Genomic DNA, 71,085 nt, shown 5'->3' on the forward strand with positions numbered 1-71,085 from the left:
AACTCACTGTAGTCGTCTGAAAGAAATGGACGCAGTCCCTCTGAGAAAAACAGAGACAGTCGTTCTGACCAGAGCCAACAGACCAATTTGAAAGGGGCCAGTACAGTTCATGTGGGAAAACTTATCGCCATGTCTTTGAGGTGAGCGGACACAGCCCTACTGAGGGAGAAAGCACAGGTTCTCTGAGAGGAGTGGTCGCAGTTCCTCAGATAGAACTCACTGTAGTCCCTCTGAAAAAAATGGACGCCGTCCCATTGAGAGGAACAGAAATATTCATTCTAAGCAGAACCAGCAGAACCAGTCTGAAAGGGACCAGTACAGTTGGTGTGGGTAAACCCATCTCAGTCCCTTGGAAGTAAGAGGTCACAGCCCTATTGAGGGAGACAGCACAGGCCCTCTGAGAGGAGTGGTCGCAGTTCCTCAGAGAGAAATCACTGTAGTCCCGCTGAAAGAAATGGATGCGGTCCGTCTGAGTGGAATAGACACAGTCATTCTGAGCAGAGCAACAGAACTAATTTGAAAGGGGCCTGTACAGTTCATGTAGGAAAACTTATCTCCGTTGTTTGGAAGTGAGAGGACACACCCCTACTGAAGGAAGACAGCACAGGTCCTCTGAGAGGAGTGGTCACAGTTCCTCAGATAGAACTCACTGTAGTCCCCCTGAAAGAAATGGATGCAGTCCCACTGAGAGGTACAGAGACAGTCATTCTGAGCAGAGCCAACAGAACCAATTTGAAAGAGGCCAGAACAGTTCATGTGGGAAAACTTATCTCGGTGTCGTAGGTGAGAGGACACAGCCATACTGAGGGAAGACTACACAGGTCCTCAGAGAGGAGTGGTCGCAATTCCTCAGATAGAACTCACTGTAGTCCGCCTGAAAGAAATGGACACAGTCCCTCTGAGAGGAACAGACACAGTCATTCTGAGTAGAGCCAACAGAAAACAATTTGAAAGGGGCCATTACCGTTCATGTGGGGAAAACGTATCTCCGTGTCTTTGAGGTGTGAGAGGACACAGCCCTAATGAGGGAAGACAGCACAGGTCCATTGAGAGGAGTGGTCACAGTTCCTCAGATAGAACTCACTATAGTCCCTCTGAAAGAAATGGAAGCAGTCCCTCTGAGAGAAACAGAGACAGTCATTCTGAGCAGAACCAACAGAATCAGTCTGAAAGGGCTAGTACAGTTGGTGTGGGAAAACCCATCTCAGTGCCTTGGAAGTGAGAGGACACAGCCCTATTGAGAGAAGACAGCACAAACGCTCTGAGAGGAGTGTTCGCAGTTCCTCAGAGACAAATCACTGTAGTCCCTCTGAAAGAAATGGATGCGGTCCCTCTGAGAGGAACAGAGACAGTCATTCTGAGCAGAGCCAACAGAACCAATTTGAAAAGGGCCAGTACTGTTCATGTAGGAATACCTATCTCACTGTCGTGGCGGTGAGAAGACAAAGCCCTACTCAGGGAAGACAGCACAGTCCCTCTGAGAGTAGTTGCAGTTCCTCAGATAGAACTCACTGTAGTCCCTCTGAAAGAAATGGACGTAGATCCTCTGAAAGAAATAGAGACAGTCATTCTGAGCAGAACCAACAGAACCAGTCTGAAAGGGACCAGTACAGTTTGTGTGAGAGGACACAGCCCTCTTGAGAGAAGACAGCAGAGGCCCTCTGTGAGGAGTGGTCGCAGTTCCTCAGAGAGAACTCACTGTACTCCCTCTGCAACATTGGACGCAGTCCCTCTGAGAGGAACAGAGACAGTCATTCTGAGCAGAGCCAGCAGAACCAATTTGAAAGGGGCCAATACAGTTCATGTGGGAAAACCTATCTCCGTGTCTTGGAGGTGAGAGGTCACAGCCCTCCTGAGCTAAGACAGCACAGGTCCTCAGAGAGGAGTGGTCGCAGTTCCTCGGATAGAACTCACTATAGTCCCTCTGAAAGAAATGGACGCAGTCCCACTGAGAGGAACGGAGATAGTCATTCTGAGCAAAAAAAACAACAGAACCAGTCTGAAAGGGGACAGAACAGTGGGGGTGTGGGTAAACCCATCTCAATCCCTTGGAAGTGAGAGGACACAGCCCTATTGAGAGAAGACAGCACAGGCCCTCTGAGAGGAGTGGTCGCAGTTCCTCAGAGAGAAATCACTGTAGAACTCTGAAAGAAAATGGATGCGGTCCGTCTGAGAGGAAAAGACACAGTCATTCTAGCAGAGCCAAAAGAAACCAATTTGAAAGGGGCCAGTACCGTTAATGTGGAAAAACTTATCTCCGTGTCTTGGAGGAAAAGACACAGCCCTACTGAGGGAAGAGAGCACAGGTCCTCTGAGAGGAGTGGTCGCAGTTCCTCAAATAGAACTCACTGTAGTCCCTCTGAAAAAAATGGACGCAGTCCCACTGAGAGGAACGGAGATAGTCATTCTGAGCAGAACCAACAGAACTAATTTGAAAGGTACCAGTACAGTTCACTTGGGAAAACCTATCTCCGTGTCATGGAGGTGAGAGGACACAGCCCTAATGAGGGAAGACAGCACAGGTCCTCAGAGAGGAGTGGTCACAATTCCTCAGATAGAACTCTCTGTAGTCCCTCTGAAAGATTGGACGCAGTCCCTCTGAGAGGAACAGAGACAGTCATTCTGAGCAGAGCCAACAGAACCAATTTGAAAGGGGCCACTAGAGTTCATGTGGGAAAATTTATTGCCGTGTCTTGGAGGTCTGAGGACACAGCCCTACTGAGGGAAGACAGCACAGTCCCTCTGCGAGGAGTGGTCGCAGTTCCTCAGATGGAACTCATGTAGTCCCTCTAAAAGAAATGGACAAAGTCCCACTGAGAGGAACAGAGATAGTCATTTTGAGTAGAACCAACAGAACCAGTCTGAAAGGGGCATGTACAGTGCTGTGAGAAAAAACATCTCAGTCCCTAGGAAGTGAGAAGATACCGCCATATTGAGAGAAGACAGCACAGTCCCTCTGAGAGGAGTGGTCGCAGTTCCTCAGAGAGAACTCACTGTAGTCCCTCTGAAAGATTGGACGGAGTCCCTCTGAGAGGAACAGAGACGGTCATTCTGAGCAGAGCCAACAGAACCAAATTGATAGGGGCCAGTACAGTTCATGTGGGAAAACCTATCTCCGTGTTTTGACGGTGAGAAGACAGCCCTACTGAGGGAAGACAGCACCTGTCCTCAGAGACGAGTGGTCGCAGTTCCTCAGATAGAACTCACTGTAGTCTGTCTGAAAGAAATCAAAGCAGTCCCTTTGAGAGGAACAGACACAGACATTCTGAGCAGAGCCAACAGAACCAATTTGAAAGGGGCCAGTACAGTTTATGTGGGAAAACGTATCTCCGTGTATTGGTTGTGAGAGGACACGGCCCTACTGAGGGAAGACAGCACAGTCCCTCTGAGAGGAGTGATCATATTCCTCAGATAGAACTCATGTAGTCCCTCTGAAAGAAATGGGCACAGTCCCACTGAGAGGAACAGAGATAGTCATTCTGAGCATAGACAATAGAACCAATATGAAAGGGGCCAGTACAGTTCATGTGGGAAATCTTATCTCCGGTGCTTGGAGGTGTGAGGACAAGCCGTACTTAGGGAAGACAGCACAGGTCCTCTGAGAGGAGTGGTCGCAGTTCCTCAGAGAGAACTCACTGTAGAACCTCTGAAAGAAATGGATGCAGTCTCTCTGAAAGAAACAGAGAGAGTCATTCTGAGCAGAAACAACAGAACTAGTCTGAAAGGGACCAGTACAGTTGGTGTGAGAGGACACAACCCTATAGAGAAGACAGCAGAGGCACTCTGAGAGGCACAGAGACAGTCATTATGAGCAGAGCCAACAGAACCAATTTGAAAGGGGCCAGTACAGGTCATGTGGGAAAGCCTATCTCCGTGTGTTGGAGGTGAAAGGACACAGCCCTACTGAGGGAAGACAGCACAGGTCCTCTGAGAGGAGTGGTCGCAGTTCCTCAGATAGAACTCACTGTAGTCTGTCTGAAAGAAATGGACGCAGTCCCTCTGAGAGGTACAGACACAGTCATTCTGAGAAGAGCCAACAGAAACAATTTGAAAGGGGCCAGTACAGCTCATGTGGGAAAACTTATCTACGTGTCTTGGAGGTGAGAGGACACAGCCCTACTGAGGGAAGACAGCACAGGTACTCTGAGAGGAGTGGTCGCAGTTTCACAGATAAAACTCACTGTAGTCCCTCTGCAAAAAAAATGGACACAGTTCCACTGAGAGGAACAGAGACAGTTATTCTGAGCAGAACCAACAGAAACAGTCTGAAAGGGGCCAGTTACAGTTGGTGTTGGAGACCCATCTCAGTTGCTTGAAAGTGAGAGGACACAGCCCTATTGAGAGAAGACAGCACAGGCCCTCTGCGAGGAGTGGGTCGCAGTTCCTCAGATAGAACTCATGTAGTCCCTCTAAAAGAAATAGACAAAGTCCCACTGAGAGGAACAGAGATAGTCATTTTGAGTAGAACCAACAGAACCAGTCTGAAAGGGGCATGTACAGTGCTGTGAGAAAAAACCATCTCAATCCCTAGGAAGTGAGAAGATACCGCCATATTGAGAGAAGACAGCACAGTCCCTCTGAGAGGAGTGGTCGCAGTTCCTCAGAGAGAACTCACTGTAGTCCCTCTGAAAGAAATGGATGCAGTCTCTCTGAAAGTCATTCTGAGCAGAATCAACAGAACCAGTCTGAAAGGGACCAGTACAGTTGGTGTGAGAGGACACACCCTATTGAGAGAAGACAGCAGAGGCCCTCTGAGAGGAGTGGTCGTAGTTCCTCAGAGAGAATTCACTGTAGTCCCTCTGAAAGATTGGACGGAGTCCCTCTGAGAGGAACAGAGACGGTCATTCTGAGCAGAGCCAACAGAACCAAATTGAAAAGGGGGCCAGTACAGTTCATGTGGGAAAACCTATCTCCGTGTTTTGACGGTGAGAAGACAGCCCTACTGAGGGAAGACAGCACCTGTCCTCAGAGACGAGTGGTCGCAGTTCCTCAGATAGAACTCACTGTAGTCTGTCTGAAAGAAATCAAAGCAGTCCCTTTGAGAGGAACAGACACAGTCATTCTGAGCAGAGCCAACAGAACCAAATTGAAAGGGGTCAGTACAGTTCATGTCGGAAAACCTATCTCCGTTTCTTGGAGGTGAGAGGACACAGCCATACTGAGGGAAGACAGCACAGGTCCTCTGAGAGGAGTGGTCGCAGTTCCTCAGAGAGAACTCACTGTAGTCCGTCTGAAAGAAATGGACGCAGTCCCTCTGAGAGGAACAGAGACAGTCATTCTGAGCAGAGCCAGCAGAACCAATTTGAAAGGGGCCAATACAGTTCATGTGGGAAAACCTATCTCCGTGTCTTGGAGGTGAGAGGTCACAGCCCTCCTGAGCTAAGACAGCACAGGTCCTCAGAGAGGAGTGGTCGCAGTTCCTCGGATAGAACTCACTATAGTCCCTCTGAAAGAAATGGACGCAGTCCCACTGAGAGGAACGGAGATAGTCATTCTGAGCAAAAACAACAGAACCAGTCTGAAAGGGGACAGAACAGTGGGTGTGGGTAAACCCATCTCAATCCCTTGGAAGTGAGAGGACACAGCCCTATTGAGAGAAGACAGCCACAGGCCCTCTGAGAGGAGTGGTCGCAGTTTCCTCAGAGAGAAATCACTGTAGAACTCTGAAAGAAATGGATGCGGTCCGTCTGAGAGGAAAAAGACACAGTCATTCTAGCAGAGCCAAAAGAACCAATTTGAAAGGGGGCCAGTACCGTTAATGTGGGAAAAACTTATCTCCGTGTCTTGGAGGAAAGAAGAACACAGCCCTACTGAGGGGGAAGAGAGCACAGGTCCTCTGAGAGGAGTGGTCGCAGTTCCTCAAATAGAACTCACTGTAGTCCCTCTGAAAAAAATGGACGCAGTCCCACTGAGAGGAACGGAGATAGTCCCATTCTGAGCAGAACCAACAGAACTAATTTGAAAGGTACCAGTACAGTTCACTTGGGAAAACCTATCTCCGTGTCATGGAGGTGAGAGGACACAGCCCTAATGAGGGAAGACAGCACAGGTCCTCAGAGAGGAGTGGTCACAATTCCTCAGATAGAACTCTCTGTAGTCCCTCTGAAAGATTGGACGCAGTCCCTCTGAGAGGAACAGAGACAGTCATTCTGAGCAGAGCCAACAGAACCAATTTGAAAGGGGCCACTAGAGTTCATGTGGGAAAATTTATTGCCGTGTCTTGGAGGTCTGAGGACACAGCCCTACTGAGGGAAGACAGCACAGTCCCTCTGCGAGGAGTGGTCGCAGTTCCTCAGATGGAACTCATGTAGTCCCTCTAAAAGAAATGGACACAAAGTCCCACTGAGAGGAACAGAGATAGTCATTTTGAGTAGAACCAACAGAACCAGTCTGAAAGGGGCATGTACAGTGCTGTGAGAAAAAAACATCTCAGTCCCTAGGAAGTGAGAAGATAGATACCGCCATATTGAGAGAAGACAGCACAGTCCCTCTGAGAGGAGTGGTCGCAGTTCCTCAGAGAGAACTCACTGTAGTCCCTCTGAAAGATTGGACGGAGTCCCTCTGAGAGGAACAGAGACGGTCATTCTGAGCAGAGCCAACAGAACCAAATTGATAGGGGCCAGTACAGTTCATGTGGGAAAACCTATCTCCGTGTTTTGACGGTGAGAAGACAGCCCTACTGAGGGAAGACAGCACCTGTCCTCAGAGACGAGTGGTCGCAGTTCCTCAGATAGAACTCACTGTAGTCTGTCTGAAAGAAATCAAAGCAGTCCCTTTGAGAGGAACAGACACAGACATTCTGAGCAGAGCCAACAGAACCAATTTGAAAGGGGCCAGTACAGTTTTATGTGGGAAAACGTATCTCCGTGTATTGGTTGTGAGAGGACACGGCCCTACTGAGGGAAGACAGCACAGTCCCTCTGAGAGGAGTGATCATATTCCTCAGATAGAACTCATGTAGTCCCTCTGAAAGAAATGGGGCACAGTCCCACTGAGAGGAACAGAGATAGTCATTCTGAGCATAGACAATAGAACCAATATGAAAGGGGCCAGTACAGTTCATGTGGGAAATCTTATCTCCGGTGCTTGGAGGTGTGAGGACAAGCCGTACTTAGGGAAGACAGCACAGGTCCTCTGAGAGGAGTGGTCGCAGTTTCCTCAGAGAGAACTCACTGTAGAACCTCTGAAAGAAATGGATGCAGTCTCTCTGAAAGAAACAGAGAGAGTCATTCTGAGCAGAAACAACAGAACTAGTCTGAAAGGGACCAGTACAGTTGGTGTGAGAGGACACAACCCTATAGAGAAGACAGCAGAGGCACTCTGAGAGGCACAGAGACAGTCATTATGAGCAGAGCCAACAGAACCAATTTGAAAGGGGCCAGTACAGGTCATGTGGGAAAGCCTATCTCCGTGTGTTGGAGGTGAAAGGACACAGCCCTACTGAGGGAAGACAGCACAGGTCCTCTGAGAGGAGTGGTCGCAGTTCCTCAGATAGAACTCACTGTAGTCTGTCTGAAAGAAATGGACGCAGTCCCTCTGAGAGGTACAGACACAGTCATTCTGAGAAGAGCCAACAGAAACAATTTGAAAGGGGCCAGTACAGCTCATGTGGGAAAACTTATCTACGTGTCTTGGAGGTGAGAGGACACAGCCCTACTGAGGGAAGACAGCACAGGTACTCTGAGAGGAGTGGTCGCAGTTTCACAGATAAAACTCACTGTAGTCCCTCTGAAAAAAATGGACACAGTTCCACTGAGAGGAACAGAGACAGTTATTCTGAGCAGAACCAACAGAAACAGTCTGAAAGGGGCCAGTACAGTTGGTGTTGGAGACCCATCTCAGTTGCTTGAAAGTGAGAGGACACAGCCCTATTGAGAGAAGACAGCACAGGCCCTCTGCGAGGAGTGGTCGCAGTTCCTCAGATAGAACTCATGTAGTCCCTCTAAAAGAAATAGACAAAGTCCCACTGAGAGGAACAGAGATAGTCATTTTGAGTAGAACCAACAGAACCAGTCTGAAAGGGGCATGTACAGCAGTGCTGTGAGAAAAAACCATCTCAATCCCTAGGAAGTGAGAAGATACCGCCATATTGAGAGAAGACAGCACAGTCCCTCTGAGAGGAGTGGTCGCAGTTCCTCAGAGAGAACTCACTGTAGTCCCTCTGAAAGAAATGGATGCAGTCTCTCTGAAAGTCATTCTGAGCAGAATCAACAGAACCAGTCTGAAAGGGACCAGTACAGTTGGTGTGAGAGGACACAACCCTATTGAGAGAAGACAGCAGAGGCCCTCTGAGAGGAGTGGTCGTAGTTCCTCAGAGAGAATTCACTGTAGTCCCTCTGAAAGATTGGACGGAGTCCCTCTGAGAGGAACAGAGACGGTCATTCTGAGCAGAGCCAACAGAAACCAAATTGAAAGGGGCCAGTACAGTTCATGTGGGAAAACCTATCTCCGTGTTTTGACGGTTGAGAAGACAGCCCTACTGAGGGAAGACAGCACCTGTCCTCAGAGACGAGTGGTCGCAGTTCCTCAGATAGAACTCACTGTAGTCTGTCTGAAAGAAATCAAAGCAGTCCCTTTGAGAGGAACAGACACAGTCATTCTGAGCAGAGCCAACAGAACCAAATTGAAAGGGGTCAGTACAGTTCATGTCGGAAAACCTATCTCCGTTTCTTGGAGGTGAGAGGACACAGCCATACTGAGGGAAGACAGCACAGGTCCTCTGAGAGGAGTGGTCGCAGTTCCTCAGAGAGAACTCACTGTAGTCCGTCTGAAAAAGAAATGGACGCAGTCCCTCTGAGAGGAACAGAGACAGTCATTCTGAGCAGAACGAACAGAACCAGTCTGAAAGGGGCCAGTATCGTTGGTGTGGGTAAACCCATCTCAGTCCCTTGGAAGTAAGAGGACACAGCCCTATTGAGAGAAGACAGCACAGGCTCTCTGAGAGGAGTGGTCGCAGATCCTCAGAGAGAAATCACTGTAGTCCCTCTGAAAGAAATGGATGCGGTCCGTCTGAGAGGAACAGACACAGTCATTCTGAGAAGAGCCAACAGAACCAATTTGATGGGGCCAGTACACTTCATGTAGGAAAACTTATCTCCGTTGTTTGGAGGTGTGAGGACAAGCCCTAATTTGGGGAGGCAGCACAGGTCCTTTGAGAGGAGTGGTCGCAGTTCCTCAGAGAGAACTCACTGTACTCCCTCTGAAAGAAATGGACGCAGTACCTCTGAGAGAAACAGAGACAGTCATTCTGAGCAGAGCCAGCAGAACCAATTTGAAAGGGGCCAGTACATTTTATGTGGGAAAACGTATCTCCGTGTCTTGGAGGTGAGAGGACACGGCCCTACTGAGGGAAGACAGCACAGGTCCTCTGAGAGGAGTGGTCGCAGTTCCTCAGAAAGTACTCACTGTAGTCCGTCTGAAAGAAATGGACGCAGTCCCTCTGAGAGGAACAGAGACAGTCATTCTGAGCAGAGCCAACAGAACCAATTTGAAAGGGGCCAGTACAGTTCTATGGGGAAAACCTATCTCTGTGTGTTGGAGGTGAGAGGACACAGCCCTACTGAGGGAAGACAGCACAGTCCCTCTGAGAGGAGTGGTCGCAGTTCCTCAGATAGAACTCATGTAGTCCCTTTGAAAGAAATGGACACAGTCCCACTAGAGGAACAGAGATAGTCATTCTGAGCAGAACCAACATAACCAGTCTGAAAGGGTCATGTACAGTGGTGTGGGAAAAACCATCTCAGTCCCTATGAATTGAGAAGATAACGCCATATTGAGAGAAGACAGCACAGTCCCTCTGAGAGAGGGGTCGCAGTTCCTCAGATAGAAGTCACTGTAGTCCCTCTGAAGGAAATGGATGCCGTCCCACTGAGAGGAAAAGAGATAGTCATTCTGAGCATAGACAATAGAACCAATATGAAAGGGGCCAGTACAGTTCATGTGGGAAATCTTATCTCCGGTGCTTGGAGGTGTGAGGACAAGCCGTACTTAGGGAAGACAGCACAGGTCCTCTGAGAGGAGTGGTCGCAGTTCCTCAGAGAGAACTCACTGTAGAACCTCTGAAAGAAATGGATGCAGTCTCTCTGAAAGAAACAGAGAGAGTCATTCTGAGCAGAAACAACAGAACTAGTCTGAAAGGGACCAGTACAGTTGGTGTGAGAGGACACAACCCTATAGAGAAGACAGCAGAGGCCCTCTGAGAGGAGTGGTCGTAGTTCCTCAGAGAGAACTCACTGAATTCCCTTTGAAAGATTGGACTGAGTCCCTCTGAGAGGCACAGAGACAGTCATTCTGAGCAAAGCCAACAGAACCAATTTGAAAGGGGCCAGTACAGTTCATGTGGGAAAGCCTATCTCAGTGTGTTGGAGGTGAAAGGACACAGCCCTACTGAGGGAAGACAGCACAGGTCCTCTGAGAGGAGTTGGCGCAATTCCTCAGATAGAACTCACTGTAGTCCGTCTGAAAGAAATGGACGCAGTCCCTCTGAGAGGAACAGAGACAGTCATTCTGAGCAGAGCCAACAGAACCAATTTGAAAGGGGCCAGTACAGTTCATGTGGGAAAACCTATCTCTGTGTGTTGGAGGTGAGAGGACACAGCCCTACTGAGGGAAGACAGCACAGTCCCTCTGCGAGGAGTGGTCGCAGTTCCTCAGATAGAACTCATGTAGTCCCTCTAAAAGAAATAGACAAAGTCCCACTGAGAGGAACAGAGATAGTCATTTTGAGTAGAACCAACAGAACCAGTCTGAAAGGGGCATGTACAGTGCTGTGAGAAAAACCATCTCAATCCCTAGGAAGTGAGAAGATACCGCCATATTGAGAGAAGACAGCACACAGTCCCTCTGAGAGGAGTGGTCGCAGTTCCTCAGAGAGAACTCACTGTAGTCCCTCTGAAAGAAATGGATGCAGTCTCTCTGAAAGTCATTCTGAGCAGAATCAACAGAACCAGTCTGAAAGGGACCAGTACAGTTGGTGTGAGAGGACACAACCCTATTGAGAGAAGACAGCAGAGGCCCTCTGAGAGGAGTGGTCGTAGTTCCTCAGAGAGAATTCACTGTAGTCCCTCTGAAAGATTGGACGGAGTCCCTCTGAGAGGAACAGAGACGGTCATTCTGAGCAGAGCCAACAGAACCAAATTGAAAGGGGCCAGTACAGTTCATGTGGGAAAACCTATCTCCGTGTTTTGACGGTGAGAAGACAGCCCTACTGAGGGAAGACAGCACCTGTCCTCAGAGACGAGTGGTCGCAGTTCCTCAGATAGAACTCACTGTAGTCTGTCTGAAAGAAATCAAAGCAGTCCCTTTGAGAGGAACAGACACAGTCATTCTGAGCAGAGCCAACAGAACCAAATTGAAAGGGGTCAGTACAGTTCATGTCGGAAAACCTATCTCCGTTTCTTGGAGGTGAGAGGACACAGCCATACTGAGGGAAGACAGCACAGGTCCTCTGAGAGGAGTGGTCGCAGTTCCTCAGAGAGAACTCACTGTAGTCCGTCTGAAAGAAATGGACGCAGTCCCTCTGAGAGGAACAGAGACAGTCATTCTGAGCAGAACGAACAGAACCAGTCTGAAAGGGGCCAGTATCGTTGGTGTGGGTAAACCCATCTCAGTCCCTTGGAAGTAAGAGGACACAGCCCTATTGAGAGAAGACAGCACAGGCTCTCTGAGAGGAGTGGTCGCAGATCCTCAGAGAGAAATCACTGTAGTCCCTCTGAAAGAAATGGATGCGGTCCGTCTGAGAGGAACAGACACAGTCATTCTGAGAAGAGCCAACAGAACCAATTTGATGGGGCCAGTACACTTCATGTAGGAAAACTTATCTCCGTTGTTTGGAGGTGTGAGGACAAGCCCTAATTTGGGGAGGCAGCACAGGTCCTTTGAGAGGAGTGGTCGCAGTTCCTCAGAGAGAACTCACTGTACTCCCTCTGAAAGAAATGGACGCAGTACCTCTGAGAGAAACAGAGACAGTCATTCTGAGCAGAGCCAGCAGAGAACCAATTTGAAAGGGGCCAGTACATTTTATGTGGGAAAACGTATCTCCGTGTCTTGGAGGTGAGAGGACACGGCCCTACTGAGGGAAGACAGCACAGGTCCTCTGAGAGGAGTGGTCGCAGTTCCTCAGAAAGTACTCACTGTAGTCCGTATGAAAGAAATGGACGCAGTCCCTCTGAGAGGAACAGAGACAGTCATTCTGAGCAGAGCCAACAGAACCAATTTGAAAGGGGCCAGTACAGTTCATATGGGAAAACCTATCTCTGTGTGTTGGAGGTGAGAGGACACAGCCCTACTGAGGGAACACAGCACAGTCCCTCTGAGAGATGAGTGGTCGCAGTTCCTCAGATAGAACTCATGTAGTCCCTTTGAAAGAAATGGACACAGTCCCACTAGAGGAACAGAGATAGTCATTCTGAGCAGAACCAACATAACCAGTCTGAAAGGGGTCATGTACAGTGGTGTGGGAAAAACCATCTCAGTCCCTATGAATTGAGAAGATAACGCCATATTGAGAGAAGACAGCACAGTCCCTCTGAGAGAGGGGTCGCAGTTCCTCAGATAGAAGTCACTGTAGTCCCTCTGAAGGAAATGGATGCCGTCCCACTGAGAGGAAAAGAGATAGTCATTCTGAGCATAGACAATAGAACCAATATGAAAGGGGCCAGTACAGTTCATGTGGGAAATCTTATCTCCGGTGCTTGGAGGTGTGAGGACAAGCCGTACTTAGGGAAGACAGCACAGGTCCTCTGAGAGGAGTGGTCGCAGTTCCTCAGAGAGAACTCACTGTAGAACCTCTGAAAGAAATGGATGCAGTCTCTCTGAAAGAAACAGAGAGAGTCATTCTGAGCAGAAACAACAGAACTAGTCTGAAAGGGACCAGTACAGTTGGTGTGAGAGGACACAACCCTATAGAGAAGACAGCAGAGGCCCTCTGAGAGGCACAGAGACAGTCATTATGAGCAGAGCCAACAGAACCAATTTGAAAGGGGCCAGTACAGGTCATGTGGGAAAGCCTATCTCCCTGTGTTGGAGGGGAAAGGACACAGCCCTACTGAGGGAAGACAGCACAGGTCCTCTGAGAGGAGTGGTCGCAGTTCCTCAGATAGAACTCACTGTAGTCTGTCTGAAAGAAATGGACGCAGTCCCTCTGAGAGGTACAGACACAGTCATTCTGAGAAGAGCCAACAGAAACAATTTGAAAGGGGCCAGTACAGTTCATGTGGGAAAACTTATCTCCGTGTCTTGGAGGTGAGAGGACACAGCCCTACTGAGGGAAGACAGCACAGGTACTCTGAGAGGAGTGGTCGCAGTTTCACAGATAAAACTCACTGTAGTCCCTCTGAAAAAAATGGACACAGTTCCACTGAGAGGAACAGAGACAGTTATTCTGAGCAGAACCAACAGAAACAGTCTGAAAGGGGCCAGTACAGTTGGTGTTGGAAACCCATCTCAGTTGCTTGAAAGTGAGAGGACACAGCCCTATTGAGAGAAGACAGCACAGGCCCTCTGCGAGGAGTGGTCGCAGTTCCTCAGAAAGAACTCACTGTAGTCCGTCTGAAAGAAATGGACGCAGTCCCTCTGAGAGGAACAGAGACGGTCATTCTGAGCAGAGCCAACAGACCAATTTGAAAGGGGACAGTACAGTTCATGTGGGAAAACCTATCTCTGTGTGTTGGAGGTGAGAGGACATAGCCCTACTGAGGGAAGACAGCACAGGTCCTCTGAGAGGAGTGGTCGCAGTTTCAGATAGAACTCACTGTAGTCTGTCTGAAAGAAATGGACGCAGTCCCTCTGAGAGGTACAGACACAGTCATTCTGAGAAGAGCCAACAGAAACAATTTGAAAGGGGCCAGTACAGCTCATGTGGGAAAACTTATCTACGTGTCTTGGAGGTGAGAGGACACAGCCCTACTGAGGGAAGACAGCACAGGTACTCTGAGAGGAGTGGTCGCAGTTTCACAGATAAAACTCACTGTAGTCCCTCTGAAAAAATTGGACACAGTTCCACTGAGAGGAACAGAGACAGTTATTCTGAGCAGAACCAACAGAAACAGTCTGAAAGGGCGCAGTACAGTTGGTGTTGGAGACCCATCTCAGTTGCTTGAAAGTGAGAGGACACAGCCCTATTGAGAGAAGACAGCACAGGCCCTCTGCGAGGAGTGGTCGCAGTTCCTCAGAAAGAACTCACTGTAGTCCGTCTGAAAGAAATGGACGCAGTCCCTCTGAGAGGAACAGAGACGGTCATTCTGAGCAGAGCCAACAGACCAATTTGAAAGGGGCCAGTACAGTTCATGTGGGAAAACCTATCTCTGTGTGTTGGAGGTGAGAGGACATAGCCCTACTGAGGGAAGACAGCACAGTCCCTCTGCGAGGAGTGGTCGCAGTTCCTCAGATAGAACTCATGTAGTCCCTCTAAAAGAAATAGACAAAGTCCCACTGAGAGGAACAGAGATAGTCATTTTGAGTAGAACCAACAGAACCAGTCTGAAAGGGGCATGTACAGTGCTGTGAGAAAAACCATCTCAATTCCTAGGAAGTGAGAAGATACCGCCATATTGAGAGAAGACAGCACAGTCCCTCTGAGAGGAGTGGTCGCAGTTCCTCAGAGAGAACTCACTGTAGTCCCTCTGAAAGAAATGGATGCAGTCTCTCTGAAAGTCATTCGGAGCAGAATCAACAGAACCAGTCTGAAAGGGACCAGTACAGTTGGTGTGAGAGGACACAACCCTATTGAGAGAAGACAGCAGAGGCCCTCTGAGAGGAGTGGTCGTAGTTCCTCAGAGAGAACTCACTGTAGTCCCTCTGAAAGATTGGACGGAGTCCCTCTGAGAGGAACAGAGACGGTCATTCTGAGCAGAGCCAACAGAACCAAATTGAAAGGGGCCAGTACAGTTCATGTGGGAAAACCTATCTCCGTGTTTTGACGGTGAGAAGACAGCCCTACTGAGGGAAGACAGCACCTGTCCTCAGAGACGAGTGGTCGCAGTTCCTCAGATAGAACTCACTGTAGTCTGTCTGAAAGAAATCAAAGCAGTCCCTTTGAGAGGAACAGACACAGTCATTCTGAGCAGAGCCAACAGAACCAATTTGAAAGGGGCCAGTACAGTTTATGTGGGAAAACGTATCTCCGTGTATTGGTTGTGAGAGGACACGGCCCTACTGAGGGAAGACAGCACAGTCCCTCTGAGAGGAGTGATCATATTCCTCAGATAGAACTCATGTAGTCCCTCTGAAAGAAATGGGCACAGTCCCACTGAGAGGAACAGAGATAGTCATTCTGAGCATAGACAATAGAACCAATATGAAAGGGGCCAGTACAGTTCATGTGGAAAATCTTATCTCCGGGGCTTGGAGGTGTGAGGACAAGCCATACTTAGGGAAGACAGCACAGGTCCTCTGAGAGGAGTGGTCGCAGTTCCTCAGAGAGAACTCACTGTAGTCCCTCTGAATGAAATGGACGCAGTCTCTCTGAAAGAAACAGAGACACTCATTCTGAGCAGAAACAACAGAACCAGTCTGAACGGGACCAGTACAGTTGGTGTGAGAGGACACAACCCTATAGAAAAGACAGCAGAGGCCCTCTGAGAGGAGTGGTCGTAGTTCCTCAGAGAGAACTCACTGTAGTCCCTCTGAAAGATTGGACGGAGTCCGTCTGGAGGCACAGAGACAGTCATTCTGAGCAGAGCCAAAAGAACCAATTTGAAACGGGCCAGTACAGTTCATGAGGGAAAGCCTATCTCCGTGTGTTGGAGGGGAAAGGACACAGCCCTACTGAGGGAAGACAGCACAGGTCCTCTGAGAGGAGTTGGCTCCATTCCTCAGATAGAACTCACTGTAGTCTGTCTGAAAGAAATGGACGCAGTCCCTCTGAGAGGTACAGACACAGTCATTTTGAGAAGAGCCAACAGAACCAATTTGAAAGGGGCCAGTACAGCTCATGTGGGAAAACTTATCTACGTGTCTTGGAGGTGAGAGGACACAGCCCTACTGAGGGAAGACAGCACAGGTACTCTGAGAGGAGTGGTCGCAGTTTCACAGATAAAACTCACTGTAGTCCCTCTGAAAAAAATGGACACAGTTCCACTGAGAGGAACAGAGATATTTATTCTGAGCAGAACCAACAGATCCAGTCTGAAAGGGGCCAGTACAGTTGGTGTTGGAAACCCATCTCAGTTGCTTGGAAGTGAGAGGACACAGCCCTATTGAGAGAAGACAGCACAGGCCCTCTGCGAGGAGTGGTCGCAGTTCCTCAGAAAGAACTCACTGTAGTCCGTCTGAAAGAAATGGACGCAGTCCCTCTGAGAGGAACAGACACAGTCATTCTGAGCAGAGCCAACAGAACCAATTTGAAAGGGGCCAGTACAGTTCATGTGGGAAAACCTATCTCTGTGTGTTGGAGGTGAGAGGACACAGCCCTACTGAGAGAAGACAGCACAGTCCCTCTGAGAGGAGTGGTCGCAGTTCCTCAGATAGAACTCATGTAGTCCCTCTGAAAGAAATGGGCACAGTCCCATGAGAGGAAAGGAGATAGTCATTCTGAGCAGAACCAACAGAACTAGTCTGAAAGGGGCATGTACAGTGGTGTGGGAAAAACCATCTCAGTCCCTAGGAAGTGAGAAGATACCGCCATATTGAGAGAAGACAGCAAAGTCCCTCTGAGAGGAGTGGTCACAGTTCCTCAGATAGAACTCACTGTAGTCCCTCTGAATGATATGGACGCAGTCCCACTGAGAGGAACAGAGATAGTCATTCTGAGCATAGACAATAGAACGAATATGAAAGGGGCCAGTACAGTTCATGTGGGAAATCTTATCTCTGGTGCTTGGAGGTGTGAGGACAAGCCGTACTTAGGGAAGACAGCACAGGTCCTCTGAGAGGAGTGGTCGCAGTTCCTCAGAGAGAACTCACTGTAGTCCCTCTGAAAGAAATGGACGCAGTCTCTCTGAAAGAAACAGAGACAGTCATTCTGAGCAGAAACAACAGAACCAGTCTGAAAGGGACCAGTACAGTTGGTGTCAGAGGACACAACCCTATAGAGAAGACAGCAGAGGCCCTCTGAGAGGAGTGTTCGTAGTTCCTCAGAGAGAACTCACTGTAGTCCCTCAGAAAGATTGGACTGAGTCCCTCTGAGAGGCACAGAGACAGTCATTCTGAGTAGAGCCAACAGAACCAATTTGAAACGGGCCAGTACAGTTCATGTGGGAAAGCCTATCTCCGTGTGTTGGAGGTGAAAGGACACAGCCCTACTGAGGGAAGACAGCACAGGTCCTCTGAGAGGAGTGGTCGCAGTTCCTCAGATAGAACTCACTGTAGTCTGTCTGAAAGAAATGGACGCAATCCCTCTGAGAGGTACAGACACAGTCATTTTGAGAAGGGCCAACAGAAACAATTTGAAAGGGGCCAGTACAGTTCATGTGGGAAAACTTATCTCCGTGTCTTGGAGGTGAGAGGACACAGCCCTACTGACGGAAGACAGCACATGTCCTCTGAGAGGAGTGGTCGCAGTTTCACAGATAAAACTCACTGTAGTCCCTCTGAAAAAAATGGACACAGTCCCACTGAGAGGTACAGAGATACTTATTCTGAGCAGAACCAACAGAACCAGACTGAAAGGGGCCAGTACAGTTGGTGTTGGAAACCCATCTCAGTTGCTTGGAAGTGAGAGGACACAGCCATATTGAGAGAAGACAGCACAGGCCCTCTGCGAGGAGTGGTCGCAGTTCCTCAGATAGAACTCACTGTAGTCTGTCTGAAAGAAATGGTAGCAGTCCCTTTGAGAGGAACAGACACAGTCATTTTGAGCAGAGCCTACAGAACCAATTTGAAAGGGGCCAGTACAGTTCATGTGGGAAAACCTATCTCCGTTTCTTGGAGGTGTGAAGACACAACCCTACTGAGGGAGGACAGCACAGGTCCACTGAGAGGAGTGGTCGCAGTTCCTCAGATAGAACTCACTGTAGTCCCTCTGAAAGTAATGGACGCAGTCCCTCTGAGAGGAACAATGACAGTCATTCTGAGCAGAACGAAAAGAACCAGTCTGAAAGGGGCCAGTACAGTTGGTGTGGGTAAACCCATCTCAGTCCATTGGAAGTGAGAGGACACAGCCCTATTAAGAGAAGACAGTACTGGGTCTCAGAGAGGAGTGGTCGCCGTTCCTCAGAGAGAAATCACTGAGGTACCTCTGGAAGAAATGGATGCGGTCCGACTGAGAGGAAAAGACACAGTCATTCTGAGCAGAGCTAACAGAACCAATTTGATGTGGCCAGTACACTTCATGTAGGAAAACTTATCTCCGTTGTTTGGAGGTGTGAGGACAAGCCCTAATTTGGGGAGACAGCACAGGTCCTCTGAGAGGAGTGGTCGCAGTTCCTCAGAGAGAACACACTGTACTCCCTCTGAAAGAAATGGACGCAGTACCTCTGAGAGAAACAGAGACAGTCATTCTGAACCAGTCTGAAAGGAGCCAGTACAGTTGGTGTGAGAGGACACAGCACTATTGAGAGAAGACAGTACAGGCCCTCTGAACTCACTGTAGTCCGTTTGAAAGAAATGGACACAGTCCCTCTGAGAGGAACAGAGACAGTCATTCTGAGCAGAGCCAACAGAGAACCAATTTGAAAGGGGCCAGTACAGTTCATGTGGGAAAACCTATCTCCGTTTCTTGGAGGTGAGAGGACACAGCCCTACTGAGGGAAGGCAGCACAGTCCCTCTGAGAGGAGTGGTCGCAGTTCCTCAGATAGAAACTCATGTAGTCCCTCTGATAGAAATGGACACAGTCCCACTGAGAGGAACAGAGATAGTCATTCTGAGCAGAACCAACAGAACCAGTCTGAAAGGGGCATGTACAGTGGTGTGGAAAAAACCATCTCACTCCCTAGGAAGTGAGAAGATACCGCCATATTGAGAGAAGACAGCACAGTCCCTTGAGAGGAGTGGTCGCAGTTCCTCAGATAGAACTCACTCTATTCCCTCTGAAGGAAATGGACGCCATCCCACTGAGAGGAACAGAGATGGTCATTCTGAGCATAGACAATAGAACCAATATGAAAGGGGCCAGTACAGTTCATGTGGGAAATCTTATCTCCGGTGCTTGGAGGTGTGAGGACAAGCCGTACTTAGGGAAGACATCACAGATCCTCTGAGAGGAGTGGTCGCAGTTCCTCAGAGAGAACTCACTGTAGTCCCTCTGAAAGAAATGGACGCAGTCTCTCTGAAAGAAACAGAGACAGTCATTCTGAGCAGAAACAACAGAACCCGTCTGAAAGGGACCAGTACAGTTGGTGTGAGAGGACACAACCCTATAGAAAAGACAGCAGAGGCCCTCTGAGAGGAGTGGTCGTAGTTCCTCAGAGTGAACTCACTGTAGTCCCTCTGAAAGATTGGACGGAGTCCGTCTGGAGGCACAGAGACAGTCATTCTGAGCAGAGCCAAAAGAACCAATTTGAAACGGGCCAGTACAGTTCATGAGGGAAAGCCTATCTCCGTGTGTTGGAGGGGAAAGGACACAGCCCTACTGAGGGAAGACAGCACAGGTCCTCTGAGAGGAGTTGGCTCCATTCCTCAGATAGAACTCACTGTAGTCTGTCTGAAAGAAATGGACGCAGTCCCTCTGAGAGGTACAGACACAGTCATTTTGAGAAGAGAGCCAACAGAAACCAATTTGAAAGGGGCCAGTACAGCTCATGTGGGGGAAAACTTATCTACGTGTCTTGGAGGTGAGAGGACACAGCCCTACTGAGGGAAGACAGCACAGGTACTCTGAGAGGAGTGGTCGCAGTTTCACAGATAAAACTCACTGTAGTCCCTCTGAAAAAAATGGACACAGTTCCACTGAGAGGAACAGAGATATTTATTCTGAGCAGAACCAACAGATCCAGTCTGAAAGGGGCCAGTACAGTTGGTTTTGGAAACCCATCTCAGTTGCTTGGAAGTGAGAGGACACAGCCCTATTGAGAGAAGACAGCACAGGCCCTCTGCGAGGAGTGGTCGCAGTTCCTCAGAAAGAACTCACTGTAGTCCGTCTGAAAGAAATGGACGCAGTCCCTCTGAGAGGAACAGACACAGTCATTCTGAGCAGAGCCAACAGAACCAATTTGAAAGGGGCCAGTACAGTTCATGTGGGAAAACCTATCTCTGTGTGTTGGAGGTGAGAGGACACAGCCCTACTGAGAGAAGACAGCACAGTCCCTCTGAGAGGAGTGGTCGCAGTTCCTCAGATAGAACTCATGTAGTCCCTCTGAAAGAAATGGGCACAGTCCCATGAGAGGAAAGGAGATAGTCATTCTGAGCAGAACCAACAGAACTAGTCTGAAAGGGGCATGTACAGTGGTGTGGGGAAAAACATCTCAGTCCCTAGGAAGTGAGAAGATACCGCCATATTGAGAGAAGACAGCAAAGTCCCTCTGAGAGGAGTGGTCACAGTTCCTCAGATAGAACTCACTGTAGTCCCTCTGAATGATATGGACGCCGTCCCACTGAGAGGAACAGAGATAGTCATTCTGAGCATAGACAATAGAACGAATATGAAAGGGGCCAGTACAGTTCATGTGGGAAATCTTATCTCTGGTGCTTGGAGGTGTGAGGGACAAGCCGTACTTAGGGAAGACAGCACAGGTCCTCTGAGAGGAGTGGTCGCAGTTCCTCAGAGAGAACTCACTGTAGTCCCTCTGAAAGAAATGGACGCAGTCTCTCTGAAAGAAACAGAGACAGTCATTCTGAGCAGAAAACAACAAGAACCAGTCTGAAAGGGACCAGTACAGTTGGTGTCAGAGGACACAACCCTATAGAGAAGACAGCAGAGGCCCTCTGAGAGGAGTGTTCGTAGTTCCTCAGAGAGAGAACTCACTGTAGTCCCTCAGAAAGATTGGACTGAGTCCCTCTGAGAGGCACAGAGACAGTCATTCTGAGTAGAGCCAACAGAACCAATTTGAAACGGGCCAGTACAGTTCATGTGGGAAAGCCTATCTCCGTGTGTTGGAGGTGAAAGGACACAGCCCTACTGAGGGAAGACAGCACAGGTCCTCTGAGAGGAGTGGTCGCAGTTCCTCAGATAGAACTCACTGTAGTCTGTCTGAAAGAAATGGACGCAATCCCTCTGAGAGGTACAGACACAGTCATTTTGAGAAGGGCCAACAGAAACAATTTGAAAGGGGCCAGTACAGTTCATGTGGGAAAACTTATCTCCGTGTCTTGGAGGTGAGAGGACACAGCCCTACTGACGGAAGACAGCACATGTCCTCTGAGAGGAGTGGTCGCAGTTTCACAGATAAAACTCACTGTAGTCCCTCTGAAAAAAATGGACACAGTCCCACTGAGAGGTACAGAGATACTTATTCTGAGCAGAACCAACAGAACCAGACTGAAAGGGGCCAGTACAGTTGGTGTTGGAAACCCATCTCAGTTGCTTGGAAGTGAGAGGACACAGCCATATTGAGAGAAGACAGCACAGGCCCTCTGCGAGGAGTGGTCGCAGTTCCTCAGATAGAACTCACTGTAGTCTGTCTGAAAGAAATGGTAGCAGTCCCTTTGAGAGGAACAGACACAGTCATTTTGAGCAGAGCCTACAGAACCAATTTGAAAGGGGCCAGTACAGTTCATGTGGGAAAACCTATCTCCGTTTCTTGGAGGTGTGAAGACACAACCCTACTGAGGGAGGACAGCACAGGTCCACTGAGAGAGGAGTGGTGTCGCAGTTCCTCAGATATAGAACTCACTGTAGTCCCTCTGAAAGTAATGGACGCAGTCCCTCTGAGAGGAACAATGACAGTCATTCTGAGCAGAACGAAAAGAGAACCAGTCTGAAAGGGGGCCCAGTACAGTTGGTGTGGGTAAACCCATCTCAGTCCATTGGAAGTGAGAGGACACAGCCCTATTAAGAGAAGACAGTACTGGGTCTCAGAGAGGAGTGGTCGCCGTTCCTCAGAGAGAAATCACTGAGGTACCTCTGGAAGAAATGGATGCGGTCCGACTGAGAGGAAAAGACACAGTCATTCTGAGCAGAGCTAACAGAACCAATTTGATGTGGCCAGTACACTTCATGTAGGAAAACTTATCTCCGTTGTTTGGAGGTGTGAGGACAAGCCCTAATTTGGGGAGACAGCACAGGTCCTCTGAGAGGAGTGGTCGCAGTTCCTCAGAGAGAACACACTGTACTCCCTCTGAAAGAAATGGACGCAGTACCTCTGAGAGAAACAGAGACAGTCATTCTGAACCAGTCTGAAAGGAGCCAGTACAGTTGGTGTGAGAGGACACAGCACTATTGAGAGAAGACAGTACAGGCCCTCTGAACTCACTGTAGTCCGTTTGAAAGAAATGGACACAGTCCCTCTGAGAGGAACAGAGACAGTCATTCTGAGCAGAGCCAACAGAACCAATTTGAAAGGGGCCAGTACAGTTCATGTGGGAAAACCTATCTCCGTTTCTTGGAGGTGAGAGGACACAGCCCTACTGAGGGAAGGCAGCACAGTCCCTCTGAGAGGAGTGGTCGCAGTTCCTCAGATAGAACTCATGTAGTCCCTCTGATAGAAATGGACACAGTCCCACTGAGAGGAACAGAGATAGTCATTCTGAGCAGAACCAACAGAACCAGTCTGAAAGGGGCATGTACAGTGGTGTGGAAAAAACCATCTCACTCCCTAGGAAGTGAGAAGATACCGCCATATTGAGAGAAGACAGCACAGTCCCTTGAGAGGAGTGGTCGCAGTTCCTCAGATAGAACTCACTGTATTCCCTCTGAAGGAAATGGACGCCATCCCACTGAGAGGAACAGAGATGGTCATTCTGAGCATAGACAATAGAAACAATATGAAAGGGGCCAGTACAGTTCATGTGGGAAATCTTATCTCCGGTGCTTGGAGGTGTGAGGACAAGCCGTACTTAGGGAAGACATCACAGATCCTCTGAGAGGAGTGGTCGCAGTTCCTCAGAGAGAACTCACTGTAGTCCCTCTGAAAGAAATGGACGCAGTCTCTCTGAAAGAAACAGAGACAGTCATTCTGAGCAGAAACAACAGAACCCGTCTGAAAGGGACCAGTACAGTTGGTGTGAGAGGACACAACCCTATAGAGAAGACAGCAGAGGCCCTCTGAGAGGAGTGGTCATAGTTCCTCAGAGAGAACTCACTGTAGTCCCTCTGAAAGATTGGACGGAGTCCCTCTGAGAGACACAGAGACAGTCATTCTGAGCAGAGCCAACAGAACCAATTTGAAACGGGCCAGTACAGTTCATGTGGGAAAGCCTATCTCCGTGTGTTGGAGGTGAAAGGACACAGCCCTACTGAGGGAAGACAGCACACGTCCTCTGAGAGGAGTTGGCTCCATTCCTCAGATAGAACTCACTGTAGTCTGTCTGAAAAAATGGACGCAATCCCTCTGATAGGAATAGAGACAGTCATTCTGAGAAGAGCCATCAGAACCAATTTGAAAGGGGCCAGTACAGTTCATGTGGGAAAACTTATCTCTGTGTCTTGGAGGTGAGAGGACACAGCCCTATTGAGGGAAGACAGCACAGGTCCTCTGAGAGGAGTGGTCGCAGTTTCACAGATAAAACTCACTGTAGTCCCTCTGAAAAAAATGGACACTGTTCCACTGAGTGGAACAGAGATAGTTATTCTGAGCAGAACCAACAGAACCAGTCTTAAAGGGGCCAGTACAGTTGTTGTTGGAAACCCATCTCAGTTGCTTGCAAGTGAGAGGACACAGACCTATTGAGAGAAGACAGCACAGGCCCTCTGCGAGGAGTGGTCGCAGTTCCTCAGATAGAACTCACTGTAGTCCGTCTGAAAGAAATGGTAGCAGTCCCTTTGAGAGGAACAGACACAGTCATTCTGAGCAGAGCCTACAGAACCAATTAGAAAGGGGCCAGTACAGTTCATTTTGGAAAACCTATCAGCGTTTCCTGGAATTGTGAAGACACAACCCTACTGAGGGAAGACAGCACAGGTCCACTGAGAGGAGTGGTCGCAGTTCCTCAGATAGAACTCACTGTAGTCCCTCTGAAAGAAATGCACGCAGTCCCTCTGAGAGGAACAGAGACAGTCATTCTCAGCAGAACGAACAGAACCAGTCTGAAAGGGGCCAGTATAGTTGGTGTGGGTAAACCCATCTCATTCCCTTGGAAGTGAGAGGACACAGCCCTATTAAGAGAAGACATCACAGGCTCTCTGAGAGGAGTGGTCGCAGTTCGTCAGAGAGAAATCACTGTAGTCCCTCTGAAAGAAATGGATGCGGTCCGACTGAGAGGAACAGACACAGTCATTATGAGCAGAGCCAACAGAACCAATTTGATGTGGCCAGTACACTTCATGTAGGAAAACTTATCTCCGTTGTTTGGAGGTGTGAGGACAAGCCCTAATTTGGGGAGACAGCACAGGTCCTCTGAGAGGAGTGGTCGCAGTTCCTCAGAGAGAACTCACTGTACTCCCTCTGAAAGAAATGGACGCAGTACCTCTGAGAGAAACAGAGACAGTCATTCTGAGCAGAACCAACAGAACCAGTCAGAAAGGGGCCAGAACAGTTGGTGTGAGAGGACACAGCCCTATTGAGAGAAGACAGTACAGGACCTCTGAGAGGAGTGGTCGCAGTTCCTCAGAGAGAACTCACTGCAGACCCTCTGAACGATTGGACGCAGTCCCTCTGAGAGGAACAGAGACAGTCATTCTGAGCAGAGCCAACAGAACCAATTTGAAAGGGGACAGTACAGTTTATGTGGGATAACGTATCTCCCTTTCTTAGAGGTGAGAGGACACGGCCCTACTGAGGGAAGACAGCACAGGTCCTCTGAGAGGAGTGGTCGCAGTTCCTCAGAAAGAATTCACTGTAGTCCGTCTGAAAGAAATGGATGCAGTCCCTCTGAGAGTAACAGAGACAGTCATTCTGAGCAGAGCCAACCGAACCAATTTGAAAGGGGCCAGTACAGTTTATGTGGGAAAACGTATCTCCGTGTCTTGGAGGTGACAAGACACGGCCCTACTGAGGGAAGACAGCACAGGTCCTCTGAGGAGTGGTCGCAGTTCCTCAGATAGAACTCATGTAGTCTCTGTGAAAGAAATGGACACAGTCCCACTGAGCGGTACAGAGATAGTCAATCTGAGCAGAACCAACAGAACCAGTCTGAAAGGGGCATGTACAGTGGTGTGAGAAAAACCATCTCAGTCCCTAGGAAGTGAGAAGATACCGCCATATTGAGAGAAGAGACAGCACAGTCCCTCTGAGAGGAGTGGTCGCAGTTCCTCAGATAGAACTCCCTGTAGTTCTTCTGAAGGAAATGGACGTCGACCTACTGAGAGGAACAGAGATAGTCATTCTGAGCATAGACAATAGAACCAAATATCAAAGGGGCCAGTACAGTTCATGTGGGAAATCTTATCTCCGGTGCTTGGAGGTGTGAGGACAAGCCGTACTTAGGGAAGACAGCACAGGTCCTCTGAGAGGAGTGGTCGCAGTTCCTCAGAGAGAACTCACTGTAGTCCCTCTGAAAGAAAATGGACGCAGTCTCTCTGAAAGAAAACAGAGACAGTCATTCTGAGCAGAAACAACAGAACCAGTCTGAAAGGGACCAGTACAGTTGGTGTGAGAGGACACAACCCTATTGAGAGAAGACAGCAGAAGCCCTCTGAGAGGAGTGGTCGTAGTTCCTCAGAGAGAACTCACTGTAGTCCCTCTGAAAGATTGGACGGAGTCCCTCTGAGAGGAACAGAGACGGTCATTCTGAGCAGAGCCAACAGAACCAATTTGAAAGGGGCCAGTACAGTTCATGTGGGAAAACCTATCTCCGTGTGTTGGCGGTGATAGGACACAGCCCTACTGTGGGAAGACAGCACCTGTGCTCAAAACGAGTGGTCGCAGTTCCTCAGATAGAACTCACTGTAGTCTGTCTGAAAGAAATCAAAAGCAGTCCCTTTGAGAGGGAACACACACAGTCATTCTAAGCAGAGCCAACAGAACCAATTTGAAAGGGGCCAGTACAGTTCATGTGGGAAAACCTATCTCCGTTTCTTGGAGGTGAGAGGACACAGCCCTACTGAAGGAAGACAGCACAGGTCCTCTGAGAGGAGTGGTCGCAGTTCCTCAGATAGAACTCACTGTAGTCCCTCTGAAAGAAATGGACGCAGTCCCTCTGAAAGAAACAGAGACAGTCATTCTGAGCAAAACCAACAGAACCAGTCGTAAAGGGGCCAGTACAGTTGGTGTGAGTGGACACAGCCCTATTGAGAGAAGACAGTACAGGCCCTCTGAGGAGGAGTGGTCACAGTTCCTCAGAGAGAACTAACTGTAGTCCCTCTGAATGATTGGACGCAGTCCCTCTCAGAGGAACAGAGACAGTCATTTCTGAGCAGAGCCAACAGAACCAATTTGAAAGGGGCCAGTACAGTTTATGTGGGAAAACGTATCTCCGTGTCTTGGAGGTGAGAGGACACGGCCCTACTGAGGGAAGACAGCACAGGTCCTCTGAGAGGAGTGGTCCCAGTTCCTCAGAAAGAACTCACTGTAGTCCGTCTGAAAGCAATGGACGCAGTCTCTCTGAGAGGAACAGAGACAGTCATTCTGAGCAGAGCCAACAGAACCAATTTGAAAGGGGCCAGTACAGTTCATGTGGGAAAACCTATCTCTGTGTGTTGGAGGTGAGAGGACACAGCCCTACTGAGGGAAGACAGCACAGTCCCTCTGAGAGAGGAGTGATCGCAGTTCCTCAGATAGAACTCATGTAGTCCCTCTGAAAGAAATGGGCACAGTCCCACTGAGAGGAAGGAGATAGTCATTCTGAGCAGAACCAACAGAAACTAGTCTGAAAGGGGCATGTACAGTGGTGTGGGAAAAACCATCTCACTCCCTAGGAAGTGAGAAGATACCGCCATATTGAGAGAAGACAGCACAGTCCCTCTGAGAGGAGTGGTCGCAGTTCCTCAGATAGAACTCACTGTAGTCCCTCTGAATGAATATGGACGCCGTCCCACTGAGAGGAAACAGAGATAGTCATTCTGAGCATAGACAATAGAACCAATATCAAAAGGGGCCAGTACAGTTCATGTGGGAAATCTTATCTCCGGTGCTTGGAGGTGTGAGGACAAGCCGTACTTAGGGAAGACAGCACAGGTCCTCTGAGAGGAGTGGTCGCAGTTCCTCAGAGAGAACTCACTGTAGTCCCTCTGAAAGAAATGGACGCAGTCTCTCTGAAAGAAACAGAGACAGTCATTCTGAGCAGCAGAAAAACAACAGAACCAGTCTGAAAGGGACCAGTACAGTTGGTGTGAGAGGACACAACCCTATAGAGAAGACAGCAGAGGCTGTCTGAGAGGAGTGGTCGTAGTTCCTCAGAGAGAACTCACTGTAGTCCCTCTGAAAGATTGGTCGGAGTCCCTCTGAGAGGCACAGAGACAGTCATTCTGAGCAAAGCCAACAGAACCAATTTGAAACGGGCCAGTACAGTTCATGTGCGAAAGCCTATCTCCGTGTGTTGGAGGTGGTGAAAGGACACAGCCCTACTGAGGGAAGACAGCACAGGTCCTCTGAGAGGAGTTGGCTCCATTGCTCAGATAGAACTCACTGTAGTCTGTCTGAAAGAAATGGACGCAGTCCCTCTGAGAGGTACAGACACAGTCATTCTGAGAAGAGCCAACAGAACCAATTTGAAAGGGGCCAGTACAGTTCATGTGGGAAAACTTATCTCCGTGTCTTGGATGTGAGAGGACACAGCCCTACTGAGGGAAGACAGCACAGGTCTTCTGAGAAGGAGTGGTCGCATTTTCACAGATAAAACTCACTGTAGTCAGTCTGAAAAAAATGGACACAGTCCCACTGAGAGGAACAGAGATAGTTATTCTGAGCAGAACCAACAGAACCAGTCTGAAGGGGCCAGTACAGTTGGTGTTGGAAACCCATCTCAGTTGCTTGGAAGTGAGAGGATACAGCCCTATTGAGAGAAGACAGCACAGGCCCTCTGAGAGGAGTGGTCGCAGTTCCTCAGATAGAACTCATGTAGTCCCTCTGAAAGAAATGGACACAGTCCCACTGAGAGGAACAGAGATAGTCATTCTGAGCAGAACCAACAGAACCAGTCTGAAAGGGGCATATACAGTGGTGTGGGAAAAACCATCTCACTCCCTAGGAAGTGAGAAGATACCGCCATATTTAGAGAAGACAGCACAGTCCCTCTGAGAGGAGTGGTCGCAGTTCCTCAGAGAGAACTCACTGTAGTTCCTCTGAAGGAAATGGACGTCGTCCCACTGAAGGAACAGAGATAGTCATCTGAGCATAGACAATAGACCCAATATGAAAGGGGCCAGTACAGTTCATGTGGGTAATCTTATCTCCGGTGCTTGGAGGTGTGAGGACAAGCCGTACTTAGGGAAGACAGCACAGGTCCTCTGAGAGGAGTGGTCACAGTTCCTCAGAGAGAACTCACTGTAGTCCCTCTGAAAGAAATGGACGCAGTCTTTCTGAAAGAAACAGAGACAGTCATTCTGAGCAGAAACAACAGAACCAGTCTGAAAGGGACCAGTACAGTTGGTGTGAGAGGACACAACCCTATTGAGAGAAGACAGCAGAAGCCCTCTGAGAGGAGTGGTCGTAGTTCCTCAGAGAGAACTCACTGTAGTCCCTCTGAAAGATTGGACGGAGTCCCTCTGAGAGGAACAGAGACGGTCATTCTGAGCAGAGCCAACAGAACCAATTTGAAAGGGGCCAGTACAGTTCATGTGGGAAAACCTATCTCCGTGTGTTGGCGGTGATAGGACACAGCCCTACTGTGGGAAGACAGCACCTGTGCTCAAAACGAGTGGTCGCAGTTCCTCAGATAGAACTCACTGTAGTCTGTCTGAAAGAAATCAAAGCAGTCCCTTTGAGAGGAACAGACACAGTCATTCTAAGCAGAGCCAACAGAACCAATTTGAAAGGGGCCAGTACAGTTCATGTGGGGAAAACCTATCTCCGTTTCTTTGGAGGTGAGAGGACACAGCCCTACTGAAGGAAGACAGCACAGGTCCTCTGAGAGGAGTGGTCGCAGTTCCTCAGATAGAACTCACTGTAGTCCCTCTGAAAGAAATGGACGCAGTCCCTCTGAAAGAAACAGAGACAGTCATTCTGAGCAAAACCAACAGAACCAGTCGTAAAGGGGCCAGTACAGTTGGTGTGAGTGGACACAGCCCTATTGAGAGAAGACAGTACAGGCCCTCTGAGAGGAGTGGTCACAGTTCCTCAGAGAGAACTAACTGTAGTCCCTCTGAATGATTGGACGCAGTCCCTCTCAGAGGAACAGAGACAGTCATTCTGAGCAGAGCCAAACAGAACCAATTTGAAAGGGGCCAGTACAGTTTATGTGGGGGAAAACGTATCTCCGTGTCTTGGAGGTGAGAGGACACGGCCCTACTGAGGGAAGACAGCACACGTCCTCTGAGAGGAGTGGTCCCAGTTCCTCAGAAAGAACTCACTGTAGTCCGTCTGAAAGCAATGGACGCAGTCTCTCTGAGAGGAACAGAGACAGTCATTCTGAGCAGAGCCAACAGAACCAAATTGAAAGGGGCCAGTACAGTTCATGTGGGAAAAACCTATCTCTGTGTGTTGGAGGTGAGAGGACACAGCCCTACTGAGGGAAGACAGCACAGTCCCTCTGAGAGGAGTGATCGCAGTTCCTCAGATAGAACTCATGTAGTCCCTCTGAAAGAAATGGGCACAGTCCCACTGAGAGGAAAGGAGATAGTCATTCTGAGCAGAACCAACAGAACTAGTCTGAAAGGGGCATGTACAGTGGTGTGGGAAAAACCATCTCACTCCCTAGGAAGTGAGAAGATACCGCCATATTGAGAGAAGACAGCACAGTCCCTCTGAGAGGAGTGGTCGCAGTTCCTCAGATAGAACTCACTGTAGTCCCTCTGAATGATATGGACGCCGTCCACTGAGAGGAACAGAGATAGTCATTCTGAGCAGAGACAATAGAACCAATATCAAAGGGGCCAGTACAGTTCATGTGGGAAATCTTATCTCCGGTGCTTGGAGGTGTGAGGACAAGCCGTAAGTTAGGGAAGACAGCACAGGTCCTCTGAGAGGAGTGGTCGCAGTTCCTCAGAGAGAACTCACTGTAGTCCCTCTGAAAGAAATGGACGCAGTCTCTCTGAAAGAAACAGAGACAGTCATTCTGAGCAGAGCCAACAAACAGAACCAGTCTGAAAGGGACCAGTACAGTTGGTGTGAGAGGACACAACCCTATAGAGAAGACAGCAGAGGCTGTCTGAGAGGAGTGGTCGTAGTTCCTCAGAGAGAACTCACTGTAGTCCCTCTGAAAGATTGGTCGGAGTCCCTCTGAGAGGCACAGAGACAGTCATTCTGAGCAAAGCCAACAGAACCAATTTGAAACGGGCCAGTACAGTTCATGTGCGAAAGCCTATCTCCGTGTGTTGGAGGTGAAAGGACACAGCCCTACTGAGGCAGAAGACAGCACAGGTCCTCTGAGAGGAGTTGGCTCCAGTGCTCAGATAGAACTCACTGTAGTCTGTCTGAAAGAAATGGACGCAGTCCCTCTGAGAGGTACAGACACAGTCATTCTGAGAAGAAACAACAGAACCAATTTGAAAGGGGCCAGTACAGTTCATGTGGGGAAAACTTATCTCCGTGTCTTGGATGTGAGAGGACACAGCCCTACTGAGGGAAGACAGCACAGGTCTTCTGAGAAGGAGTGGTCGCATTTTCACAGATAAAACTCACTGTAGTCAGTCTGAAAAAAATTGGACACAGTCCCACTGAGAGGAACAGAGATAGTTATTCTGAGCAGAACCAACAGAACCAGTTGAAGGGGCCAGTACAGTTGGTGTTGGAAACCCATCTCAGTTGCTTGGAAGTGAGAGGATACAGCCCTATTGAGAGAAGACAGCACAGGCCCTCTGAGAGGAGTGGTCGCAGTTCCTCAGATAGAACTCACTGTAGTCCCTCTGAAAGAAATGGACACAGTCCCACTGAGAGGAACAGAGATAGTCATTCTGAGCAGAACCAACAGAACCAGTCTGAAAGGGGCCAGTACAGTTGGTTGTGGGAAAACGCATCTCTCTGCGAGAACCCATCACAGTCCCGCTAAGGAGAGACTCCAACACAGCCTCCCCAGGGAGTGGCTCAGACACGATCTGTCTGAAAAATTGCAAGGGCTCCTCAAAACACGTCTCCTAGGGACCACACACAAAATACTCCAAAACAGGCCAAGTTTAGAGGCCTGCAGCTAACAGATGAGAAGAGATTCGTCCCCATTATTCAATGACTGGGATCAAGCCTTCACCGACCTGCCCCTTTGGTGGCTTCTTTCCTGCTTGGCCACTGCCTTTGATACCAGCACCGTCAGCACTCAGAGCTCTATGCCGCTCTACCTGGCGGAAGGGAGGTGGGAATGGGTCTGTAATTTCTCTAAGTAAATAAAGGGGGCGATAATTGATCTCCACCTAGAAAGCCCACTCGTCGTGCTGGAGGGGGGAACGGAGGCTGAAGGGATATTGGGTGTCGCGCAAAGGGATGGAACAGGAGGAAGGGGCCCTGAAGCCATGTTTGGGGCTCTAAACCCCACCTACAGATTCCCTTGGCGGGGTCTCAGAGGAAGGAGTTGTGTCACGTGACTCACTCCAGCCACAGCCCCCTAGGAAGCTGCCAGGCAGATGCAGACCTTGAGATCTAGGATCTGCAGCTCTGACTCCACATCCCCCTCAAACTCCTAATACCGTATTTCTCTGAATCAAAGATGCATCATTTACTTTGTTTTAGATAGCACGAGTGGGGTGGGGCAGAGGGAGAAGAAGAGCGAATCTAAGGCAGATCCGCACCCAGTACAGAGCCCAATGCAGAACTTGATCTCACAATCCTAGTTCATGTGCTGAGCCGAAAATTAATAAGAGTCAGATGCTTTACCCACCAAGTCACCCAGGTACCCCAGATACATCATTTAAAACTTCACATGCAGGGGCGCCTGAATGGCTCAGCGAGTTAACCCTCTGCCTTCAGCTTGGGTCATGATCTCAGGGTCCTGGGATGGAGCCCTGCATCAGGCTCTCTGCTCAGCAGGGAGCCTGCTTCCCCCTGTCTCTCTGCCTGCCTCTCTGCCTACTTGTGATCTCTCTCTCTGTGTCAAATAAATAAATGAAATTTTAAAAAAATATATAAAACTTGATATGCAACCCAATTTCTAAGATAATAAAATGTGATTATATATATGTTTAGGAATTGATGAAACCTACTGACTTGGCTTAACCGGCTAGATTCTTCTCTTTAGGAGCTTTCATGTAGAGGGGGAGACTCTGCTTTCTTCCTGGCTTCCTTCTGGCCCCAGCTCCGGCCTCTGGATTTGCCCTTCCAGCTCTGGTCCCAGGTCTGCCCCCTCCCTCACAGAGCCTCCCTCCCTCTCAGTCGGGACCTCACCCGCCTCTGAACTCCACTTCAAATCACATCCTTTATCTTCACCGAGGTACTCAATTAGCTGAGCCACAGTGGTGTCCAACTTCCCCCAATTTCAGTCTGTTAGGCGTTCTGCCTCAGATCCCCTTTTATAGTTTTCCTAGTTCTGGCTCTAGCATCTAGCAAGCACTCAGCAGGTACCTGTTGCCTGAGCGAAAATGAGAGGCCCAGGAGGAAAAAGCAATGTCTGAGGAGGAATGCTGGCTGTGAGGGCGGTCCGGGAAGTTGGGCGGCCAGGAAGGGTGGAGCCCGCCTCACCTTCATCCAGCACTTTTCCACCAGGCTGCTGCTGCCTGAGCCCCGCACCTTGAGGTAGCAGTCGACGGCACGGCTATACTCTCCAGCCTGCTCCCACTGGCGAGCTTGGTCCACGAGCCCCTCCATGCCCCTGAGATGAGAGTACACGTGACCAGGACAAGCTGGGCAGCGTGGCCTATCCCGTGCACCTTGTGACCCAAGCTCCAGCCCTGCCCACACTTGCTGCTTCCTGGCGTCAACCTGGCCCCTTTCTTGGTAGCCTCCCGCTCATACTCTTCCCTCAGAACCTCCAGCTGACCCCGCACATAGTCCTTGTAGATCCACAGAGCGTCGCTCCATAATCCAGCCTCCTGCTCAGATTTCCAGGTATCAGGAAGGCAGAGGCCGGCATGACACCTTCCCACTGCCACACAGGTGCTCTATACTATGGGCCACGGATCCCTAGGTCCTTGCACCTCTCTTCTCCTCCTTGTCTCTTCCTTCCCCCTCTCCAGTGCTAACTCTCTCTGGATCTTTCCCAGTAGTATTGGTTAGTGTAGTGCTCTGTGGGTTCTTACATTCTCTTGCCCTACCTCATAATAATTGATGGGCAGGCCCTGTCTCTGGGCCCGAAGCAGCAGCCCTTCTGCTTTCTGAATGTCCTTCTCCTCCAAGGCCCCCCCAGGCCTGCCCCACAAGCGCCTCGGCGACAGTGTCAGGATCGTGGGCCTCGGCCACTTGCTGAGCTGCTTCCCAGGCCTGGTTATGGACGAACCTGCTCCCAGAAGAGGACACGGGAGGCTCAGCACAGGACTGAGGCCTCAATAGTGGGAGACAGACAGCCATATCAGAGGGGGTAGAAGATTTATTGGTACTAGGTTCAGGTGAAGGTGGCCATGCCAGGTCCTGGGGCTGCGGTTGGGAGGACGGGTGTAAGGAATTGACGGGTAACTCACATGAGGGCTGCTTCCTTGGGCGTACCAGCCCTGATGAATTCAGCTTTGGCCTCTTCAAATTTACCCTGTAGGGACAGAAGGGCAGCCGCACACGATCAGAAGCAGATTGCCATCATGGCAGCCGGGAGACAGGAGGAGGTCCAGGTTAAAAGCAAGGGAGGAGGAGCAGGTACATAGCATATGGGAGATGCATCTCAGGGGTTTTGTGCTTGAGGGCCAGCCGGGAGAGTTCAAAAGCAAATTCAAATGAGCTGAAATGGAAGGTGTAGGTAAGGTCTGCCTACTCAGTACTTTCATTTTATAAGAGGCGGAGCAGGGCAAGAGAAAACAAATAGGGTAGAGACGGGGCCGGGGAGGGAAAGGACAGACTGAGAAGACAACCCATGTGAAGTGACACAGAAGCACACAGACACATAAAGGAGGACGGGGTCAGGGGACACTTGGAAAAGCCTGTGCTTCCTGCGACCAGTGGGCATAAAGGAATGGGATGGGCGCGAGGCAGGGGACCGCTGTGAGCCTCCCAGCACTACTCTGCCTCGGGAGCGAGGGCTCTGGGTTCTCCACCACTTCCTCCTGAGCCACATTTATACTAGCAGAAAAAAACTGTCTCTCTAAAACATGGACTACCCTCAGCCATCTGACTCCATGCAGGATTATTACTGGTCTTTGTAACATTTGCTTAAGAAAAGCTCTTTTTGCATTTAACAGAAGCCCACTTCTGTTACTCAGAAGTCAATTACTGGCTTAGTGCACCTTCACTTTAAAAGCTCTTCTCTCTGGGGCACCTGCCTGGCTCAGTCTGTAGAATGAGGGACCCTTGATCTGAGGTAGAGTTCAAGCCCCACACTGGCTATAGTACTTGCTTAAAAAGGTCTTTTTGAAAAAGAAGGAAAAACGCGGATCACTTTCCATCTTCTTAGAACAGCTAAACACTGTTCTGAGGCCCCCCGGGGAACAGGGGCAGAGCTACTGATTCATTCCTTGCCTCTGCATCACGTTCTTCCAAGGATTTCTTCACTCCTGCCTCCATTTTCAGAAACACTTCTCAGCTATACAGCCGTTTTCCTTGTCTATGTAGAAGCTCTGTCTCGAAAGGGTCCAGGGGAGAGAAGCCGTGGGGCCTCATCAGTTGTCGGCGGCGTGGTCCACGGCAGCTGCCTGGAGTCCGAGCTTAGTGAGCAGTCTCACTGAGGATGCTCCTCCCAGGCTCTTTGCCCACAGATAGGCCACGTGCTTGTGGGCATCAGTTCCTCTGTGAGCCTTGGGAACCTGTGAAGCAAAGCCATTTGGCAATCCTCCCATGCAGGGCCACAGGGCTGCTCCCTTCCCCTCTCTGACCGGACTGCAGCGTTGACAAAGGTCAGGTCTTTCTACTAGAACAGGGATATGGCTCAGTTTTGGGGTCTGTTAGCCTTAGCCTGCTCAGGGTCCAAGGATGGACTTCAGGTAGTCCACAGACCCCTCTTACCGCATGTGAAATTTTGCCTGTCGGTATGGGTGTTTTTCAAAGGGACCCACGACCAGTTCAGAATGCGTCACTTGAGAGTGGGGAAGAGGGACGGGCGTGTCCCCAGAGTGACCTGGACTCCTTACCCGGTAGGCCTCCTCCCAAAGCCCATTGGACCGGTCCATGTTCACTGTTGCCTTCCACTCCTGAGCCTCGAGGTAGTGATACTCGGCCTCCTGCAGTCGGCCTTCAGCCTCCAGCTCCTGGCGAAAAGGAGGGTCAGGATGGGGCGAGGGGGACGTGGGGGCCTGTTCGGGGGAAGAGATGGCCGAGACCGGAGAAGGGCTCACCTTGCCCAGGCGTAGGTGTGTGTCACTGTCACTGAGGAGATCTGGGTGGTGCTGCTTCCCTACCAGGCGGATCATATCATCATCCAGCTTGTGCTCCCTCTCCCTCTGGTGTTCCCCTGCTCCTGTGCGGACACTCTGTCAAATAAGTGAACAAAATTTTAAAAAAGAGAAAAAGAATGAAGGAACCAATGAATAATAAATGGAAGGAAAAAAGGACAGAGGAGGGAGAGAAAACAGAAAAGTGGGCTCAGGAACTAAGAAAATTACCTTGCAATGTCATACACGGTGAGTTCAGAGGCCCTAAAGCAATGTCATGCACCTGCGTAATTCTGGGTAAACTCTCCAGTTAACCACATACAGGTAATAAAGCTTTTTCTGTTTTGTTTTAGAGAGGGATGGAGACACGGGTGGGGCAGAGGGAGAGGGAAAGAGAGAATCTTCAACAGACTCCATGCCCAGCGTGGAGCCCCTCGGGGTGCTTGATGTCACAAGCCTGAGATCATGGCGTGAGCTGAAATCAAGAGTCTGACACTTAAGACTGAGCTATCCAGGCGCCCCAGGTAGTAAAGTTTTTAAACCAGGAAGATGGAAGTGGCGATCTCTGTACCCCTTCAATTTGGTGTTTAAATCTTTTCTTACAATAAACGGGAAGGGCTATAGCAGGAAAGTTGCCAAAGAGATGTTGCCTGATACACTCTGTTCTCCAGAACAGCTCTGCCAGGGGTTCAATTTGGCACTGTGGCAGTGTCCAGAAGGAGATTTTGGTGCAGCAGGCTATCAGCTGCTTACCTGGCTAGGTCCCCACACATGTCAACTCAAACTCATTCTTGTAAATGCTTCTCCGGAGGCAGCAGTCAAAAAACTGTTTCACTCCACCAGAGTGTGCCCTAGAAGGAAGGGAAAGCAACAACATAAAAGGTAACAGGCATCAGAAGGATATCTGGAGACACCCTTGAAACCCAAGTTCTAGAATCTAGGAAAGAGTTAGCAGTAAAAGGGCTGGCAGTTTGGGGGAAGTACCAGATGGAAAGAGGTGGCACTCACAGGACGCCAGGATAGTGATGGGAGGAAAGGAGAAAGGGAAATCAGCCCTGCCTACAGAATTCTTTGTCTCTTTTGGCTTCCCATAAAGTGTGAATTTCTCTTTCCTGCCGTTAATGTCCTATTTTTAGGTTGAAGTCAAAAGGGAAGAAGAGAGTCTCTAGTTTCAGGGAGAGTGCTTTAGGCTAAGGCCGGGGATTTTTCCTAGGTTGGAGAAAGTCACCCAGGCAGAAAGGGATTACTAGTGAAAAACGCACCGCACAGAGTCATGAGCCATCCCGTTTCCAGGCCAAGGCAGTGACGGTATATACATTGGCAATCTCCTTGCGCTTTGCCTCTTCCCAGATGCTTCTTCGAGGGCTCCAGTTGAGTACCCGAGGTCTGAAATTAAGGAGGTGGATTTCAGAAGAGATGGAGACTGAGCAAAAGGGTGGAAATGGGTGTGTAACAGAAGGCAATGAGTCTCGCTGTAGTAGAGAAGAGAGGAAGTGAGAGAGAACACACATGCTAGGGAATCTCATAGGGAGAGGACACAAAGGTTCAAAGGAAGGAAGGTGGGAAAATCAAGCCAAAAGTAAAATGGGGTGAGAGCGATAGGAGTGGGGAAAACAAAAGGAGATCATGGCTGGTGAGAAAAAATGAGCTGTTAGCAAGGGAGAAAGAAGGAAAAAGAAAACAGAAAACAGAAGGAAGAGACCCAGATGACATCGAAGGGGATAAAAGGACAGGACTAATAAAGCTGATGTGAGGGGAACCGGGGGCCCTTTATTTATTTTATTTATTTAATTCACCCTTCCATCCATCCATCCCTTCCTTCCTTCTTTCCTTCACCAAACACTTAAGCATACATTATGTACTGGATGCTAATTTAGCCACCGGAGATTTCAAAAAAAAAAAAAAAAAACAAAAACAAAAGCGAATAGGCCCTCTTCTCATGGGCATTTCAGTTTAGCCAGTTAACTATAAACACAAAAGTGTAATATCATGCGACAAACACTGAGCCAGTGGTCTGAAAAAGAGGTAACGGTAATACAAAGAGAGTGGAGATGAATTCCACTGTGGAGTCCCAGGCAGAGGCACAGAGACACAAAATCCTGGTGTATTGTGGAACTGCCAGAGTCCCAACAGATGGTGGGAGCAGGAAAAGGGAAGTGAGTGAATTAAAACCTGAGGATCTCTTCAAACCTATACTTGCTTTCCAACCATTCTCCCACTCTGGTTGAAAATAAGTGGGCTAGAGCAAGTGTACACAGGGAAAGTAGGGCAGAAGATGCATATGGAAAGGGACCCACCTGTCATAACTTTCCCAACACAACAAACTGGCCCCCAGGGCTTGCAGTCAGCGGTGGTGAACTCCCGCTCCTGAGGGTCATTGCTGTAATCAAAAGTTTTGTAGCACGTGGCCTTCCTTTCCATAGGCTACAATTCTGCGATCACAGCCTGCAGCGCCACGATGCTGTTGGTTGCCCAAGCCAAGGTATAGGGCGGGCATGGGTGGCTAACCGACTTCCCCTAAGACAGAAGTAAAGGGTTCCAATCGCTCTGACTCTGACAGCCTCAGCCAGAGGTTCTTCCTTTCTAGGAAAAATTTATACCCTGTATAAATCTTCCAACATTTTTCCCACCCAAGCACATCCTAATCTAGACAACTTCACAAACTGTCGTTAGGTTTTATACTCTTACACACGTATGTATGACATACACACACACGTCTGACATTGTCCACAAGAGGAAACCTCAAAAGGCTTGTATGGTTGAGTTCTTTAGTAAAACACCTATAAGGCCCCCAAAGGGACATATCCTACATTATCTAACACTGGGTAGGTCCACATGGAGCATACAACTCTTTCTTTACAGAGAAGAAATAAATTTAATTATTACATGAGTAATTCTTTTTTTTTTAAACTCTTTTGGCTTCCAATAAAGTACGAATTTCTCTTTCCTCCTGCCTTTAATGTCATATTTTTTAGGTTGGAGTCAAAAGGGAAGAAGAGAGTCTCTAGTTTCAGGAGGAGAGTGCTGTAGGCTAAGGCCAGAATTTTCCTAGTTTGCAGAAAGCCATCCAGGCAGAAAGGGGGTTTCTTTCTTTTTCTTTTCTTTCTTTTTAAATTTTAGTCCATTTAAGGCATCTCTACACCTAATGTGGTACTCAAACTCACAACCCTGAGATCAAGAGTCACATGATCCACCAACTGAGCCAGCCAGGAACCCCTCTATGAGTAATTCTTAAGGAAAGTTCTTCAAACAATAGAGAGAATTACATCAAGTAAAACATAAACATTCCTTGTATCCCATCACCTTTTCCCTTTCCTCTCTTGGGAATGACTTTTTTAAAATGATTTATACATATAAATACACTTTTTACATAGATAATAATTTTCACTTTCCCTTACTCTCAGAATCCTATCCCCTCGATTCCTCATTGCCCACAAATATTAAGCTGTGGCCTCCCGAATAAAAATCTTCTCTGTGAATGCATCTAAATGTGCCCCCGCCAACCACCTCAATCTTAATGTTCAACCTCCCCTAGGAGGGATCTTGGATTTCTTTACCCCCATCTCACAGCATCCTTTCGTTATACCCGTGGACTCTCCAGAGCCTTCATCTTCGAGGAAATACCTAACAATGGTGCCATCTGCATGACCAGAAGAGAATTTCCTTTCCCAGAGGAACTAAACAAGTGAGTGAAATTAACAAAGGAAGAGGAAGAGATTACTTTGTCTCCCCAAGAAAATCCTGCTTCCGTGTCAAACATTACCCTACCTGGGCTCCCTGCTACCAGTCCACCCCAATCTTACATATTATATAGTCTCCAATGAGACTACAGACCCCATGAACAGGTTGACACACAGAGTACTCTCTTCACCTTCATGTCAGCCCCCATGGTCAGCTGGTGGTGGTGGAGAATTTAATCTCTCCGCTCCCCATGTTCAATCATATAGCACCACCAATCGGTACACTGTGCAGACCGCAAACGTGGCATTGTCCTGGGACCAAGCCATGCAAGTCACCTTTGCAGCTCCATCCTGCAGAGGCAGAGGGCGCGGCAAAAATAAGCCCAGCTGTTCGTCTAGAGTCACATAATAATTTTGGGTTCCATTAGCTCTGTCTACTGTGACTTTGGTCAAATCTCCACATCATAGTCCTTAAAACAGAAAGATGCGTCCTGGTCTCCAAGGCTATAAAAACTCTGGCCCAGGAGAACAAGGTGCTTTAGAAACCATAATGCAGCATACACTTGGAGGTGACATGCAGAATCAAGATCTATACCGATGTGCCCCTTGCAATGGCCTTGCTCCCTCATAGCTCAACTGAAATAAAATCAATTGGTCTGATAAGTTTCTGCTTTTTTAATAGGTTCTGGTATTCGGCCCATTCATTCAATATATACTTTTTTCAAATATATACATTTTTTTTTCATTAAATATTATTTTTTACAGGTTTATTTATTTATTTGACAGAGAGAGACAGCGAGAAAGGGAACACAAGCAGGGGGAGCAAGAGGGGAGAAGCAGGTTCCAGTGAGCAGGGAGCCCAATGTGGGACTCAATCCCATGGACCCTGGATCATGACCTAGCTGAAGACACTTCATGAGTTAGCCACCCAGGCACTCCTCATTCAATATTTTTTGAATACCACACTGAGAAAGGCATGTAGTCAGGGGCTGAGAGGAAGACAAAGAGCAAAATACGGTCCCTGTCCCCAGGCTAATAACATGTGCAAACAGGAAAAATCCCATTAGAGAGGCCTGTACAAAGCACGATGATAGTTTGGGGAAGCCTGAAATCTGAAATCGTTTTTTATGTTTAAATGACCAACTTTAAGGTTTGAAGAATTGGATGTAGTAAAATGGGGGAAGTTATCTGAAGAAGAAGGAATGATAGGAGCAAAGGCAAATCTCATTAAGAGACAGTAATTTAATACAGCTGAAACTATCTTGCAACTAGAACAGAAGAAGTAAGGCAGGAAAAACAGGGAGGCCAGCGCAAAAAAAAACTTTGAAATTTGGCCAAGGTGTTTAGGCTTATTTGGTAGGAAAAAGCCAGTGAAAGTTCTGGAATGGGAGAGTACAACAATCAGAGTTGAGATTTAGAGATGAAATTGCCACCAGCTTATTGTTTTTAATCACCGGCCCCCCCCAAACTACGCACTGCTCCGATGTCCAATTTTGAAGTGATCATCTCCCAGTCGACTATTCTCTTCCACCTCTGTCCACCACCTGGTCCTCAACGGTTCTTCACTAGGTACTTCCCTCCTTGAAATAAAACATTTAGCCTCTAAATTAGCCAATTGTGTGATTAATTACTAGGGCGTCCAGAGCTCTGGTTTGAAACTTTGTTACTTGTCACTCCTAACCCAGGTACAACTCCAAAGTCCCAGGTTTAAAAGGCCTTTTTTTTTTTTCCCCCTCCCCCCATCAAAATCCTCAGAGTCAGAAAAACAGCCTCACCACCACCTTTACCACCCCCAACCACCGCTTGATTAAATTAGGTTTGAAGGCCTGAGGGTTCCTCGTTTTCCTAGCTCATCATCTTCCTTCATCATTTTGCCAAATCCTGGGCCTTTGCCCTACCCTGTATCATGACATCCTATTTGAAAAGACTGAAGGGGATTTTTCACTTCCAATTATTCCATTAGGGTAAAGGAATTTTTAAATTACAATTTCGGGGGCAGTTTCCTGAGCAATGAGCACTTCTCTCTTTTTGTTCTAATTTCCCTCTATTCTCCTAAAACCACATTCACTGTGAAGCCTTCCTCATTCCTCATAGCACTGCATGAGGATTCAATGGGGACCCGGGAGTAGAATAATGAAAAAACTAACCTTTAACAAGATCTTTCCATAGACTAGGCAGTTTGATAGATGCTCAATATGCATTGTCCTTTTTACTTCAAAACGCTGAGACAGAGATGATTATGCATATTTTACAGATGGGGAACCTGATTTCAGAAAAGTTAAGTAATTGGCTCAAATTTACATACACATTCCTAAGGGGGTGGAACCAAGATTTATATCCCCGTATGTCTGACTCCACAAACCACAATCCTAACTCTTTAAATGATGCTGTCTGGCTACATAGCAAACATTCACTAATGGCAGATACTATCATTAGCTTTGTCTGAGTCTATCCTTTTTTATTTTGAATGTTCTCCTCTCTCGTCTATCAGATTCTACGGGGCTTTTTAGTTCGCGAAGGCTTTTGCGAACTCTTCCCCCAAACCCCCTCAGGTTTGCTATCATTGTTACTCCCATCTTTCCCAATGAAGCCGCTGGTGTGGGCGCTCAGAGACTGTGTGCCGAGGGCTTCAGGTCAGCGGGATTGGACCATTTTACTGAAAGTGCAGCTGGCACTAGGACTTGAGTGCTGGTCTCCTAGCTCCAAAAACCCAGCCTCTCTTCAGCATGGTTCCTCTCCCGGTGCCCAGCCTTTTTCCGAATCTGAGATCTTCATCATCAGAACGAACGGGAGGTCTTCCGCACTCCGTCTTTGGGGCTTTTACCTAAAGCGCTCGTTTATCCGGGCGCAGACATAGGTTCGCTGTTTCCATGTGCGCCCAGCACGGGGCCTCGTTACACAACTGATGTCAAAGGAAACGGACGAAAGCTACCGCGGTTAGCGGTCCGTCCTGCTACTGCACACTACCGACCGAGCAGAGATTCCGCATACAGTAGGCGCTCACCATCGTGAGATTTCAGTTCCCCCCCCCCACTTCTCTGGGAACGTTTAAGGCTGGCGGGGGAGGGAAGAGGCACGCAACTCCTCACCTGAGGGCTCAGCAGCGTCCTCAGGTGCTTCAACTGCCAGACGAAACACCTGTCTCTCGGATGCCACCAATCAGCGACAACTCCCGTGGTTACCTTGACAACCCGTAACGCTGCCGCAGCGACTGCCGCTGACGCGCTGTCGCTGACGCTAACGCTGACGCGAGTACAGCGAGACACACTTCGCAAAGTCACCACATAGCTTCGCTGTGAAGCAGAGAGAACGTGCGCAGGCGCCGTTGACGTCTAGGGCGGGGCCGAGTGGACGCGAATCCTCTCTTCAACCAATCCTGTCGTCGCTTGCAAACTCAAGCTGAAGCCACGCCCACGAGCCCTCCGCAAACTCGAGGTCCTATGGGTCGCGGTCTTCCTCCCGCCTGGATTGTGAGTGAAGTGTGGCTGAATACTTCTTTTAATACTTACGACCCTGGAGGAAGGCAGGGCGGTTGCTTTCATACGTTTTGGAGCAGCCCGGGTTGAATCCAGATAGGCTCTATGATGTGCACGGGGTATCACAAGGCTAATAATGATAGCTAACCGATTCCTCAGGATGCGTCTGCCAGGTACCGTGCAAAAGGTTGTAGATGCATTATCTCATTTAATCTCAAAGACAGCTTTTGAAGGGGATGGCATTATTGGTTCCATTTCTCATGCCAGGAGACTCGGGATTAGAGGGGTCCCTTAACAAATGAACAGAAAGGATGTAACTGGGATTCAACCCAGAGCTGATGCGTTTGAAACAGCCTTTATATTCTGAACTCGTAGCTCCCTATATCTATGCCATGCTTCTATACCCCGTGCCACTTCCATCCCAAGAGATGAGGTGTCCAGAGTCTGCGATGTGAGTGTTTCCGCGCCAGTGGCCAGTGAGAGGTACTACTGCAGAACTGGGTAGCAGTGGATCAAAGACTGCTGCCCAGATCTGGATGCTTTTGTGGTTCAAGGCGGAGGGCAAATGAGAACGGGGCTTATCTGATAGGATGAAGTTAAGTCTTGTGATACGTGGGATTGGAGCTTGGTGAGGTAAAAAGGATAATGACTTCTTGATCTGTTTGGATTGGGGTCCCTTTCAGAATTACTGGTCTAAATTCTTGGAACATGCCAGAGAGGCTGAGATGCAGAAAAGGAGCGTTGATACACCTGCTCTGGAAAGATCAGTGGTTTTCCTCTGGAAAAACAGTGGTTTTTCTCTCTCACTGGCACCATCCCCTCCACCCCGCTTTGGAATTTAAGAAACAGTAGAGGAAAGCCTCTATTTTCACAGGAAGGAAGTAGCCCCAGAGCCCAAAGTATAAGTCTTTTGACAGGGGAGTTCCAACCCTTCAGTTTTATTTCCATCCTCCTCCTCTGGATATAGTGGCAGAGAGTGAATATAAAGTCATTTACACTTTACAGTTATTATGACTTTGACCGAATCAGCGAGACAGAGGCAGACAGAAAGAAAAGGAAAAGTGAGTGCGGGAAAGACTAGGAGTACAGGAGTGCACAGGATAGGAGCACGTGGCACTGAAGGATCTATTAGCGGAGCTTCTCTTTCATTTGCCTCAAAAAAACACCGTTCAGTCCCTTTCTGGAAATTAACTCGAGGTTGATGGAGGAGTCAGAGGAATCAATGGTGAAAAGCTTGGGTGTCAATGTGGGCAGTGAAGTTAAAAAGGTTACCGGCCCCTCACATGTGGTATGACCTTCGTTTCCACGGATGCAGGAGAATTTATATACCTCCCCTTCTTTTCCTTCTCCCCCCGTTCTCACTGAACAAAACAAAAGGAACTAGGGCTTCAGTTTTCTACACCCATTTCTGTCCTCTCCCCCCCCCCCCCCCCCCCCATTCAAGGCTACAGAATCAAAACAAAACACCTTAAAACAATGTTAGTCCTCCTGTCGAGTTGGTGGTGGTGAGAGGCCCTTGTGGTCAGGGGAGAGACAGTGGGGAAGTGTCTTCAGCTTACTGTACAGTATCCCAAACAGTCATCTCCAGTTTGTCCAAGAACATTTATTGGAAAAATGTCCAAGGGGTGAGGTCACCAGCAGCTGGGGGGCCACCAGGTGAGACGGGGAGCCCCTGAGACTCCGTGGAAGACATTGGAGTAGTGCAGTGCAGCATCTGCCTCCAGACCCAGACAATTCCTTTGAGTTGCTGGGGAGGGGGGAGTACCCAAAGAAACCCTCCCCCTTTGAGACCCAGAGGCAAGATGTGAGGGCAGCTGGGGATGCCGAGAGTCCTGATGCAGGTGCAATGGGGGCCCATCTGGGACCTAGTGGGATACAGTTGAACAAGTGTCTGTCCCCCGGACGCGGGGGGATGGAAGGACATATCCCATCTGATAGCCATTCCCCAGGTCCAGGGGCACAGACCCCAAGAGACCTACCTTCTGGCCCTGCTGACAGTGGAAAGAGGATGGGCACCAGGCCTGAGATTGTGGGAGTGTCATTACCCTCTAGGAGATTACGGGATCCTTCAGTCTTGGGCAGATCACCAACTGAGGCTCTCCCTGACCCTGTCCCCATCCCCAGGGTGTTAGTGCATCTGTTTTTGAGTTCGGTTCCTCACTCATACATACAGCGCGGGCAGAGGGCAGGCAGGCGGAGGCGCAGCGGGAGCGGGCCGCGGGGCTGCGGGGGACCCCAGAGCTCCGACGGGCCGCTTAGTCTCTCCCTGAGCGGGGGGCGGGTGCCGGCGCGGCCTGGCCGCTCGCCGGAGTCCCGGTGCGGGAGGCAGTGAGGCCGCTCCGCCGGCCCCTGCAGCGGGATGTGACCGTCCCGGCCTTCTAGCCGCCGCCTTCTGCAGAGCTGGCCCCGCTCGCTCCGCCGCAGCTGAACCGGGACGTGCCGGCCCGCCCCGCCCCGCCGGGGTTCTTGCCGCGGTCATCCCCCCCCCTAACCCCCCTCCCCCGACCCCATTCTCCAAGGGATCCTCCCAGGACCCTCCCATTGGCGGCCTCCCCGGTCCCCTTGCCTCTGATCCTGGCTCCGTCCAAGGAGCCAGCCGGGGGCGGGGGGGGGGGGGCGTAGAGAGAGGCACAGGTGCGAGGGACTCGGGCTCCCGGGAGGGCCCCTTCCCTGCCCTGCCCGGTAGAATTAGCCAAGTTGGGAGGAGGAATCCCACTTCCCCTGCCGGACGGGGGACAGAGTGGCGAGATAATTGATGTAAAATCTCCACTTGTAGACTGCGTCAGCTTTTAAATCTCTTCCCCATTGGTAATCTGATATTGGTTCTCTTCGCTCTCATTCATTCTTTAATTTATTAAACAAATATTTATTGAGCGTCACCTAGGTGTCTGGGCACGGGAGGAGCTGGAGTCCAGGGGTTAAGACAGCAGGCTGGGTATATATAGCGGGGAAGTCTAAATAAAGAGCAGCAACCTATGGTTTTTTAGCTCTTCTTCCTGCCTGGTGTGCAGAAATTCGTCGTCTAAGTGTCAGGTTTCCTAAAAAACCAGAGCGTCCAGAACCTCATAGGGGACTGTTGGCAGGATCCAGTGAGATAATGTTGGGGAATGTCTTTTATAAATCTTATGACACTGTGTGAGCGAGGGATTATCATGAATTTGCACCAGCGTGTTAGTTACTTCATTCGTTTTAACCAACATAAATCCTTAAACTATTTCATGAGATCTGGAGTAACAACCTGGTGGGAGTCCCCTTTCTGTCAACTGTGTGATCTTCAGCAACGACCTAACTTCTCTGAGCCTCTGCTTTACCATCTGTAAAACGAGGGTGTCAGTGTGGTCTCCTTAGTGGGAATGCACCCAGTGAGATACTGCATGTGAAAAGTGAATTGTTCAGTGTAAATAACTGTTGGCTCATGTATTTAGGGCAGATACTTTGGTTTCTCTAATTCTCATTGCAGCATTTCTATTTCCGTGGCTTTTTTTTCCAGTAAATTTCAGTTCAGCGTGTGTCCCCCTGGGGCTCCAAAGCTTCTGTTACCTTCCTTCTGAGATGAAAGAGTGAAATGGAGCAAGAGGGGCCCGGGAGTACTGTGTGTTCTGGACATGTGATCAAGCCACGGCTCAGGTCCTCTGACCTCTGCTGTCCCTGAGGACCCTGATCTCTGGCCTGCTGTTTCATCCTTGTCCCAGAAGAATCCTCTGCTCAGGGATTCTCATTGTCATGGGACTGGGTATTACCCTGCACTTCTGAGCTCCAGGTCCTCTGGAGAAGAGGTCATTATTTCCAAAGGTTAAGAGTAATGAACCTCAGGTTTGCCCCTTCATGGGCCAAAACAGAGGCTGGGCAGTGTGCATGTATGCAAAGAGGGAGCCCTAGAGCTTCCCTGGGGTGCCCAGAGGGATGGGGGCCCACTGATAGGGAAAGGGTGTGGGGAGAGATACTCAGAGGGGGCGGTGCTCGGAGAGGCCAGGGTACCTGGGTTAATCATCACTGTGGCTCAGATAAGGCCCCCCGCCAGCTGGAAGCAGAGTTAGCGTGACAGAAGCGTTTGTGTAGCTGAAGATGGAGGTACGACAGGGTGTCCAGAGCATGAGACCATGCCAGGCACAAAATGGTTTCAACACGCGATTGAGACCCCAGAGCCTGGCAAGTGGGAGGGTGAGACTCCCTCATCCCACCTTCTCCATGTTGGTCTTCTGCACTGATTCCTAGAATCATTTCTCTTCTGGACTTCCCTCCACCCTGGGTTTCTGTTTTCCCTCTCCTCCTTCCCATCTTCCTTCCTGACCTTCCCCTTTAGGCCCAGAGTACCAAGTTCAGCTAAATCCTTGGATGCTGTGTGTGTGTGTGTGTGTGTGTGTGTGTGTGTGTGTCCCCAAACCTTGTGCCTGCTGCCCGCTCCCACCTCCAGATCCAGAGGCGTGAGCGAGGCCTGGGCTTCCTGTCTGCATCCTTGTGCTCCCTTCCCTCTAGAGGTCTGGGTATGAGGCAGCCCTGCCAATCACAGAGGAGTCAAACCCACTGACCCAGGACCTCGACAAAGCAGATGCCGAGGAAATTGTTCAATTGCTGGGACAACGTGATGCTGAGATCTTCCAGGAGGAGCGGCAAGTCATGCCCACAGACTAGGTAACCCAGACCCATCCCCTGGACACTGAAAATAAAGATGCCAGCTCCATGCCAATGGTCCTTCGTGTTTGAGACCCTGAGAGCCCCTCCACCACACCATTCATTCCTCCCCCTCCCCCAAATCCACTGTCCTTTTTTTGGCTTCTGATTCCCACCTGCTCCCTACAGAGACTGTATAGTGAATCAGTTCTGACCACCATGGTCCAAGTGGCTGGCAAAGTGCAGGAAGTGCTGAAGGTACAGTCTCTCTGTCTCCTCCCCCTCCTAACTTCTCTCCCTCCCCACTTGATCTCTTTTCTTGGCTTCCACTTCTCATTTTACTCCATCTCCATTCTCCTTTCTCCCAGTCCTCCCTCTGGCCTCTTTATTGTCATCTTATTAATCAACAGTAATTATAATAACTATTATCTACATCACACTCTGTAATTGACATTGTGCTTTCACACTCATTACCTTTGCAAAAACCTGTGAAATGAGTGTGATTGTTTCCATTTTTTTTTTCAGATAGGAAAAACAAAGGACAATCACAGTAGCTTGCCCAAATATATCCAGCTAATAATTGCTGGGTAGCACTGCTTTTTTTATTGAGTGATTGCTGGATACAAAGCTGCTCTCCGTCCTTTCTGGAATGAGTAAGGTTGGAGTAAGTAGCTAAGCCAGATTTAGGAGTCAGAATGAAGTTTCGTTCTCACATCCAGGCATCTTTCTGTTCCCTTTTGTGGTTAAGGAGGGGTAAGGAGTCTCCCCAGGAGTTTCTTCTGTTGCTGCCAAAGAAAGAATGCTTGCTTCCCCAAGCTGAGCTAGTGTTTTCCCTGATAGTCAACCAGAAGTCTCTGTCTGTTCCTTCTCACGAAGACACTAGAGTCCCCATCCAGGCAAAGCCCGTTCTCTTCCCAGTCCTGACCCTGACATCTCCATGCAATAGGTTTGTATCCTAGAATCCTCCTGGTGGCACTGTCTCACCCACCCTCCTCTCCTAGGTGGTCTCTGGGAAGAAGAGGGTGATTGTCATTGGCATTTCGGTGGGACTCTCTGTGAGTGTGAAGACAGCCTGGGGGGATCCATTCTACAGGGAGGAAGGGGGTGGGGGCAGAACAGCATGAAAATAGATTGCGGAAGTGGGTACTAGAAAACAGAAAGGGTTTCACGCAAGGAATTTTGATTTTACTCTCACTAATTGAGACCCAGCTGCATGAATGTGGAATGACAGGGAAAGGATCCGATTCCAGAATACCTGTGTGTCAGTCCATTCAACAAGCAAGGTAGATGGACTAGTCCCAGGGTCAGCAAACCACAGTGGCCATCATGCTGCTGCCTGTTTATGTAAATAAAGTTTTATTGAGACACAGCCATTTGTGTTTACATAAGATCTATGGCCACTTCATGCTACAACGACGACGATAGGGTTGGGTATTGCATAGAGTTCACAGGGGCCCCAAAGCCTAAAATATTTACTCTCTTGCTCTTTACATAAGAAGCTGACCCCTGGACCTGTCCTTTGCTACTTAAGCATGGTCCTTGCTTAGCAACATCAGTATCTCCAAAGATTTGCTAGTAATGTAGAAATCTCGCCCCCCACCAAGACCTACTGAGTCTGAATCTGCATTTTAACAAGATTCCAAGCACTGGATTTGGTGTCCCCAATTTTCTCTCACCACTGCAGTATACTGATTCTAACAATTTCACTAAGAGAAACAGGTCGAGCAATGCTAGATGCGGAAGGAGACACACAAGAAGGGCAGGACACCGACCTTAAGGAGCATACAATTTAGTCCAGTAGTTTTGAAACTTTACCATGCAGAGGATTTCCTTGGTGGACCATGTTAAAAATACAGGCCTGGAGCTTTCCCCTTCCAAGGCAGATCCAGTAAATCTTCCCTGGGGCTGGAACTCTGCATTTCTAACAAGGACTCGGGGGAATCTGATGGTCCTGCGCCTCAGGAAACACTAGAGTAACCCCCCCTGCGCGCTCATCATCATTACCCTTTTTCTCGCCCCTGCCATCAGGCTCCCTTTGTGGCAGGCCAGGTGGACTCCGGCATGGACAGCCCAGGCACCTTCTTAGCAGTCCTGGTTGGTTTCAGCCCCGTGAACATGGCCACGTGAGCCCACTGTAATGAAAGGCATTGACGGGCCAGGCCCCTGAGGGAGGCTGAGAGGAAACCTGTCAAAAATCTACAGTACAGGGGCGAGTGGGTGGCTCGCTCAGTGGGTTTAAAGCCTCTGCCTTTGGCTCAGGTCATGATCCCAGGGTCCTGGGATCGAGCCCCGCATCGGGCTCTCTGCTCTGCAGAGAGCCTGCTTCCCCTCTCTCTACCTGCCTCTCTGCCTGCTTGTGATCTCTGTCTGCCAAATAAAAAAATAAAAATCTTTAAAACAAAACAAAACAAACAAAACAAAACCAAAATCTACATTACAGCCACGAAGAGGAGGGCATGGTGGCTATGGTCTTGCTCACCACATCTCAGAACATTAGAGTAAATACGGACTGTCCCTGAGCTTATGAGGATTTTGTTTTTGGTGGGTTTTTGTTTTATTCTGTTTTGTTTCTGTTTTTATTTCGTTTTTTTGGTCCACTGGTTGATGTAGTCTCTTCTTTCGGGAAGGACTAAAGGCAGCTTACAGAGGCCACATCAAATACCAGAAAGCAGACATTCAAAACAGGAATGGAGAGACAAGGAAAACAAGGCCCAGGAGATAGAATAGGGTTGGGACGATGCGGACCCCAAAGAGAAGCATCTGTTCAAAGGAGCCGTGGGTGCGGAGTGGCCTCTGATTCCCCTTTGCCCAGCTCCCTTATTGTAGCAACCATTCTCCTTTGTCATCCTAGGCTCCCCTTGGGTCCCCCCTCTGGCTACTCAAACCCCACCCTGTCCCCCTTTCCTGAGGACTCTGTGCCACCCAATCACCTCCACCTTATTGTCTATGTAGATGGCCGCTTTGATCCCAGAGATCAGCATGTGAAAACGATAGTGCTCAGGTGTGGTTCCCTGGATGTTCAGCCTCAGGAGTGTTAAAGCAAGAAGAAAGTAGATTTCGTAGGCACTTGTGCGAGAGCTCGGATGTTGTCACTTTGGGGTGAGGCCCTGACATCCCTTAATTTTTGAGACCACCCCTGGAGATGCTGGTGCCCCGGCCAGGAGCGGGGAGCTCTGCTGACTTCACCATTGGCGTGGGCCTCTTGATGAAGCTGAAGGCTTCTGTCGCTGGAATGTTCCATGGAAGGCTTGTGGATTCCTCAAGAGCGGCTCTGCACATGCAGTGGTGGTCCTGGGGGGCGGGGCGCGGCCGGGTGCTTTCTGAGGTCCTTTTCTCAACTCCCAGATTCCAGGCTTTGTAGCGTAATTCAAGTGACGATATAAATGAGTCTGAGATACTGTTAAACCCTGCTCCTTTTAATGGAGGACTCTCCTTCACCAAAAATGTATCTGCCGCAGTGGATGCTAATTTCAGGGCCAGTCCCACCGCCACCGCACCCTGGGCCATGGGAAAAGAGCTGGCCTGGGGTTCTTAGCACACAAAGTCTCACTTGTTTCCTGGGGACCCTGGGCTCCTCAGGTCCCACTGATCTCTGTGCCCACCTGGGACACCTAATCCCTGAGCCCACCTGGGACACCGAAAGCTCACCTCGTTTCAGAAAGTCTTTGGCTGGGGGAGGGCCCAGGTCGTGCAGGAAGAACTCCTTCTGCGGGGGCCTGTGTCTCTGGCCTGGCTCCCAGAATCCCCGCTGACCTCCCCGTCCACTCCGAGCCCGTCCTCCTCGCCCCGCTCTCTTCATGTCCTTCGGCCTCGGTTGGGTCTTGTGTTCTGCTCACGGAAGTCCTTTCTGTCCTCTGTCCTCTGCCCTGCGTTCTGACAGGACTCCCCGCACCTCCGCTAGGGACCAGCAGAACTTAGTTGTCAGGGAATTGTGCCTTCCCCTGGGCAGGGCTGGGTACCCATGCTGTCTAGAGGGGGCCCTGGGCCCGCCCCTGGAGCTGGTGGCCTTTCTCCCAAGTGCCTTCTGGAAATCCTGCGGACATTAGAGCGGGCTCATCAGGTGACCTAGAGTCAAAGCCCGAAGATCGCTGCCCTGACGATGCAAGCCAGCATCAGGTGTGTGGAAACGTATTAGGAGTGGGGAGGTTGCGTGGATGGGGGACTGTCCTGAGAACAGCGGAGACCCTGAGGACTCCTTAACGCGGTGAGGGGAGCAGGTCTGCGTGGTGGAGGGGCGCGGTAACCTTTCTGTTGGTTTGCACCTGTGCTTGGCCGTGTGCATCTTGCTCTGATCCCTGATCTTTTCTCACTGCCGTGTCTCCTCTCGTGTCCTGATTTCTGGCCCGTGCTCAGCCTGGAGGAAAAAGGCCGTGTGTACCTGGTTGGCTGGCAGACCCTGGGCATCATGGCTATCATGGATGGAGTGGAGTGTATCCACAGCTTTGGTGCCGGTGGGACCCCAGTCTAGACTTTCTTCCTGGCTCCTCCTGAATGCTAACTGATTTCCTACCCCCATCCCCAGCCCATGGGGGTTCCTCATTCGATGTCCAGACTGTCCTATTTGAATAGGCATTTCAGTCAAATGCTCCTTGCTGTGAACCCCTACTCAGGACTTGGTTCCTCAACTCCCAGCCCTGCTTAGCTGTGGCCTCCCATGTGTGTGACACCCCACCCGCCACCCCTCTGGGCACTTTCCTTCAAGACCCATGAACGTTCCCCCAAGCCTAGAATCAATCTTTCCTATAAAGCCCATCATTCCTTTCTCCCTGTCCTTAAACGTTCCAGACTACCGAGATATCCGCGGCTTTCTCACTGGTGATCAGAGTGACATGTTTAACCAGAGGACTGAGCTCATCCACGGGGGCGAGTGTATGACGGGACATGGGGGGCAGGTTGTGAAGGTGACAGGTGTGCAGGGAGTGGGAGGTGAGGGGCGCTGGGGACAGGTGGGGGAGGAGAGCAGGCAGACAGTCCAGGGAAGGGAATATGGGTTAGAGGTCGGGAGGCTTTGGGGAAGCACAGAGAGGGCGGAAGGTTCTGGATTCTCCCTCTAAAGCTGGCTCTAGTCCAGGGCTCTTCCCTCAACTTGCTGCATCATCTTGGGCAAAACACTTGACCTCGTTGAACCTCGGTTCTTCCATCTGTGTACAAACACGCTGTGTGAGAGGTCCTGTGAGGCCCTCTGTGGTCCGCAGGTCTGTGGGTGGGAGTTCTTCATGGGAGGGGGGCCCCCCATTTTTCTCGTGCCCAGGGTCCCCAGTTCTCCTTCTCCCAAGAGGACTTCCTGACGTGCATCTTGCCATCTCTCACAGAAATCGGCACCGTGGTCTTCATTTTCACCCTGGATGGTGAGAGGGAAGGCAGGAGTGGTGGGGTGAGCAGAGGGAGGCAGGGGAGTGACTCAGGGGAGCTGTCATTTTTCTGGGTCTTAAAGCACCTGCTCCGAGGGAGGGAGAGGGGCGCGTGTCCTGACAGGACCACAGGGAACAGGAAGAACAGCTTTGGTCTCTGGCGCCCTCCCCTCTCCTAGACAACCTCACGGAGGTGCAGGCGCTGGTGGAGCAGGTGAAGGAGAAGATGGCCCACATCCAGGCCGTGGCGCATAGCACCGTGGGGCAGACCCTGCCGGTGAGGGTCCAGCCTTGGGGACGGAACCTGGGGTGGCAGTTACAGCAAGGCCTTCCTGGGGATGCTGCTCTGGCTCATTCTCTCTCTGTTTCTCCAGACCCCTCTGAGGAAGCTCTTCCCTCCATCATCCGCATCACGTGGCCACTGCTTTTCTTCGAATACGAAGGGAACTTCTTCCAGGTATGGGGAATGAGAGGGTGTTCTCTGTGCTGAGGGACTTAGAGGGGCAAGGGTTCCAGAAATTAGAAAACTGAAGGCTGGGGTGCCTGGGTGGCTGGGTGGGTTAAGCCTCTGCCTTTGGCTCAGGTCATGATCTTAGGCTCCTGGGATTGAGTTCTGTATCAGGCTCTCTCCTCAGCAGAGAGCCTGCTGCCCCCTACCGCTACCTACTTGTGATCTCTCTGTCTGGCATATAAATAAATAAAATCTAAAAACAAAACAAAAAACAACAACAACAAAATACAACCAAACAAACCTCAAGGCTGGAGGGTGGAAAGCTTTGTTGGACTCCCAGAAAGCCAGCTGGGCAAGTTCTTGTGTTACTGGGTCACTGGTCAGTGTTTCCAAGGAAGTGGCTCAGTTCTCTCCAGGAATATATGAAAAAGACAGGCCAGGCCACCAGTCACCTGACAGATACTCATTTGTCCCTTGTTTCAGGTTCATTGTTGATGTTATAGTCATCCTCACCATACAAAAGTCTTTAAGGTATATCCTTGCAAGGTCACTATGCTGAATTCACTGCAGACAAAATACAGATATTGTCTGTAATATAAGGAAATGATAATTTCACTAGTTTTCACTAATTATAATTGATTATATTTGTAAATTATAATTTTACTAATTATAATTTCACTACTGATGCACTGATAATGCTTTAGCAAGACATTATCAGTACAAGCACTGAAAATAATCATAGCAATAATTATCAATTTGGATATACTTTGCATTTTGGTCTGGAGAGGGCACTGGGACATCTGAATATTAGTTCAGCTGTGCTTTGTGGCCCAAGAAAGAAAGCAGTTTTGCATCTGTGGTTCCTCGGTTTTCTCACCTAACTCCTGCCCACCATCCACAGGGCACCGTCAGGGCCCTGAAGGGTTGCGCTGGAGAGATGTGGTCTCATCCATTATTCAGATCACCTCTTCCAGGAAGCTTCCTGACTTGACCAAACAGCTGCCATGCTTTCTTACCTGCACTCAGAACTCAAAGGAAGCCCTTCTCCCTGAGCCAGGGGGGTCCATGCTCCTTCCAGTGCGTACCTTTGTCTTCCCTTCCAAATGGTGTTCATTGGTCACAGCTCTACTTTTTTGGCATACTTTCCACATTCGTGGTCTCCTTTGACATCTCGCATCTCCTGAGAAATCTTCTCCGATGAAACCCACATTGTCTAGAACCCTCCTTGATGTGAGATGCCTCTTCCAGCTTCCACTGTGCCGTCATCATACCTAATACACACGTAGGACTCTGTACTTTACAAACTATTTCATTTATAATATCATTTCTCATAATGGGTTCATAAGGGATGTAGGATGTAGGTTATTCCCCCCATCTCAGATAAAGAAGCTGAAACTAAGAGATTAAAGCATTGTAATCACAGCCACGTGGCTAAAGCAGGATCCAGGACTGGAACCCTGGCCTTGTGACTCTACGTCTGTGGTTTATTTCACTTTACAGTACAAATTTCCACCATATCCATGAATTGAGCCAGATTCTTTTACTCATTCATTCATTATGTACCTATCCTATCACGTGCCTGGTCCTATTCCAGGGATAGGGGATATAGTAGGGAATGTTATCCTGTGATCTTTGAAAAAGATCTGTGTTTTTAAAGAAAATTTATAATTATAGTAGCAATATTTTTATTGTAAACACTTTGGAAAATACAGAAATCAAAAGGAGAAAAGCATCCATAAGAACCTTCTTCTAGGGGCGTCTGGGTGGCTCAGTGGGCTCACTGAGCCCCAGTGTTTTCAGGAGACTAAAGGATCTAAGGGATTGCTTATATTCCTTAAATTCGACCTTGACTGTGCCAAGGAAAAGAATAAATCTCAGATACAAATGCTTTTTTTTTTTTTTTAATGTTATGAAAACAAAAACATCCAGTGTCCCATTTTAAAAACATATCCTTAGAATGGGGTGCCTGGATGGCTGAGTGTGTTAAAGCCTCTACCTTTGGCTCAGGTCATGATCTCAGGGTCCCGGGATAGAATCCCGCATCTGGCTCTGTGCTCCACAGGGAGCCTGCTTCCTCCTCCTCTCTCTCTCTGCTGCCTCCCTGCATACCTGTGATCTCTCTGTCAAATAAATAAATAAAATCTGTTTAAGACAAAAAACAAAAAAACCCACCCTTCTTCCAAAAAACCACTTAGACAAATTTTGGAGAATGTCCCTCTAGGCTTTTTTATGCATGTGTAAGTGTTTAAATATACTTATACGAAAAATAGGACCCATCCTTGCCATGCTGTTTTTAACTTGCTTCTCTTCACTGAAAAATAAGAACACTTTTCCGTATAAATATATCCATATCATCATTTTTTAAAAAATATTTATGTATTTGACAGAGATCACAAAACTCGAACATAATGGTGAGTGAATATTCAAGACACAAGGAATATATTTTTTAAAAAGATTTTATTTCTTTATTTGAAAGAGATCGCAAGTAGGCAGAGAGGCAGGGAGAGAGGGAGGGAAGCGGACTCCCCAGTGAGCAGGGAGCTTGGTGCGGGGCTCGATCCTGGGACCCTGAGATCATGATCTGAACTGAAGGCAGAGGCTTAATCCACAGAGCCACCCAGATACCCTGAAAGACTACATTTTTAAACACATAGAGAAAAAAGTGGGGCACCTGGGTGGCTCAGTTGCTTAAGCATCTGACTTTGACTCAGGTCACCATCCTGGGGTCCTGGGATTAAGCCCTGTGTCTGGCTCTCTGCTCAATGGGAAACCTGCTTCTCCCTCTCCCTTTGCCCCTCCCCCTGCTTAGAGACTCCTCTCTCTCTCTCACTCTCTCAAATAAATAAATAAAAATCCTTTTTATAAGTGTTTGTCAAATTGTACACACGTGTTCTAAGAACCAAAACTGTACCTCGAAGCTTAACCTTAGAACATCAGGCTGGCATATACTAGTAATCTGCCTCGGAAGGTGTGCTCAGCCTATCAAGTATCATTCTTTATAATCTTTATATGACTGCAAAGTCTTTCATAATCTGGACATATCATGTGTTTTTTAACCACTTCCTTGATGATGGGCTTCCTGAGAACATTACTTGGTCTTCCCCAGTGGGTTGAAAATTCTGTGAGGTGAGATACCATCATTGTCTTTTTCAAAAACAGTGCCTGCTATTCAATAGCTATTTAATTGAATTGATCTTCCAATTAACATTCCTACATGAAAAAAAAAAAAAAACCTGGCCAGTTTTATAGTATAGCACAAGTTGATTCTTTGTAAATCTTGTTTACAGGGAATTAACCATAGAGAATCCAGTTTACTCTGGGTGTAATGACATAATAAATCTTCTGGAAAATGAGACTATGGGTTTTAGAGCTGAGTGATCCTCTAAGATCATTTAATTTCCCTAAGTGACATCTCATCTCTGTTTCAATGCTATAGCAACTAAGAAATGTGTCAATCTTTGGAGTTAGAAACAATATATAATCACAGTTCCTGAGAGTATCTGTAGTTACGATAGCCTAGGTTTCCTAAATGTACTTGCCTCAGTATTCTAATTTGTGGTTGGGAACATAGGACAGCAGACCTGGACCTCTAGAGAGTGAAAGGTTCCAGAGAAGATGCTTATAGGACAAGATAAGCCCTTTGGAGGGGCTGCTCCTTTGAAATCTTCCCTCCATACTCTCTATGCCAACTTGGCCCACCCAATCCTAGTAGAATGCTAAAGGAGGTCTTCCCTGAGCATTGGCTGCCAAGGCAGAGCCCATGGGCAGCTGCAGGAAGGGGCCTCTGATGGACACATCTCAGAGAAGAGACCCAAGCAGCTCGCACATTGGCTGGGCCCTGTCAGGTTGACCTTGCAATGACCATTGTGCTGTCATATGGAGTCACAGCCTTGAGGGGTAATATTGTTTGGCTGAGAGAGGCAGGGGGTTGAGAAATGGCACCGATTTTGGCGGCTGGCCATACCTCCTCCGTCATGTGTCAGCCTTCTACTACTACTTGGTTTATTCCTTTGGAGGCTTTGGCTGCTCTTCTCTGGAAGACAGAGCAGGGAACAGGAGGCAGCCAAGAGAGCCTCAGAGGTATGTGATGCAAACTTCCCTGGAAATCCACTGCTCCCCGTCCCTGCCTCTGAAGCACTGGAAACGCCTACCTCTTGGGCCAGGGGAGGGAACTGGGTGGGGGAAGAGGGGAGTTGAGACAGTGCCTATGGATGTCTTCCTAGAAGTGTCAATCATGCTCAGTCGTGTTCCTTTCAGTTTATTTCAGCAGCAAACCTTGAGCTCCTATTATGTATGGTGGGCGCACTAGACATTGAGGAAAAATAAAACCCCAACCGCACCCTCTAGGAGCTCTAGGCGAACCTGGGGGGGGAGAGAGATGGATATATACATAATGAAAGAGAAAATGATAAGAGTTAGTAGAAGTATAAATAGTGCTGAAGGGGTTGGAGGCAGTCTTTTGAAGCAGGGGGATCTAAAAATGCCTCTGGGGGAGCTCAGGATTGAATTGTGCTTCAGAAGAAGGGAAGGGCTTTGGACATGGATAGGGTGGATGGAAGACAGTAGGGACGACTTTCCAGTTGGAAGGAATGGATTGGGGAAAAAAGCGGGGGAAACTGAAAGAGTGTCGGATATGTTTGAAGAGAGGACACCTATGTGGTTGGAAGGTAGAAGTATAGGGAGGTCAGTGACAGAAAAATCTGGAAAATTGACAGAGGTGACATTGTAGAGGGCTTTCAATGCCAGGCTGAAGAGTTCATACATACATAAATATATGTGTATGTATATGTACATATATATATATCCATTCTATATGCAATGGGAAGATGTCAGGGGGCACCTGGGGTGGCTCAGTTGGTCTGTGACTCTTGATTTAGGCTCAGGTCATAATCTCAGGATTATGAGATCAAGCCCTGTGTGACCTTGCGCTCAGCAGGGAGTCTGGCTCTGTCCCTTCCTCCTTTCTCCCTCCCGTCCCCCTGCTCCACGCTCTCTCTCTCTCAAATATAAATAAATCTTAAAAAAAAAATTATGTCCAAGGGTTTTTTTATTTTAAGATTTTATTTATTTACTTATTTTTTAAGATTTTATTTATTTATTTGGCAGACAGAGATCACAAGCAGGCAGAGAGGCAGGCAGAGAGAGAGGAGGAAGCAGGCTCCCTGCTGAGCAGAGAGCCCGATGCTGGGCTGGATCTCAGAACCCTAAGATCATGACCTGAGCCAAAGGCAGAGGCTTTAAACCACTGAGCCACCCAGGTGCCTTGTCACATTTTTTTTTAAAGAAAGGAAATTTGTATATTATTTTATAATTTTATAATTTTAATTGCCGTTATAGTTAACATACAGTGTTATATTAGTTGCAGGTGTACAATATAGTAAATCACAATTCTATACATCACTCAGTGCTTATCCAGATAAGTGTACTCTTAATCCCGTGCACCCATCCCCCACCCCCCACCTCTGGGAACCATGTTTGTTCTCTGTACTTGAGTCTCTCTTTTGATTTCTCTCTTTGTTTTTCCTTTGTTCATTTGTTTTGTTTCTTACCATTCCACATGTGAGTGAAATCACGAGGAATTTGTCTTCCTCTGACCAGCTTATTTCACCTCGCGTTATATTCTCTAGATCCATGCACGTTGTTGCAATTGACAAGGTTTCGTTCATTTTTTTCAAGATTTCATTCATTTTTATGACTGAACAATATTCCATGTGTGTGTTTGTGTTGTGTGTGTGTATCACATATTCTTTATTTATTCATCTGTCAGTGGACACTTGGAGTCCTTCCATCATTTGGCTTTTGTAAATAATGCTACTCTGGGGGACACCTGGGTGGCTTAGTTGGGTAAGTGTCTGCCTTCGGCTCAGATTATGAATCTGGGGTCCTGGATCAAGCCCCGTGTCAGGCTCCCCTGCTCAGGGGGAGCCTGCTTCTCTCTTTCCCTCTGTCCCTCCGCCTCACTCATCCATTTCTCTCTCTGTCAATTGAATAAATAAAATCTTTTAAAAAAATAATGCTTGCTATATACATAGTGGTACTATATCCTTTTGAATTCGTGTTTTCAAAGTTTCTGGGTAAATATCCAATAATGCAATTACTGGATAATATAATTCTATTTTAAATTTTTAAAACTATTTTACTTATTTATTTTAGAGGAGAGAGAGAGAGAACACGAGTGTGGGGGGATGGGGCAGAAGGCGAGCGAGAGAATCTCAAGGAGACTCAGCCCTGAGTGTGGAGCCCAACGTGGGGTTTGATCTCATGATTCTGAGATCACGACCTGAGCTGAGACACAGAGAGTCGGACACTTCGCTCGCTGACTGAGCCACCCAGGCACCCTCTCTTCGGGCCCATTTCTAATTGGATTACTTGGTTTTTGGGGTGTGTTGAATTGTGTAATTTCTCTCTCTCTATTGGATAGTAACCCTTTATCAGATATGTCATTAGCAAATATGTTCTCACCACTCAGTAAGTTGTTGTTTGGTTTTGTTGGTTGCTTCCTGTGCTGTGCAGAAGCTTTTAGTTTTGGTGTAGTCCTAACAGTTTATTTCTGGGGGCTTTGCTTTCCCTTGCCTCAGGAGACATTATCTAGAAATATGTTGCTGTGGCCAGTGTCAGAGAACTTACTCCCTGTGCTCTCTTCCAGGATTTTTATGGTTTCAGGTCACACATAGAGGTCCTTTACCTTGTTTTGAGTTTATTTTTGTGTATGTTGTAAGAAAATGGTCCAATCTCATCCTTTTGCATTTAGCAAGTCAGTGTTCTCAACACCCATTTGTTGAAAGAGACTTTTTCCCATCACATATTTCCTCCTTTGTCAAAGATTAATTGACCATATCATCATGAGTTTATTTCTGACTTTCTATTCTGTTCCCATTGATCTGTGTGCCTGTTTTTGTGACAGTACCATACTATTTTGATTTCTTAAAGCTTTGAAGTAGTATACCTTGGAATCTGGGATTGTGACCCCTCAGAGATGTGTTTTTTCCTCCCCTAAGATTGTTTTGGCCGTTTTGGGATCTTTTGTAGTTCTGTACAAAATTTTATGATTGTTTCTAGTTGCGTGAAAAAAAAATGTTCCCTGACATTTAGTAAGGCACTCCTGGGGGTTGTCTGTGAACATGAAAATACATGACTTTCCAATTTTAACCCCTGGGGGCCGGACAAGATGATGGCATTTTGACCAACAACAAAGGCCACATTAGGCAAGAAGTTGTGTGGTAGGAGGACTTGAAAATTGAACTCTCCACTTTGAAGTGCTTTGTGTAAAAATCTATGCAGAGATGTTCCACCTTGCCGCTCAGATTAATTTGTCTAGACCTGTGCTACCCAGTCCGGTATTCCACTGGCCACGTAGGAGCCATTCAAAATTAAATTAAACCACAAAAATTACATACAATTTAAAATTCAGTTCCTTACTCGCCACATGGTGGACGTTTCAAGTATCTGCACATGTGGATAGAGGCTATCCACATAGGACAGAGCAGATCTTGGATATTTCATCATCATAGAAAACTTCTATTGGACAGCATGACCAGCCTATACTCTAGATCTTGCGAGGGGTAGATGGAGATTATCAAAAATATTTGGCCACAAAGTTCCTTTCAGTGTTTTTTTTATCCTAAACAACATCTCTAAAACACAGCCAATCCCACTTGAGTATTTACTGTCCTCACTAGGACTTCATCTATTTATGGTATGTGGCCTGGTCTCCTACCAACTTTTTCCAGCCTAGAGCATAGAACATAGCCCTGGCTTTATGGAAGAGAACACACCACGGCGCACAGAGCTTTCCACGGCTGCCTGTGTCACTCGCCAAAACCTGAATGAACCAACCAAACAAAATATCTCTGCAGACCCCACCACATGACAGCAGGCTTTCCAGCATGTTTGGACCAATTGAAAAACAACAGCGTTGTCAAAATGTGTCAACCCCTTGGGAATTTCCTACATCGCTTTATCTCTTTTTCATAATACATGATAAGTGACCATTAGGTATATAATATTTTCATTTTAAAGCACGCTGTTTTTTCAAAGTTGGAAAGTTCATTTTAATCTATTTAGAGGAAAGGAAAAGGACGGAATGCCCACTTTCCCCTTTGTAACAGGTTGAGGCGGCTGAAGATTCATTTGACTTTGAACAGGGTGATGTTTGCATTGTTCCAGAACACTTAGATATGTAAGAAAGCGGCAAATGATAGTTTCCTTGTACTAACAGTGAGTATATTCTGCTTTAAGCCTCCTATGACCTAGGTTGGCTAAAAAGCCCAGGGGTCCGTTTTTCCTTCCCCCAACCTTTGTACTGTATGGGAGTTCTGGAGCTTTTGCAGTTTATCCCAAATGGGGCGAGGGTTCAGGTCTTTTTGAAATAAACAAAGATTGTATTTGAGTTATTTAGGGAGAGCGTGTGCAGCAGCAGTGAGGAGGGGCAGTGAGGGCGGAGGAGAGAGAGAAACTCAAGTCGGTTCCCACGGAGCCATGGAAGCCAATGTGGGGCTTGATCCCAGACTATCCTATCCAGAACGAGCCCAAATCAAGAGACACCTCACACCAAAGGACCAACCCAAGTGCCCAGAGGAGTTAGGTTCTTTTAAACCATGCGGAGTTAACTGTTGCCTTTTCATATTGGGCATTTGAAGGCAAAAAATGTGGCTAAAAGGGCACCTGGGTGCTGAGTGGGGGTAAAGGCATATGCTTTGGCTCAGGTCCTTATCGCAGGGTCCTGGGCTCGAAAACTTGCATCGGCTGTCTGCTCAGCCAGTGAGCTGTCACCCCCCTTGACCCCCCCGTGGCTCTCTGCGACATGTGACTCTCTTTCTGCCAAATAAATAAAAAATAAATCTTTAAAAAGTGCATAATGAATCTTCGTGATTCCATAACCCACATTATTTTGACAAGCAAATGTCGGGTAACATAATTTCATTCCTAATTAAATGCATGTTTCTAAAGGTAAAGACTAGTAATCTGCCTCAAGTGTCTCAGCCTATCAAGTATCATTCTTTATAATCTTTATATGACTGCAAATCTTTCATAATCTGGACATATCATGTGTTTTTTAACCACTTCTTGATGATGGGCTTCCTGAGAATATTACTTGGTCTTCCCAGTGGGTTGAAAATTCTGTGAGGTGAGATACCATCATTGTCTTTTTCAAAAACAGTGCCTGCTATTCAATAGCTTTTATTGATTGAATCTCCAAGTTAACATCCTACTTAAAAAAAAATAAAAACAAACCTCCATTTATAGTATACACAAGTTGATTCTTTGAATCTGGTTCAGGGAATATCACCATAGGATAATCCATTTTACTCTGGGTGTAATATGAACATAATAATCTTCTGGGAATGCAGGAACTATGTTTTAGAGCTGAGTGATGCCTCGTCATCATCTGTAATTTCCCTATGACATCTCATCCTGTTTCATGGCGATAGCCTAAGAGAATGTGTCATCGTTGGAGTTAGCAACAATATGACTAAGCACAGTTCCTGAAGTATCTGTATTACTCTAAGCCTAGGTTCCTAATGTACTGCCCCGTATTTCTAATTTGTGGTTGGAACCTAGGACAGCAGGACGCGGACCTACATAGATGAAAGGTTCCAGAGAAGATGCTTATAGGACAAGATAAGCCCTTTGGAGATCGGGGCTGCTCCTTGTGACATCTTCCCCTCTCCATTACTCTCTATGCCAACTTGGCCCACCCAATCCTTAGTAGAATGCTAAAGGAGGTCCTTCCCTGAGGCAATTGGCTGACCAAGGCAGAGGCGCCCATTGGGCAGTGCAGGAAGAAAGGGGGCCTCTGATGGACCGATCTCAGAGAAATAGACCCGACCCAACTCAGACTCGCACATTGGCTGGGCCTATGTCGAGGGTGATCCTATGAATGATTCATTGTGCTTGTCATATGGTGAGTCACGGCCCTTGATTGGGTTAAGGGATTGTTTTGACTGAGAGGGCAGGGGGGTTGAGAAATGGCCACCGATTTGGGCGGCTGGCCATACCTCCTCCGTCCATTGTGTCAGCCTTCTAACTACTACTTGGTTGTGATATATTCCTTGTGAGGCTTTGGCTGCTCTTACTCTACTGGAAGGACCAGACAGAGGAAAAAGGAGGCGGCAAAGAGAGCCTCAGAGATGTTATGTGATGCTAAAAACCCTGGAAAACCCACTGGCTCCCCGTTTCCCTGCCTCTGAGCTACACTTGCCGTAAGCTTCAAAGCTACCGTCTTAGGGCCAGAAGGAGGAACTTGGGTGAGGGGAAGAGGGGAGTTGAGACAGTGCCGTATGGATGTCTTCGCTAGAAGTGTCAATCATCTCAGTCGTGTTCCTTTCAGTTATTTGTCAGCAAACCTTGAGCTCCTCTATTATAGTGGTGGCGCAACTAGACATTGAGGAAAAAATAAAACCCCAGGCCGCACCCTCTAGTGAGCTCTTAGTCGAACCTGGGTTGGGAGAGATGGATCATATACATAATGAAAGAGAAATGAATACAGAGTTAGTAGAAGTATAAATAGTGCTGGAAGAGGGTTGGCTAGGCAGGCTTATTGAAGCAGGGGGATCTAGAACATGCCTCTGGGGGAGCTCAGGATTGAAATTGATGCTTCAGAAGAAGGGAAGGGCTTTGGACATGGATAGGGTGGATTGGAAGACAGTAGGGACAACTTTCCAGTTGGAAGGAATTGGATTGTGGGAAAAGACTGGGGGAGGAAACTTGAAGAGTGTCGGAATGTTTGAAGAGAGGAACACCTATGTGGTTGAGAAGTTGAGACGTATAGGGAGTTAGGGAGGTCAGTTGACCGAAAAATCTGGAAAATGACAGAAGTGACATTGTAGATTGGCTATTCAATGCCAGGCTGAAGAGTTTCATACATCACAGAATAATATGTCATGTCTAATGTACATATTCTAATATATCCATTCTAAATATGCAATGGGAAGTATGCTTGCAGGAGGGCAACCTGGTGTGCCTCAGTATGGTCTGTGACTCTTGATTTGAAGGCCTAAGGTCATAATCTCAGGATTGCATGAGATCAAGCCGGTGACCTGCCTTGCGCTGCAGTCAGGGAGTCTGTCTCTGCCCTTTCCTACATTTCTCCCTCCCGATCCGCCCCTGCTCCACGCTCTACTCATCTATCTCTCAGATATAAATAAATCCTTAAAAAAAAACTATTGTCCAAGGGTTTTTTTATTTAAGATTTTATTTATTTACTTATTTTTAAGGTTTTATTTATTTATTTGGCGCAGACAGAGATATCACAAGCAGGCAGAGAGCCAGGCAGAGAGAGAGGAGGAAGCAGGCTCCCTGCTGAGCAGAGAGCCCGATGCTGGGCTGGATCTCAGAACCCTAAGATCATGACCTGAGCCAAAGGCAGACGGCTTTAAACCCCTGAGCCACCCAGGTGCCATTGTCACCATTTTTTTTTAAAGAAAGGAAATTTGTATATTATTTTATAATTTTATAATTTTAATTGCCGTATAGTTAAACATACAGTGTTATATTAGTTGCCGGTGTACAATATAGTAAATCAACCAAATTCTATACATCACTCAGTGCTTATCCAGATAAGTGTACTCTTAATCCCGTGCACCCATCCCCCACCCCCCACCTCTGGGGAACCATGTTTGTTCTCTGTACTTGAGTCTCTCTTTTGATTTCTCTCTTTGTTTTTCCTTTGTTCATTTGTTTTTGTTCTTAAATTCCACATGTGAGTGAAATCACGAGGAATTTGTCTTCCTCTGACCAGCTTATTTCACCTCGCGTTATATTCTCTAGATCCATGCACGTTGTTGCAATTGACAAAGGTTTCGTTCATTTTTTTCAAGATTTCATTCATTTTTATGACTGAACAATATTCCATTGTGTGTTTGTGTGTGTGTGTGTGTATCACATATTCTTTATTTATTCATCTGTCAGTGGACACTTGGAGTCCTTCCATCATTTGGCTTTTGTAAATAATGCTACTCTGGGGGGACACCTGGGGTGGCTTAGTTGGTTAAGTGTCTGCCTTCGGCTCAGATTATGAATCTGGGGTCCTGGATCAAGCCCCGTGTCAGGCTCCCTGCTCAGGGGGAGCCTGCTTCTCTCTTTCCCTCTGTCCCCTCCGCCTCACTCATCCATTCTGTCTCTGTCAATTGAATAAATAAAATCTTTTAAAAAAATAATGCTGCTATATACATAGTGGTACTATATCCTTTTGAATTCGTGTTTCAAAAGTTTCTGGGTAAATATCCAATAATGCAATTACTGGATAATATAATTCTATTTTAAATTTTTTAAAACTATTTTACTTATTTATTTTAGAGAGAGAGAGAGAACACGAGATTGTGGGGGATGGGCAGAAGGCCAGCGAGAGAATCTCAAGGAGACTCAGCCCTGAGTGTGGAGCCCAACGTGGGGTTTGATCTCATGATTCTGAGATCACGACCTGAGCTGAGACAGAGAGTCGGACACTTCGCTGACTGAGCCACCCAGGCACCTCTCTTCGGCCCATTTCTAATTGGATTACTTGGTTTTTGGGGTGTTGAATTGTGTAATTTCTCTCTCTCTATTGGATAGTAACCCTTTATCAAGATATGTCATTAGCAAAATATGTTCTCCCACTCAGTAAGTTGTTGTTTGGTTTTGTTGGTTGCTTCCTGTGCTGTGCAGAAGCTTTTTAGTTTTGGGTGTAGTCCTAACAGTTTATTTCTGCTTTGCTTTCCCTTGCCTCAGGAGACATATCTAGAAATATGTTGCTGTGGCCAATGTCAGAGAACTTACTCCCTGTGCTCTCTTCCAGGATTTTTATGGTTTCAGGTCACACATAGAGGTCCTTTACCTGTTTTGAGTTTATTTTTGTGTATGTTGTAAGTAAGAAAATGGGTCCAATCTCATCCTTTTGCATTTTAGCAAGTCAGTGTTCTCAACACCATTTGTTGAAGAGACTTTTTCCCATCACATATTTCCTCCTTTGTCAAAGATTAAATTGACCATATCATCATGAGTTTATTTCTGACTTTCTATTCTGTTCCATTGATCTGTGTGCCTGTTTTTGTGCCAGTACCATACTATTTTGATTCTTAAAGCTTTGAAGTAGTATACCTTGGAATCTGGGATTGTGACCCCTCCAGATGTGTTTTTTTCCTCCCCTAAGATTGTTTTGGCAGTTTGGGATCTTTTGTAGTTCTGTACAAATTTTATGATTGTTCTAGTTGCGTGAAAAATGTTCCCTGACATTTAGTAAGTGCTCCCTGGGTGGTCTGTGAAATGAATACATGACTTTTCAATTTTAACCCTGGGTGACGGACAAGATGATGGCATTTTGAACAACATAGGAAACATTAGGCAGAAGTTGTGTGGTAGGAGGCTGAAAATGAACTCTACCATTTGAAGTGCTTGTAAAATCTATGCAGAGATGTTCACCTTGCCGCTCAGATTAATTGTCTAGACCTGTGCTACCCAGTCCGGTATCCACTGGCCACGTGGCGCCATTCAAATTTAAATTAACCAAAATTACATACAATTTAAAATTCAGTTCCTTACTCGCACTGTGGACGTTTCAAGTATCACATGTGGCTAGAGGCTATCACATTGGACAGAGCAGATCTTGGATATTTCATCATCATAGAAAATTCTATTGGACAGCATTAGCCTATACTCTAGATCTTGGAGGTAGATGTAGTAGTTATCAACATATTTGGCCACAAAGTTCCTTTCAGTGTTTTTTCTTCTCATAAACATCTCTCAAACACAGCAATCCCACTTGAGTATTACTGTCCTCACTAGGACTTCATCTTTTTATGGTATGCTGGCTGGTCTCCTACCAACTTTTTCCAGCCTAGAGCATATAGAACATAGCCCTGGCTTTATGGAAGAGAAACCACACGCACAGAGCTTCCCACGGCTGACTGTGTCACTCGCCAAAACTGACTGAACCAACAAACAAAAATCTCTCAGCACCCCACCCCCTGCAGCAGCTTTTCCCAGCCTGTTTGGACCCTGAAAACTTTCGTTGTCAAAATTTGTCAACCCCTTGGGAATTTATACATCGCTTTATCTCTTTTTCATAATACATGATAAGTGACATTAGGTATATAATATTTTCATTTTAAAGCAGCATGTTTTTTAAAGTTGGAAAGTTCATTTTAACATCTTTAAGAGGAAAAGACGAATGCCCACTTTCCCCCATGTAACAGGTGAGGCATGAAAGTTCATTGACTTTAACAGGTGTGCATTGTTCCAGAACACTTAGATATAAAGAAAGGGCAAATATAGTTCCTTGTCTACATTGAGTATAATCTGCTTTAAGCCTCCTATGACCTAGGTTGGCTAAAAAGCCCAGGGTCCGTTTTTTTCCTCCCCCAAACCTTTGTACAGTATGGGAGTTCTGGAGCTTTTGCAGTTTATCCCAAATGGTGGAAGGTCATGTCCTTTTTTAAAAAACAAAGATTTTATTTTTATTTATTTAGAGAGAGCGTGTGCGCAAGCAGTGAGGAGGGGCAGTGAGGGGGAGAGAGAGAGAGAGAAACCTCAAGTCGGTTTCCCACTGAGCATGGAGACCAATGTGGGGCTTGATCCCATGACTCTCAGATCAGGACACGAGCCCAAATCAAGAGACACTCAACCAACTGACCCACCCAAGTGCCCAGATGGTTAGGTTCTTAAACCATGGGAGTAACTGTTGCTTTTCATCTTGGGCATCTGAAGGCAAAAAATGGTGGCTCAAGGGCACCTGGGTAGCTCAGTGGGTTAAAGCCCTCTGCCTTTGGCTCAGGTCATGATCTCAGGGTCCTGGGATCGAACCTTGCATCGGGCTGTCTGCTCAGCAGTGAGCCTGCTCCCCACCCCCCTGACCCCCGCGTGCCTCTCTGCCTACTTGTGATCTCTTTCTGTCAAAGAAATAAAAAAATAAATCTTTTAAAAAAGTGCATAATGAATCTTCGTGATTCCATAACCCACATTGTTTTGACAAGGCAAATGTCGGGTAACATAATTTCATTCCTAATTAAATGCGTGTTTCTAAAAGGTAAAGACTCTTTTAAGAGAAAATACTTAATCACAGTATCATTATATGCCTAAAAATTTAACAATCATCTTTGAGTACCATCAAATATCCATCAGTATTCAAATACCAAATGTATCATAAATGATAAAAATCATTTTTGACAGTCTGTTTGACTCAAGATCTAAATAAGGTTCACATATTGAGATTGGTTGGTGTGTTTAATTTCCTTATAATTTGTAGATTCCCTACCTCCATATCTTTCTTTTATTCTTTCCATTTATATGTTAAAGAAATGGATCATTTGTCCTCTAGGGTTTTGCATGCAAGATTTTACTGATTAAATACTCATGTTGTTATTTAATATGTTCCATTTTTCTTCTCTATTTCTTTAAATGGGGAAGTTGGATCTAAGTCTTATCAGAATTACTTTGGAAGGATGGGAGACAATTTCAGAGGTCATGATGATTATTAGGAGGGACACAATTCTGGTATTTTATTTTATTATTATTATTACTTTTTAAAAGATTTTATTTATTTGGCAGACAGAGATCACAAGTAGGCAGAGAGGCAGACAGAGAGAGAGGGGGAAGCAGGGTCCCCGCTGAGCAGAGAGCCCAATGCGGGGCTCGATCCCAGGACCCTGGGATCATGACCTGAGCCGAAGGCAGAGGCTTTAACACACTGAGCCACCCAGGTGCAGAGGCTTTAACACACTGAGCCACCCAGGTGCAGAGGCTTTAACACACTGAGCCACCCAGGTCTGGTCTTTTAAATGCCATTTTCTAGGGGCACCTGCCTGGCTCAGTCAGTAGAGCATGTGACTCTTGATCTTGGGATAGTAAGTTTGAGCCCCACACTGGATGTAGAGATTATTTCAAAAAAAAATCTTAAAAAAAAATGTCATTTTCTAAATTATGTCAACACTTCAAAATAGAGTGCCTGGGTGGCTCAGTTGGTTAAGCAACTGCGTTTGGCTCAGGTCAGGATCCTGGAGTTCCGGAATTGAGTCCCGCATCAGGCTACCAGCTCCATGGGGAGTCTGCTTCTCCCTCTGATCTTCTCTCCTCTCATGTTCTCTCTCACTGTCTCTATCAAAAATAAATAAAATCTTTAAGGATTTCTTTTTATTCAATTATTTGACAGACAGAGATCACAAGTAGGCAGAGAGGCAGGCAGAGGGGAGAGAAAGAGGAGAAGCAGGATCCCTGCCGAGCAGAGAGCCTGATGTGGGCCACCATCCCAGGATCCTGAGATCATGACCTGAGCTGAAGGCAGAGGCTTAACCCACTGAGCCACCCAGGCACCCATAAATAAAATCTTTAAAAATAATAATAAATACCTCAAAATAAAATGGACTTTTCAAAAAAATAAGGGGGGGTTCCTATATTGACCTTTTATCTAAAAGTCTTGCTTAATTTGCTTATCAATCCTAAAAATGGATCGGTAGATGCTTTTCCAAAGGCATTTTGTGATTCCCTACACAGTCCCATTGTCTGCATATGATAACTTTCTTTCTTTCTTCTTTTCTAATCCTATGACTTCTATTTCTTTTTCCTTGCTTTGTTGCATGGAGTAAGATTCCCAGTACTGTGTTCAGTAGATAGTGGGGATTTTTTATCTTCTTTCTTTATGTAGAGGAAGGTTTTCTTTAACTCACCATTTATGCATAATGTTTGCTGTGTGGCTTTTGTAAATATTGTTTAGCAGATGAAGAAAGCTCCCTTTTACTTCTGGTTGCTAAGAATTTTAGCGTGAATGGGTGTTTGAATTTTATCAAGTACTTTTTCTGCCTCTATTGAGATGCTCATATGATTTTTCTTGTTTATTCTATTAAAGTGCTGAAATACAATGAATTTTTAAAGTATTAAACCAACTGTGAATTCCTGAAACAGATATAACATGTTTGTGACACTGTTCATGATCCTTTTTATATATTGTTGGATCACGTTTGCCGATATTAAGTTTAGGAATTTTGCGTCTGTTTCCATGAAAGAGACTGACCTGTGAGTTTTCCTTTCTAATAATGTCTTGATCAGATTCTAGAATCAAGGTTAATTCAGCCTCCCAAAGTAAAGGGAGAAGTAACTTTTCTTTTCTACCTCATTAGCATAACCAAGGCATTCCTATCACTCAGGAAATTCCCAGTGTTTTTTTTTTTTTAAACAAAGCACCAGACAAGTGTCTCACCAAACCGCTTTTTTTTTTTTAATAGATTTTATTTATTTACTTGACAGAGACAGACAGATCACAAGCAGGCAGAGAGGCAGGCAGAGAGAGAGGAGGAACCTGCTGAGCAGAGAGCCCGATACGGGGCTCGATCCCAGGACCCCTGAGATATTGACCTGAGCCGAAGGCAGAGGCTTTAACCCACTGAGCCACCCAGGTGCCCCCCCAGTGTTTTTGAAGCTCTGTGTCAGGAGTCTGGGACAAACACCAGATGTGTTATTATAACACCACATAGACACACACACACACACACACACACACACACAGAGTTGGGGGGGAGATTGAAAAATTAGCTGATATTAATATATTTCTGGAGGCTGATAAATCCCAACTTCTTGAGGCAGGCTGGAAACGTAGGCAGGGTTTCTATTTTCAATCTTTTTAAAAAAAAAATTAAATTCAATTATTTATTTTTAAAAATATTTTATTTATTTGACAGAGAGAGAGAGACAGTGAGAGAGGGAACACAAGCAGGGGGAGTGGGAGAGGGAGAAGCAGGCTTCCAGCTGAGCAGGGAGCCAGATGTGGGGCTTGATCCCAGGACCCTGGGATCATGACCTGAGTAGAAGGCAGATGCTTGATGACTGAACCACCTAGGTACCCCTAAGCATCCAACTCTTGATCTCAGCTTAGGTCTTGATATTGATCTTTATCTTGATCTTAGGTCATGAGGTCAAGCTCTCCATTGGGCCCAGTATGCAGCCAACTTAAAACAACAACAACAACAACAACTGATTTTTGTGTGTTGATACTGCATTCTGTAACTTTGCTAAATTCATTTATTAGTTCTAATTGGGTTTCTGTGTGTGTGTGTTGTGTGTGTGCGTGTGTATTCTTTATGATATCCTGTAAATAAGATTATGTCGTCT

At 47.6% G+C, this 71,085-nt stretch overlaps 1 protein-coding gene, 1 long non-coding RNA gene and 1 pseudogene across 2 annotated transcripts; 1 reads left to right on the forward strand and 2 right to left on the reverse strand.

The window, feature by feature from the left end:
- Positions 1 to 29,009: 29,009 nt before the first annotated feature.
- Positions 29,010 to 33,046, reverse strand: LOC123394043. The gene is made up of 3 exons (XR_006608823.1): positions 32,914 to 33,046; positions 32,674 to 32,803; positions 29,010 to 29,049 (listed from the first exon to the last, which is right to left on the reverse strand). It is a non-coding gene; the product is annotated as an uncharacterized LOC123394043 (long non-coding RNA).
- A 453-nt stretch (positions 33,047 to 33,499) lies between these two features.
- Positions 33,500 to 35,480, reverse strand: LOC123394036 (intraflagellar transport protein 172 homolog). The gene is made up of 4 exons (XM_045087493.1): positions 35,406 to 35,480; positions 35,202 to 35,318; positions 34,735 to 34,877; positions 33,500 to 33,859 (listed from the first exon to the last, which is right to left on the reverse strand). Exons 1-4 carry the CDS (start codon positions 35,478 to 35,480, stop codon positions 33,754 to 33,756), a joined length of 441 nt encoding a protein of 146 aa, XP_044943428.1. The 3' UTR covers positions 33,500 to 33,753.
- Positions 35,481 to 52,079: 16,599 nt separating this feature from the next.
- Positions 52,080 to 53,505, forward strand: LOC123394037 (annotated as a pseudogene).
- Positions 53,506 to 71,085: the final 17,580 nt, after the last annotated feature.

This window comes from Mustela putorius, unplaced genomic scaffold (genome assembly GCF_011764305.1).
Source record: "Mustela putorius furo isolate JIRA1106 unplaced genomic scaffold, ASM1176430v1.1 tig00001161_pilon_pilon_pilon, whole genome shotgun sequence".
In the NCBI taxonomy this organism is placed as follows: domain Eukaryota; kingdom Metazoa; phylum Chordata; class Mammalia; order Carnivora; family Mustelidae; genus Mustela; species Mustela putorius.

Coding starts and splice junctions, on each gene's coding strand:
- LOC123394036 (XM_045087493.1), bottom strand. CDS start 35,480: ATGATCCGCCTGGTAGGGAAGCAGCACCACCCAGATCTCCTCAGTGAC. Junction 34,878..35,201: donor TTTGGGAGGAGGCCTACCGG/GTAAGGAGTCCA, acceptor TTTGCTTCACAG/GTTCCCAAGGCTCACAGAGG. Junction 33,860..34,734: donor GACCACGCCGCCGACAACTG/ATGAGGCCCCAC, acceptor CTTCCATTTCAG/CTCATTTGAATTTGCTTTTG.